Source organism: Ceratotherium simum, chromosome X (assembly GCF_057802395.1).
Source record: "Ceratotherium simum simum isolate JZ-2026a chromosome X, ASM5780239v1, whole genome shotgun sequence".
Lineage (NCBI taxonomy): Eukaryota > Metazoa > Chordata > Mammalia > Perissodactyla > Rhinocerotidae > Ceratotherium > Ceratotherium simum.
The window spans coordinates 77596650-77668738 of NC_141940.1; the positions used below are offsets into that span (position 1 = coordinate 77596650).

Here is a 72089-nt window from a genome sequence, read left to right on the forward strand (position 1 = left end):
AATCCTTGTAGTTGTTGCAGGGTGGTGGCAAGGCTCAGGCATGCTATAGCCCTTTTCTTGGTCTGGCAGCAGCTCCCTGTGGCCTTTTGATAGTGTAAACCCTAAGTATGTAACTTTTTGTTTGCAGATCTGTGCTTTCTTTTGTGAGACTTTGTACCCACATTCAGCCAAATTATTTAAGGTCTTTATGGTGTTGGCCAGACACTGCTCATAAGTGGGGCTCGCTATCAGCAAGTCACCCACATACTGTAACAGCAATCCTTGTAATTTAAGTGGCTAAAGTCTTTATCTAGGGGCTCCTCAGATAGCATAGGGAAGTTTTTGAAGCCCTAGGGGAGCACTGTCCAACAATATTGTTGAGTGGCCTGAGTATCTGGGTCACATCATTTAAAGGCAAAGAGTTGTGATTCTTCCACTAGCAGTATGCAAAAGAATGCATCTTTTAAGTCCAAAACTGAAAAACAGCTGTATTCACCCAGAATATTGGTTAGCAAGGTGTAAGGGCTGGGCACCACAGGGTGCCAGTCCTGAACCACCTCATTTATTGCACAAAGGTCCTGAACAAACTGATATTCCTCTTAATTAGTTTTTTGTGTTTTCTTTTTTTGTATGTGTGTGTTTTTTTTGACTGGAAGAATAGGAGTATTACATGGCAACTGGCCAGGTCTGATTAATTCTGCCACCAGGAATGTCTTCAGCACTGGCTGAATGCCTTTCTGAGCCTCCTGTTTTAGCATCTATTGTTTCAGGCTAGGCTTTATGGTTTGGGTTTTTAAGGGTATATGTATTGGCTGGACATTCTTTGCTTTCCCAGGCTTCCCATCTGCCCACATGTCCAGTCTTAACTCCCTGAAGAGCTCTGGTGGTAGTGGGTCTGGTGGTGGTGTTTGAACATCTAGCAGGACCATCTGGAACCATAAAGATTATTCCAGTAGAACTTGAACCTCTAGCCGGCCTGGAGCAAAAGTCACTTGAGCATTCAATTTACATAGAAGGTTTCATCCCAGGAGAAGAAGAGGACATTCAGGCATATAAAATTTTTCCAATTAAAAAAATCCAAGGTAGATAAAATAGAGTGCATCCAAATGAAGCCAGCCAGTTTCCCTTGTCCATTTATGACTGTGGGATATTGTCGCAGTGGAAATTGCTCCACTCCTGGAAGGGGCCCCTGACCAAATTGTGTCCCTTGCCAGGTTCAAGAAGGAGAGAGTCCCTCTCTTAGACCTGGCAATCCTTCAGGCATTTTCCACTGGACAAGCAGTGGGCCCGGGAAAAGGGGGAGGAGGAGGAGGAGGAGGAGCCTGGGGATGACTCGGTCCATTGTCCTCCCTTCCCTGATCTAGATATAGCAGCATCAAGGCTTAAACATAGGGAATTTTCTTTTCTTTTCTTCCCTTCTTGTAGAACAATTCTAGCTGCAAGATCGCATCATAATTGAGTGACCTGTTTGGGGGCCATTTTTCTCCTGAATCAGTATATACTGAGGCCAGGCTACATTATAGTAAAAGATCATCCTTTTTCTTGTCATGAGCTCATAAATGAAATCAGCCCAATTGGCCAACATGCACCCTAGTGGGCCCCTTTTTTTGGAATGAATAGAGTGGTGCCCATGGCGATAAAGTTTGTGTCTGACAATTAATGGACAGGGAAAAGGGTGCATGGCTTGACTCTGGGTGTCCAGATAACTATGGTACTTATCCAAATCCCACTGGGTCCAAGCATACAGTTCTCACACCAGTGTTAAACAAGCCAAAGAGGCAAGAGGTAAAACCTAATTTCCCAATGCCACTCTAGGAAGTCTGGTGCCTGGCAGAAAGTTTCTATTTTGCAGGAAGTCCAAGTCCAGCTTACTTTAAGCCCAAACCTAACTTCAACACAATGACAGCAAAGAAGGTGCTAGACAAGACAGACAAAGAGGGGGAAAAGATGGTTGGGTCATGCTCTCACAGCTTCCGCCCAAGTGTTAACACACAAACAGCAGTGCCTGCATTGAGGCGTACAATTCCGGCTTGACACTTGACAGAATCGGTCGCAAACTTCACGTCCCCACAGATGATGTAACAAGCACTGGAAGTATGCTGTGGGATTCTGACACAGAGAAAAACTGACACACAGACTAGTGGAACAATACACACACTCAAATACCGTATGATTTCCTTCATTAAGTAGTAGATAATAACAACAATAAACAAACACATAGGGACAGAGATTGGATTGGTGGTTACCAGAGGGGAAGGGGGGAGGGAGGAGGGTGAAAGGGATAATTGGGTACATGTGTGTGGTGATGGGTTGTAATTAGTATTTTGGTGGTGAACATGATGTAATCTATGCAGAAATAGAAGTACAATGATGTACACCTGAAATTTTTACAATGTTATAAACCAATGTTACTGCAATAAACAAAAAATTAAAAAAAAAAAAAATACACACACTCAAGAGAACAGACCATACAAGCATGCGCACCACAGAAAAACCAAAGGCTGTTCCTCCAGATAATATACTAGGCAGTCTGTACTTTCCTGTATCCCTAAAAATGGTGCCTAAACCAGATGGACCTTGGCCTGCCCAAGCCCCCAGACAAGGGAAAAGGAATATAGTACCCAGGAGGTTCACTCCAGAGGACTCACCTAGCTGCAGCTGCAAGCTCATCAGCTTATGATCCAGTCCTTTGTTTCCAATCACTGAAGCATTAGAGGCAGTCGGCAAGTGAGGAAGCCACAAAGGGAATTCCCTGGGTGGGAAAAAAAAGGAAAAAAAAAAATCCACCCAGTAGCTGCAGGGAAAAAATCCCAAAACAGCTTCCTCCAAGTCAACTAGCCATGGGCAGAGGCTCATCCTATCTGGGTCGCCAGAATTTGATACCAAGCAATGGGCTAACTCTGCCTGCAATGATCTGAGTCAATTAATCACAACGAGTTAGAGAGCAAAAAATGAAGTTTAATTAGATTAGCCGGAAAATTGGAAGACAGGTGACTAATATCTCAAAGATCCATCTTCAAAGATTACAGAATCTTGAGGCAGTTATATAGGGAAAATGGGCAGCAAGGAGGAGGTCCAGGGATGTTGGTCTCCAGGCGTGATGGGCTCCAGGCATGGCATTGTTCCATTGTTCTGTCAGCTGTGATGGATACCTTGTAGGTGTGTTTCCCGCCTATGGTCAGCTTGTTCCTGGAGAGAAACTCATAGAACAAAGTTTTGAATTTATCAAGCTATTGGGGAGTACACACGTAAGCAGAGGCCATAAATCAGGAGGACATTTGAATTTTTTGTGTGTGTGAGGAAGATCAGCCCTGAGCTAACACCCATGCTAATCCTCCTCTTTTTTTTTTTTTTTTTTGCTGAGGAAGACCGGCTCTGAGCTAACATCTATTGCCAATCTTCCTCCTTTTTTTCCCCCCCCAAAGCCCCAGTAGATAGTTGTATGTCATAGTTGCACATCCTTCTAGTTGTTGTATGTGGGACGCAGCCTCAGCATGGCTGGAGAAGCGGTGCATCGGTGCGTGCCCAGGATCCGAACCCGGGCTGCCAGTAGCAGGGTGTGCACACTTAACCGCCAAGCCACGTGGCCGGCCCATGGGCATGTGAATTTTTTGGAGTACATGCAGAACAGCAAGTAGTCACACAGAGGAAGGGCTGGGGCCATTTAGTGTAACAAGATGGTCTCACTTATGCTCACTTACACATGTAGAACATTTCATACAGGAACTGGCATATAGAATTGATCAAGTATTGGATGTTATTATTATTTTGGGTGTAGGCATCAATGGTCTTTTTGGCCATCTTCTTTGTGTGGTGGCTCACCTGGGGTCAGGGAGCTCATTAAAGAAGGATGAATTCAAAGGTGAGCATTCTCCTCCTTGGACCTACCCATTGAGTTATTTATTCACTCATTTATTCAACAAAGATATATTGAGCACTTAGTATGCTTTGGGTACGTTCTGCATGTGGAAATTAATCAGTGAAATGACAGACAAGATCCCTGCCACATAGGTTCATACTCCAGTGAGAGAAGTTAGAATCAAGAAAGAGGGCCAATGGGGCCGACCCCGTGGCTTAGCAGTTAAGTGCGCATGCTCCACTACTGGTGGCCCGGGTTCAGATCCCGGGTGCGCACCGATGCACCGCTTCTCCGGCCATGCTGAGGCCACGTCCCACATACAGCAACTAGAAGGATGTGCAACTATGACATACAGCTATCTACTGGGGCTTTGGGGGAAAAAAAAGGGGGAGGATTTGCAATAGATGTTAGCTCAGAGCCAGTCTTCCTCAGCAAAAAGAGGAGGATTAGCACGGATGTTAGCTCAGGGCTGATCTTCCTCACAAAAAAAAAAAAAAGAAAGAGGGCCAATGTTGTGGGGGTCTTCTGGAAAACTCCAGCATATGAAGGGCAAGTGGAAAAGGATTATCTGGGAAAAGTTATAGAGGAAGGAGTGAAACCAGGGGACATAAGGTTCCATGAAAGTCAAGAGAAGTCAGTAAGAAAATGAACCAAATAATTTTGGATGTTTCAGAGAATTCAAATACGAAGACAGGAAGAATCCATGGGTTTGACAGTGAATAATTCATGGGTGACCCTGAGGAGAGCAGAAGGTAGTGAGTTCAGAGGTGAAGAGATAGAGGTGAGGATGTGGAAGCAATGACTATGGAAAACCCTACCCAGAATCTTGTCTCCGCATGGAAAGACAGAGTTTAGGGGAGCCAGAGGAAGAGAGACTGTGAAGATGCAAGATAAAGCAAAGCAGAGCAGACAGGAGGGGTGGACACAGAGAGATTAGTCTGGGACAGGAGGAAGCTTTGAGATAAGAGACAAGGATAAGCTTGAAGGTGGAGAAATCAGAAGTTGTTTAGAGGGTTCTATCCTGGTGCTGTTTTATGGTCTCAATGAAACTAGAAGTGAAGTAATCTACTAGGAGTTTGGGGTAAATGTATTAGTGTTAGGTACTTGAATAAGAGGAGTGAGTTTAAAACAGCCATCTTGGGCAGGTGGAAAGGAAGATAATTAAGGATAAGAGAAAAGACTGTTGAGCTATACTAGGACCCAAATGAAGTTTGAAAAATCCCAGGGCCTGGAGTAGCGCTTTCTCTAACCTCAGGTTTCTGATCCAGAAGATCCAAGCCTTGTATATTCTATTGCTTCAGACATCTATGGCCAAGGTTATCTGCACACATTCCACAGGCTGACTAAAGGGCACTGGGAGCTAATCATGGTATTTGAGGACATCCCTAAAGATGCTGGAGTCCATAGGGACTGCCCCATAGGCTTCAGTATCCCCTTGTGCCTTCAGTATCTGCTTGTGCTTTCTGTTCCCAGCCTCCAGAGGGGCTTTAAGGGCCTCAGTCTGCCTGGATAACCATGAGGCTCTCCCAAGAGAGGTCACTCTGCCTGTATCGAGCCCTGGAACTAGAGGCTGTTCAGGCTTCTCTAAGACATAGGCAAGGTCAATATTCCTCTGAGTGACCCTAGGCAACCTCTGAGAGAGAGAGCTGGGGTTAGTATCAGGAAGCCTGGAATCTCCCACTGGGCCCCAGAAGAACATCTTTGGTCCAATGATAGGCAGGAGGGAGGCTGGCCCTGTCTATTCTTGCTGTCAGGTCAGACTGATTCTAGCAGTGAAGTGTAATCAGAAAAACCATTTACTTGAGAGTACTTGGTTTGAGTTCATGAAGTGATTACTGCCCATCTTAAGAGGAGGGGACAGGGAGAGCCCCCAAGAAATGAGCTGACCCAACATCACTTCTACAGTCCAGGCACAGGGGGCCAGAGTGGTTCTCCCATAGAGGGCAGAGCTGAAAGCCTTAACTCTACCAACCCCGACATTGCACCTCAAGTCCTTGGGGCTCGTGCTGAGGAAAAGTCCAAAAGGGCCTGGCAATCCTATTACCCTATATTAGATAGGGTGTTTAGGGAAGTCCTCTCTGATAAGGTAAAATTTGAGCAGAGACATGGAAGAAGTGAGGGAAGGAGCCATACAGATATCTGGGGGAAGAGTTGCCCAGGTGAAGGAACAGCAAGTGCAAAGACTGAGTCTATATCATGCTTTGAGTTTTGGAAGAAACAGTAAGGAGGCCAGTGTGGTTGGATAGGGTGTTCAAAGGGCAGTGGTAGGAGATGACATTAGAGATAGAGGGGTAGTGTGGTGGGGGTGGGATGGAGTATGGCAGAGTGTAGACTATTGTAGATCATTGTTAAGAACTTTGGCTTTTACTCTAAATAAGAAGCCAGCCATTGGAATGGTTTGGACAGATTTGGGCTGACTTAAATTTTCAAAGGATCACTCTGGCTTCTGTGCTGAGAATTCAGTGGAGTGAAGTAAGGACATGAGCAAGGAGACTTGTCGGAGTCTATGGCAATAATCCAGGTGAAAGGTGAAGGCAGCTTGCAACAGACCAGTTTGCAGTGAAGGTGCTGAGAAGTTGTGGGATTCATAGCTTACTTTGAAGGCGGAGCTGATCAGTTGTGCTAATGGATTGGATGTGAGATGTGAGAAAAAGAAGAGGCAAGAATGATTCCAATGCTTTTGGTCTCATAGGGTTTTTGTGAGGATGAGATAAGTAAATCAATGTAAAACACTTGGAACAGTGCCTAACAAGTGCTTGATGAGGGTTAGCCATTATGATGGTATTATTGGATAAGTTATGGCGGAGGGCAGTAGTTTCATATTTGTTGCTTAAGATCATTTTTCCAAATAATGAAGCAACAGCTTGTGGACCCTGAAGTTTCCTTGGTACCTTTATCTCAGGCTTCCTCCTGTCCTCCAGGAAGCATCATTAAGTACAATGAACCTCGTCATCTGTAAGATGGGAATAGTAATCCCTATCTCATAGGACTGCTGTAAGCTATGAAGAGGCACATTTGCATGAATTCTGATGATGCTGTCCCCTAGCCAATGCACCAGCAAATGTCCTTCCAATTCAGTTCACTCAGGTGAGCACTGCCAGTGGCCTAGCCTGGCTCCCTGTTCTTGCACTCAGTTTGCTGAGCAGAATCGAAAGAGGTAGAGCAGTGTATCTGTGAGTACAAAGGTTGGGTGAACCCTGGAGACTGGAGTTGTCAAAAGACCCCTAATTCTGGCCTTCAAAAATATTCCCATCTTAGCTGGAAGGGACTTGTGTTTAAAAAAATAAAAGCCATAAGGAGCCAGCCCTGTCGCGCAAGCGGTTGAGTGTGCGCCCTCCGCTGCGGTGGCCCGGGATTCGCCGGTTCGGATGCGGGGTGTGCACTGAGGCACTGCTTGTCAGACCATGCTGTGGCAGCATCCCATATAAAGTGGAGATAGATGGGCACAGATGTTAGCCCAGGGCAGTTCTTCCTCAGCAAAAAGAGGAGGATTGGCAGATGTTAGCTCAGGGCTGATCTTCCTTATATAAAAAAATAAGGGGGGCCGGCCCGGTGGCACAAGCAGTTAAGTGCATGTGCTCCGCTGTGGCGGCCCGGGGTTCGCCACTTTGGATCCCGGGCACGCACCAACACACTGCTTAGCAAGCCATGCTGTGGCGGCATCCCATATAAAGTGGAGGAAGATGGGCACAGATGTTAGCCCAGGGCCAGTCTTCCTCATCAAAAAAAAAAAAAGTTCTAGAATTGACATGGATGTCAGCTCATGGCTGATCTTCCTCACATAGACACAAAAAAATAAAAATACATAAATAAATAAAATTAAAAAAAATAAAAGACAGTGTGGTTGTGTCAGGTCACGTTCTTTCAGCCTCCTCAGGCTAAAGGGTCCTTCTTGCTCCAGCTCACATTTCTTCATCTGTGAGACACTTCACCAGAGAAGGCTCCTTAGAAACTCAAGTTCAACATATCCAAAGTCTTTCTGATCTCTCCCATTCTGTCCTTTGCACCCTGGTCTTCTTGTTAATTTGTTTATTCCTTCTGCTGTGTACTAGACTTCTTCCCAGTCCTGCCACTTACTAGCTGTTTGACATTGGGCAACTCAATTTATGTCTCAGTTTTCTTACCTCTAAGCTGTGAATAATACTAGAGTAGTTAGAAGGATTAAATGAGTTAACATATGTAAAATATTGAGAAGAGTGCCTTGCAGATAGCAAGTGCTCTGTAAGTGCTAGTTATTAAGTATTAGCTCATGATGCCAACCGATTAGTGGAATGGAAATAACAGACACTAAACAAGCAAGCAAATTAATTAATTTAATGATGATTAATTGTAATTCAGTGCCAGTAAGGAAGTAAACAGTGTGCAGGGGACAGGGGGAGAACTGGACAAGTGAGGCTTATATGAAGAAGTGACGTTCTACCATGAAGACTCAAATCCTCCCTTGACACCACAGATCTTAACTTCAGCTCCACAATCTCTCCTGCTTCCATTCCCTCTTTTCATCACCGTAGATCAGCTCCTTGTTACCTCTTGCCTTGATCATAGCAGTAATCTCCTAATCAGTATCTACCACCACCTTTACACCACCAATCCGTTTCCTATCCTGCAACCACACCCATCTTCCTAAACTCTAAGACCTCGAGTATCCTTTGAGCACCTATTGTATTCTCATGCTTTATGAACATTAACTCATTTCACATTCACAACTTCATGAAGAAAGTAATCTGCAGATAGGAATACTGAAGTAAAGAGCAGATAAGACCTCTGCTGAAGAGCCAAGAGCTAGTAGATTAGACCCAGAGTTGGAATAGAGGTATGTGGATTCTAGTGTCTGTATTCCTTCCAGCTGCCTTCCTGAACATTTATTTTATTCATTATTTGATGACTGTGGACCCAAGGGAATAATGATAGCAGATACTTACATAACAATTGCCACGTGTCAGACACTGTTACATGTATTAACTCATTCAATCCTCAAAACAACTCTATGAAATATGTGCTACTGTTATCTCCATTTTAGAGATGAGGAAATTGAGGTACAAAGAGGCTGAAGAACTTTCCTAAGGTCCCACAAGGGGCCCGGGGAAGTGGCACAGCCAGGATTTGAAAGTAGGCTCTCTGCTTTGTGCTTTGAATGAATATGTAATAATAGATGTCATCTAGACCATTGCTACTATAAGTATAGTCTGTGGCCCAGCAACATCAGTATCACCTGGGGATTTGTTGGAAAGTCCAGTTCTTGGCCTTATACCAGAGCTACTGAATCAGAATCTGTACTTTAATAAGATCTCTGTATGATTTGTATACACGTTAATGTGTGAGAAGCACTTCTCTAAAGATTCAAGGTCATCTAGTCCAACGACCTCTTCAGGTTACAGATGAAGAAAGGAAAATTTCGAGTAAGAAAGAGACTTACCTGATTTTACACATGGAGTCAGTTTTGCCAAGACTCCTGAATCTCAAGCCAAGGTTTTTTATGCTACACTAGAGTCTGAAGATTGTCTATAAAAGAGCCTCTCTGGATGACACAGAGTGGAGAAAAAGCAGAAGGTCCCTTTTCTGGGAAAGGACAGGAAAGAATGAAGAGGTACATAGGGTAGCTATTTTTATTTTAATCTCACAGATGGCATCAGAGGAACCTAAAGTGCCTTTATTTATTTATTTAAACTCAAGACACACTTGTATGTTTATTACTATGTCCTAGACACTGTTCTAAGATCCTTACACATATTAACACTATTTCATATATTAACTCATGTAATCCTCAAAACAACCCTATAAGGAAGGGATTATTATTGTTCTCATTTTACAGATGAGGCTATTGAACCACACAGCAGTTAAGTAACTTGCCCAAGGTCACACAACTAGTAGGGGCAGACCCAGGATTCCAACTCAGGCAGTTTTCTCTCCTTCTAGACATAAGTGCACAGTAACAGTATAAGAGGCCACATTTTGGTCCCAGCTTTAACCAGGGGCCATATCTGGAGTTCATTCAGGATCTATTCAAAGTCACCTCAGGGCCTATTTAGCCATTTTTTTTCCACAAAAGGCTTTGCACCCCCTATACTGAGACCTTACCATAACTCCTAGTGTACAGTCTCTGCCCACACCAGGTGAGACCCCTCAGAGTCTGATTATGGCATCTTGCTTGGTCCGCTTCTTGATGCGTTGGCTTAAGCTTTCCTTTCCCTCTACTCATAATGCTATTTGCTCCTCCATGTTTTTTAAATCCCCCAATCTATTGAAGGGCATTTGCCATCCCTGGCTATATTCTCTAAAATTCCCCCTGCCCCCCTTGCTGCCCTTCTAGCTTGTACCTCATAGTTTGGCCCTTCATTCTATACTGTATGCTGTTCTTTGACTGTGCCCAGTCTGTCTTATCTCCCCAACTCTTCTGCAAGTTCTTCAAGGTCAGAAACTAGTAACATTCCAGGACTTGTCCACTGCTGCCTCTGAGATCATAGACATAAACTCCCAGAGTGTCATTGCTCTAAGAGCTCTTAGAGACTATCTAGTCCAATCTCTTGTTTGTACAGAGACTCTGGGGCCCAGAGTAGGTGATTCCACAATTCAATACTCCTTGATTTTTAGTGATATTTCCCTTGCTTTATGTCTCCTCTCATCCTCCTGTCCAAATCCTACCTACTCTTCTGAATAGATGAGTATAAAAGAAGCAGGGACAGGAGTGACGTCAGCTTCATGGCAGAGTGAGATTTCCCGTAAACTCTTCCCCTGATAAGATACAACGAAAGGAACAGTCACAGACAAACAACAGACCCCTAGAGAGCAAAAAGGAAGATTGGAAAGATCCATACTGCCACACATCTGAGAGTACAACCTGCTGGGGCCCCCGGAGGAAGTGGGGGGAGGTAAGGAGAAATCCTCTCCCTCCCCATCAGATCAGCAATCTGGGTCTGCGTGGCTCCCAGAGAGGGGGGAGGGGCAGCTCTCTGCAGGGAAACCATAGCTCTTCAGGCTCTCTCAGCCAGTGGGAAACTCCCACACAGAGGACTCAGAACTGCTATGGGGTACCCGCAACATCTGAGCACCACAGGAGAGCAGATGACAGGGGGTGACTCAGAAGCCCCCCATGCCAGGGACCCATTGGGCAAAAGAGAGAGTCCCTCCCTCCCCGCATGCTGGACACTGCAGCTTAGCTGACTAGACCAGACCAAGGGGCTGGCAGATCACAGCAAGCAGTCGGGGCAGAGCACAGGGGGCTCAGATTACACAGCCCTTAACCTCCACATGGTGGTGGTGGGTGGAAATTGCAACCAGATATTTCCAGGATGAGGAAAAACAGAGCCAATACAGGAACCACAATGCAAAAGTACCTGAAATCACCAAACCAGAACAAATAGGACAAGCACCCAGAAACCAACCCTGAAGACACAGTAATCCATAACCTAAACGACAGAGATTTCAAAAGAGCTATCACAAAAAAAAAAACTCAATGAAATACGAGATAACACAGACAAACAATTCAATGAGATTAGGAGTTTCTTCACAAAAGAGATTGAAATCATAAAGAAAAACCAATCACTACTGATGGAGATAAAGAACACAATGGAGGAGATAAAGGAGAATCTGGAATCTTTAAAGAACAGAGCTGACAATATGGAGGAGATATAATTAGCATTATAGAGGATAGGAATACAGATATGCTCCAGATGGAAGAGGAGAGAAAACTAAGACTAAAAAGAAATGAAGAAAGTCTCCAAGAAATATCTGACTCTATTAGGAAAAGTAACATAAGAATTATAGGCATTCCTGGGGGAGAAGGGAGGGAAAGAGGAACAGAGAGCCTATTCAAGGAAATAATAGCTGAGAACTTCCCAAATCTTGGGAAGGAGCAGGAAATACCAGTAAGCGAAGACAATAGGTTGCCTAAATATGTCAACAAGCAAAAGCCCACTCCACGACATATAGTGGTAAGGCTGGCTAAAGTCAATGACAAAGAAACAATATTAAGGGCACCTAGACAAAAACAAAAAATAATGTACAAAGGAACTCCCATCAGGCTCTCAGTGGATTTCTCAGCAGAAACTTTACAGGCTAGAAGAGACTAGAATGATATATTCAAAATATTGAAAGACAAAAACTTGCAGCCAAGAATACTCTATCCAGCAAAAATATCCTTCAAATATCATGGAGAAATAATAACTTTCCCAGATAAACAAAAGCTAAGGGAGTTCATGACCACGAGACCCACACTACAAGAAATAATCAAGAAGACCCTTAGGTCTGAAAAAAAGAAGAGAAAGGGAATACAAAGCTTGGAGCAAGGAGAAAAATAGGTAGACAAAATCAGAAAAATAGTAGCTCTTTAGCGGAATAGGTTAGCAACCACTTAAATACCAAAATCAAAGATCAAAGAAAGGAATTCACCAAAAATAAATTTAACCTCATCACTGTAAACACACAACCACAACACAAGATAGAATAAGGTATAACAAGAACAACTTAGATGGGGAAGAGGAAAGTGATTGAATTGACTTAGTATAAGGAAATAGGAGGCCATCAGATAATGGACTATCTCATACACAAGATTTTTTGCCCAAACCTCAAGGTAACCACTAAACAAATAATCAAAACAAAACCACATAGGATAAACAAAGAGAAAACTAGAAGAGTCATAAGACAGAACAACCAAACTGAATTGGCAGTCTGAAACAAATGGGACAAGAAACAAAGGAAATGCAAAAGAACCAGAAAATAAGTGACAAAACAGCAACATTAAGCCCTCATATATCAATAATTACCCTAAATGTAAATGGATTGAACTCTCTAATCAAAAGATACAGAGTGGCAGGATGGATTAAAAAGCAAGACCCAACAATATGCTGCCTCCAGGAAACACATCTCAGCACTAAAAACAAGCACAGGCTCAGAGTGAAAGGACGGAAACAATACTTCAAGCTAATGGCAAACAAAAGAAAGCTGGTGTTGCCATACTCATATCAGACAAAGTAGATTTCAAGATAAAACAAGTTAAGATAGACAAAGAAGGGAAATATATAATGATAAAAGGGACACTCCACCAAGAAGACATATCACTTATAAATATATATGCACCCAACATAGGACCACCAAAGTACATAAAGCAACTATTAACAAACCTAAAAGGAGACATCAACAACAACACAACAATTGTAGGGATCTTAGTGCCCCATTTACATCAATGGATAGATCATCCAGACAAAAAGTCAATAAAGAAACAGTGGAATTAAATGAAAAACTGGACAAGATGGACCTAGTAGACATATACAGAGCACTCCATCCAAAAACAGCTGACTACACATTCTTCTCAAGCACGCATGGAACATTCTCAAGGATAGACCATATGTTGGGAAACAAAGCAAGCCTCACTAAATTTAAAAAGATTGAAATCATAACAAGCATCTTTTCAGACCATAATGTTATGTAACTAGAAATAAACTACGAGAAAAAAACTGGGAAAGTGAGAGCAATGTGGAGATTAAACAACACACTAATGAACAACCAATGGATCACTGATGAAATTAAAGGAGAAATCAAAAAATATCTGGAAACAAACAAAAATGAAAATATGCCATACCAAATCATATGGGATGCAGCAAAAGCTGTCCTGAGAGGGAAACTCATAGTGATACAAGCCCACATTAACAAACAAGAAAAAGCCCAAATAAGCAACCTTAAATTACAGCTAACAGAACTAGAGAAAGAAGAACAAACAAAGCCCAAAGTCAGCAGAAGGAGAGAAATAATAAAAATCGGAGCAGAAATAAATGAAATGGAGACCAAAAAACAGTAGAAAGCATTAATGAAACAAAGAGTTGGTTCTTTGAGAAGATAAAAAAAATTGACAAACCCTTAACCAGACTAACTAAGAAAAAATGAGATGAGGCTCAAATAAATAAAATTAGAAATGAAAGAGGAGAAATTACAACGGATGCCACGGAAATACAAAGGATTATAAGGGAACACTATGAGAAATTATATGCCAGCAAATTGGACAATCTAGAAGAAAGGGATGAATTTTTAAACTCATACAACCTCCCAAAGCTGAACCAAGAAAAAATGGAGAATCTGAATAAAGAAATCACAAGTAAAGAGATTGAAATAGTAATCAAAAACCTCCCCAAAAATAAAAGTCCAGGACCAGATGGCTTCTCCAGTGAGTTTTGCTAAACACTCAAAGAAGATTTAATACCCATCCTTCTCAAACTATTCCAAAAAATAGAGGAAGATGGAACACTTCCTAACTCATTCTACGAGGCCAACAACACCCTGATACCAAAGCCAGACAAAGACAATACAAAGAAGGAAAATTACAGGCCAATATCGCAGATGAACATAGATGCAATAATCCCCAAAAAAATATTGGCAAACCGAATACAGCAATACATTAAAAAGATCATACACCATGATGAAGTGGGATTTATACCAGGGACGTAAGGATGGTTCAACATCTGCAAATCAATAACGTTATACACCACATCAACAAAACAAAGAATAAAAACCACATGGTTATCTCAATAGATGCAGAGAAGACATTTGACAAGATACAACATCCATTTATGATGAAAACTCTCAACAAAATGGGTATAGAAGGAAAGTACCTCAACATAATAAAGGCTATTTATGACAAACCCACAGCCAACATTATACTCAACAGGGAAAGGCTGAAAGCCATTCTTCTAAGAACAGGAACAAGACAAGGCTGGCCACTCTCACCAGTCTTATTCAACATAGTACTGGAGGTTTTGGCCAGAGCAATTAGGCAAGAAAAAGGAATAAAAGGAATCCAAATAGGCAATGAAGAAGTATAACTCTCACTATTTGCAGATGACATGATTTTATATATAGAAAACCCTAACGAATCCATTGGAAAACTATTAGAAATAATCAACAACTACAGCAAAGTTGCAGGGTACAAAATCAATCTACAAAAATCAGTTGCATTTCTGTATGCTAATAATGAACTAACAGAAAGAGAGCTCAAAAAGATAATAGCATTTACAATTACATCAAAAAGAATAAAATATCTAGGAATAAATCTTACCAAGGATGTAAAAGAACTATACAATGAAAACTACAAGACATTATTGAAAGAAATTGATGATGACATAAAGAAATTGAAAGACATCCCATGCACATGGATTGGAAGAATAAACATAGTTAAAATGTCTATATTACCTAAAGCAATCTACAGATTCAATGCAATCCCAATGAGAATCCCAATGACATTCTTCACGGAAATAGAAAAAAGAATACTAAAATTCATATGGGGCAACAAAAGACCCCGAATAGCTAAAGCAATCCTCAGAAAAAAGAACAAAGCTGGAGGCATCACAATCTCTGACTTCAAAACATACTGCAAAGCAATAGTAATCAAAACAGCATGGTACTGGTAGAAAAACAGACACACAGATCAATGGAACAGAATTGAAAGCCCAGAAACAAAACCACACATATACGGACAGCTAATTTTCAGCAAAGGAGCTAAGAACATACAATGGAGAAAGGAAAGTCTCTTCAATAAATGATGTTGGGAAAACTGGACAGCCTCATGCAAAAGAATGAAATGGACCATCTGCTATCACCATTCACGAAAATTAACTCAGAATGCATCAAAGATCTGAAGGTGAGACCTGAAACTATAAAACTCATAGAAGAAAATATAGGCAACATACTATTTGACATTGGTCATAAAGGAATCTTTTCGGATGCCATGCCTACTCAGACTAGGGAAACTGAAGAAAAAATAAGCAAGTGGGACTTTATCAGATTAAAGATCTTCTACAAGACAAATGAAGCCAGAATCAAGATGAACAGACAACCCACCAGCTGGGAGAAAATATTTGCAAAACATATATCTGACAACGGGTTAATATCCATAATATATAAAGAACGCACACAACTGAACAACAAAAAAACAAACAACCTGGTCAAAAAATGGGCAGAGGAAATGGACAGACACTTCTCCAAAGAAGATATACAGATGGCCAATAGACACATGAGAAGATCTTCAACATCAGTAATCATCAGAGAAATGCAAATCAAAACAACACTAAGATATCACCTCACGCCTGTTAGAATGGCTATAATCACCAAGACAAAAAACAATAAATATTGGAGAGAATGTGGAGAAACAGGAACCCTCATACACAGCTGGTCAAATGCAAACTGGTGCAGCCTCTATGGAAAACAGTATGGAGATTCCTTAAAGAATTAAAAATAGAAATACCCTATGACCCTGCTATCCTACTACTGGCAATCTATCCAACAAACCTGAAATCAGCAATCCAAAGAGGCTTATGCACCCTTATGTTAATTGCAGCATTATTCACTATAGCCAAGAAGTGGAAGCAACCCAAGTGTCCCTCGACTGATGAATGGATAAAGAAGATGTGGTATATATATACAATGTAATACTACTCAGCCATAAAAAAAGACAAAATCGTCCCATTTGCAACAACATGGATGGGCCTGGAGCGTATTATGTTAAGTGAAATAAGCCAGAAAGAGCAATACAAACACTGTATGATCTCACTCATACGTGGAATATAAACCAACACATGGACAGAGGAATCTGTATTGTGGTTACCAGGGTCAATGGGGGTGGGGATGGGGGGTGGGCACAAGGGGTGAAGGGAGACATATATATGGTGATGGACAAACAAAAATGTACAACCAAAAATTTCACAATGTTATAAACTATTAAAACATCAATAATAAAAAAAAAACAGGGACAGAGCTTTTCCATGTGTCTGAAAATCAGTACTTTTTCATCACTAATTTTCACTCTCAAACTCCAGGCTTACTAACACTCTCAGGAACTTTGAGGAGCAGAGCTGAATGCTACCGTGAAATAGTCACAAGAAATGGAATCTGCATGGTGCTTCCAACCCCTTGACCCGCCCTCTGTTCCCAATGACTGGGCAGGACCCCACTCCCTGCCCATCAACCCTCTCACTCCCCTTCAGTCCCTGGAGCTTTTTGATTCCTGCCTTAGGAGTGGCTTGGTCATTGTTTAACCCTACTACACCCTCCTCCTCCAGCCCCCCACTCCACCCCCACCTCGCACAGTGTCCTTTTTAGGGGCGGGACTTCTTTGCAAAGCCATGCCTAGACACTGGAATAGTCCAATAGGTGCCTCAGGAGCCTCATGGGGGCGGAGAAGTAGGCAGGCATAACATGAAAGGAAAAGAGGATGGATTTGGGCTGTTGTTGTTACACGTGGATGTGAAATGAGTTGGAGGGGAACTTTGCAACGGATTTCATCTACTGTAAGCATGGTATGCAGGCTGGGGGCTGAGGGGTTGGGGCTTGGTGGGATGTCTGGCCTGCGCTGAGGTTCGTTTGTCCAGGAATTGCGTTGCTGAAGCAAAATCCATCCATCCAACCACATACAGGTTAAGTGTGAGAACACGCCCTGGCGGGGCAAGGCGGCTTGGACCTGTGGGGCATAGGGGTGGAAATTCAGGATCAGATTAGGATGACCCTGCTAAGGTGCTACAAAGTCAGAATGGCTGGGAAGGCCTCCCATGGTCGTCTGTCCATCCAGCCATCTGTTTCCAGAGAGCGAGCGCGGTCTACAGTATCAAGGACCTGGGCTAATACTCTGATGGCCTTGGCGAGCCAGTTCCCCCCTGTGTAGGCTTTTACTGGACCCATATGGCCTCTGGGAACATTCCTGGATTCGTCCAACCACCCTGAACATTTGGGGTTGGGAGATAAGGAAAAGAAGGAGGCTAGTAGCCTAGGGGATGGAGGGAGGGGTTGGATCAGACATGTGAAACATCCTGAGGGAAGTTGAGCTGCCGGCCCACCCACGTGGCCACTGGGCAAGTCAGGGCTTGTGGAAAGAACATGCAGGCTCTATTTGGGGGCTTTCAGTCTGCCCCCTCACCCACCAGGCTGGGTTTCACTTGAATTCTCACTCCTGGAAGCTGTGCCCAGGGCATTGATATTTTGATCCTGCCTTATCCCAAACACTGGCCTAGGTAAAGGCAGCTGTGAGAATTGGGGGACAAGAATAGACCCACCAGAAATCAGGCTTGGAAAGCAGAGACTACAATGTCTGGTTTGGACAGGTGTTGGCCAATGTCATGTCATGCAGAGTGGCTAAGGCAGGAAAGTGGGGCATCTTCCTCTACATAACTCTCCTTCACCCTAACATGCCTTCAATTCAGCATAACAGACTCATTGAGCACCTACTCTGTGCCACCACTGTATGAGACAGAGAGATACCTAAGACAAAGGCTGTGCTCACTGGGACCTGACAGTCTCATCATGGGTAGAGGAACAAATAAATATAGCACAAGATATGGGCCGGCCCTGTGGCTTGGTGGTTAAGTGCGCGCGCTGCGATGCTGGTGGCCCGGGTTTGGATCCCGGGTGCGCATCGAGGCACCACTTCTCCGTTCACCCTGAGGCCGAGTCCCACATACAGCAACTAGAAGGATGTGCAGCTACAACACACAACTATCCACTGGGGCTTTGGGGGGAAAAATAAAATAAATAAAATCTTTAAATATAGCACAAGATAGGCTTTAAAGGTTCAGTCAAAATGCTTTGAGGTTGTCAAGTAAGAATCACATCAAGTTGAGCCAGGGAATATCATAAAGTGCTTTTTGATCGTTTGTTTTTCAACATTGTAACATATTTCAGGGCTCCAGAGCCAGACTATTTGAGTTCAAATCCCATCCCCCCCCATTTATTAACTTGTGTGACACTGGACGAGTAGAATTACTTCCCCTTGTCTGAACTCTGGTTTACTCCAGGCTAAAATGGAGATAATAATAGAGCTTACTTCATCAAGTTTTTGTGAGAAATAAATTAGATAATCTATGTAAAATACTTGCACACACTTAGCACAGTGGCTGGACCAAAATAAGCACTCAATAATTGTTAACTATTAATATTTAAGATGGACCATGAAGCACAGATAGGATTTCAACAGGTGGAGATAGGAGAGAAGGCAGTCCAAGCAGAGAAAACAGGAACAACTGTTTGGAGGCCGGGAAGCTCAGGGCATGTGAAAAGAAGACCAGTTGAACTGGATTTTAGAGTAAAATTAGGGAAAAAGTGGAAGTTAAAGTTGCCATGGTAGATTGGTGGCAAACTGTGGAAGACTTTTGGATGATAGACTTTGTTAGATTTGGCGGGCAGTGAAAAGCCATTGAAAGTTTCTGAGCTAAAGAAAAAAGTCATATCTGTATTTCAGGAAGAATAATCTGGTAAGCATGAGTCAACTGGGTTGGAATAAGAAAATACAAGAGGTAGAAAATGAGATGCAGAGGGAATGAGACCTTGGAACTGAGGTGGTGGCTATGGGAATAGAAAGGAGACAATGAATTTAACAAGATATCACAAAAGTTGAATCTACAGAATTTAGAAATTGACAAATTATATGGGACTGAAAAAGCAGGAATGAGAGAATCAGAATCTCTTGGGATTGGTTTAGATTTTGAAAGGTACTGCATTCCAATCCCACTTCCAGCCACTGCTGTGGATAGTGCAATAGAAAGGATATCCACTTTCCGAGTTAGACACTGTGTTCAAGTCCTCGGTCTGCTGCTTAACTTATCTGCTGTTTGTGATCCTAAGTATATTATTTATTCATCATTCCCAATCAGGATAGTATTTCCATAGGGCATTTAGAAATATATGTGAGGAGTGTGATTTTTTTTTACAAAGAGACTGAGGTACTACTGCATTTGTACATGTGCCAACCAGTTTGATATAACAAAAAATTATTCCTCCTGCCCACTTATAATACCAGTAGTAAGCCCAGTGAGGAATATTGAACTTCTCTGAGCCTCAGTTTTCTACTCTGAAAAACAGGGAGAAAGAATAGTACCCATGTCCTAGTTTTTGTTGGGAGGATTACAAGAGATCATCCTTGTAAAGTAGCACAATATCTGACACATAGTAGACTTTTATGATCATAATTTTCTCTCACCCCAATTGACTTCACCTTAAAACATCCTTGCTATTCTCTACCTGAACATTTGTAGAGGGAGAGTATTTAGTGATCTCCTGGAGAGTCCATTCCCTTCAAAGAAAGCCTTGATTCTTCAAAAGTTCTTCCCTTTGTTAAGCTAAACTCAGTCTCCCTGTGGCTTCCACCCAGAGGTCTCAGTCATTCTCCTTGTGGCCACTCAGAGAAGTCTGCTCATTATCTTCCATGACAGTTCTTTAGAGATCTAAAGACCAGAGGCCAGATCCTCCTGCATATTCTGTTCCCAAGTCAAACAGCCCAACTGTTCCACCATTTCTCATATGGCATGGTGTCAAGTCAAATAAGACTCTGAAGTTTTGTTTTTTGTCCTTTGGTGAGGAAGATTGGCCCTGAGCTAACATCTGTTGCCAATATTCCTCTTTTTGCTTGAGGAAGATTGTCCCTGAGCTAACATCCATGCCAATTCTTTTCTATTTTGTACATGGGACACAACCACATCATGGCTTGACAAGTGGTGTGTAGGTCTGCACCTGTAATCCAAACCCATGAACCTCAGGCCACCGAAGCAGAGCATGTGAACTTAACCACTATGCCACCAGGTCAGCCCCAAGACTCTAAGGTTTTGAGCTATATAAATTAGGGTGATAGTGGTGCCCTCAAAGTGATAGGAAATACTGCAAAGGAATGGGATGTGTGAATGTGACAAGTTCCTTTGTAATTTATTGTTTATTAAGTTCTGACTATGTGCCAGGTACTTTCAAATCTATCATCCCACTGACTCCTTACCCCAACTAGGGAAGATGCAGGTCTTCTTGTCTTAATTGTACAGGTGGCCAAACAGGCCCAAAGAAAATAAAATTTGCTAGAGATTGTTTAGTTAGGAAGTGTCTGAGCCAAAACTGGAAGCCAGATTTTCTTACTCCATGGTCAGTGTGTTTTTTTCATTTTCCACAGCTGTTTGGGTTTAAAGTTCAGGCTGGGCAATTAGGTCAAATTTGGCACTAAAGAAATAGACAAGAGGAGATAGGATCCTCTAATTATCTTACACTAGTTATTCCTTCTTTGAAAGACCTCATTTAGAGAAGCTCTTTAAGGAGGGCAAAATTCCTTAGTCCCAGAGGAGAGGAAAACAGTACCTCTACCTGGAAGCATAAGTCAGGCCACAAAACTATCCTTTAGAGATCTTCTTTACTTGAATGCCTCCTGCAGAGAGTGAGGCATCTTTTGGAGCCGTTCCTCAGAGCTAAAGCTTGATATTGAAGCAGAAGTTGTTTTCTTCTGCTTTTTTTTCTGGAGACAAGCTCCATCCATCAGTTCTCCCCTTGGGCATTAAAGGAGGGATGTGAACCAGTTTCACCATCAGTCTACATAATGGAAGGAATATTGTTCTGTCCTCATGAGAGATATGAAGGTGGCTATAGTTTGTCTTGGATTAGAGTTAACTGTGTATGTTTTCTATGTTCCTCACAGGACTATGATTTCTTAAAGGTAGGGAAGATGCTTTATTCACCCCTGGTTCTTCCTCTTGCCACCAAGTCCTAACAAAATGCCTAGCTTAGAAGATACTTGTCAAATGTTTTTTGAGTGACCAGGAACCCATGCTTCCCATCCCGGGGAGACTATAGTTATGATATCCCTCAAGTACCCCAAAAGACATCATGACATTCTCAAAAATAAAGGAATTGTCATGTAACATATATGGTGGAATCAAAGAGTAAGATATCTTCACTTCCAGGATGTTGTTTTTCACCATTATGTATAAGCCAAAAGAAGTGGACAACACCACTTCCCTTCCATGGGCCATGTCTCCCTGACCCAGCCCACCCCTTGGAATTGTTCCTGTTGAGGGTAAAATGAGCCAAGATTAGGCTGTGGGAGTGTGGGGAAAAAAAGAAAAGCTAGAGCCTTGGTAATATATTCACTGAGTAATCAGTCCTGAACCAGGGCCCACCCCTCTCTTTAATTATGGAAAATAGAAAACTGCTGGGCCCTGATTTTGGAGACAGATTCTAGTCCTGGCTTTGTCACCAACCAACTATATGACTTTGGGAAAATTCTATCTCTTCTCTGGGCCTCAGTTTCCCCATCCAGATCATCAGGGAACAGGGTTAGGTTGTCTTGAAGAATCCTTTTAGGATTCCATGACAACATGCTTCCAATTATCTGATGGTTTGAAGTTTTAACCAGTTGCCAGAGAGGAGAAAAAAATAAACCATAATGAAATGTGCTGTCTTGTGAGTACTGAGGTGCTTGTTACTAAAAGAGTTAAAGTAGAGCTGGATGTTATTTCTTTATTGAGCAACAGGCAGCTGGGAATAAGATGAGTTTGAAAGTCATCTTATTGTAGGATTCTGACTCTAAGATTGTAGGATGCTGAAAATTGTCTTACAGAATGCACATTTACATATGAGATCATAAGCTTCTTGTTATGTAAGTTTCATCTTTTCCCCAGTACCCCACCAAGTCCTATACCTGTCTTCTTTTTCTTGGTTATCCTAAAAAAAAAGGCAAGAAATATTTTGGCATCAGTATCTCATCCTGTACAGAAAGGCTTCATTCTGTGGACTGATTTTTCCATTCTTATTAGAAGTATATGTGGTCCTGAGCTATGCTTGCAAATGCCATCAGTTTGTATGTTGACTTCTTTAGGATATTTCATTCCCTGGCCTTTGAGGAAGGGATAGTATACTTGATAGAATTTAGATTACTATGGGAGAAAAGGCACTGGTCTTACTGACATCTTCAGAGAGATACAGCTATTCCAGATTGCTTGGTAAATTGGACAGGGTAGAGAGAATGTGAGGCAAGACCAAAATCATTAATAGAAATCAGAAATTAGTGCACTTGACTGAGTTTTATCCAGTTCCCAGCTCTTCAAAAAAATCAGACCATGAATCCAATTCTTAGCTGGGACAACTCAGCCAAAAGCATATCCTCCTTGGGAAGTCAACAAATATCGACCCCCAGTACTGTTGGTGGGGTAACTAATTTTTGATGATACCATAATTTCATGATATTTTGTGGTAGTTGGTACATGAATAAGTGACTCACTTTGCTAGGGCCACAGTGGAGCAAAGCAGGGGCTTTGAGTATTGGCTGAGTGTTTGTCTGGCCTGTTTCTTGTCTCTAACACCCTCTGCTCCCCAGCTCTGGGTGGAATAGTAACAACAGTCATAGCAACCCCTCACATGTGTAGCACAATCCAGAGTTTCCAGAGCACTCTCACATACATTATCTCATTTTTCCCTTGAACATCATCCAGGGTAGTTTCTGTGCCTTTGCTCCCACTTGGGGAAGACTGTTTCAGCAATCACTAAAAGGATATTTTCCCCTCATAATCAGCCCAAAGTTTGCTGGTCTTAATTTCATCCCATTTCTTTTATTAATTATATCACTATATTCTTGGCTACACAATTCTTTTCTCCCCTCCCTTTAACAATTCTTTTCCAGCAGTTGCCAGACACTAACCAAATATTTATATATATTTTAGCTTTTGCTTCTCTTCAATTTACAGTCTTTTAAATTATGTTTGTCTTCTTAGGTTTGTGTTTTTTTGTTGTGAATGTGTATGCTCACATATATTTTGAAGGAAAATGTATTTAACTCATATGGTTAACATTTTCCTTTGGTTGAATGGAAATGGCCCAGTTCTATTGGCTATTAATTCTATCTGTATAATGACAGTTGCTTTTAATAAGATTTTTTTTCTTTTTCTACCCTAACATCTTTATTGTTGCTGAGGCATTATCTGTTGTTCTGTATACTGGAATAAAGGACAGGGTAAATAAGTGAGGTTTCTTTAATTTTGCACAACTCCCTTCATTCTCCTCTGTTGATGTACTAATCCTAAAATTACCGGACCAGATGTTGCTATCACTAACAGTTGAAATTCTTTGGCCACTTTGGAAATAGAAAGAGAAGCCCCTTAAAAAACTGTAATAACCATCTGTAGCCTCTGAATTATTTCTATTCCATGCACATATTATAATATACTTGAACATTAAAAGACAATTTACTTTTATCACATGCCCACAAAGTAAAATCAAAATAATACATCCTCAGTCCTGATGTTCCTCCACCTCCCTGTACCAAGAGCTGACATTGTTGCTCACCCCTTACTTAAAACTTGTCCTGTACTACCCTATCCAGGTTCTATTCTTTCTTCCTTGCCTTCCCCTTCTTGACTGCTGCTGGCTATTCTTCCTCTTCTAGCTTCACATGTGGATGCCCCTCAATGTTTGTTCTTGGTGTTTTTCTTTGCTCATCCAAGCCTCTGCTGTGATTTACCTAGGCCAGTGGTTCTCAGCCTCCTGGTTGTTTTGATTTAATTGGTCTAAGATATATATATATATATTTTAAAGCTGCCCATATGATTCTGATGTGCATCCATGAACTGGTCTTTTTATGCATTTGACTTATGTCTAGCCCCAACCTATGTTCTATACATTTTAATTGCCTGTTGGGCACCACCACTGACATGTTCCTCTGTCCCCTCTCACTCTCCATAATTAAAATGATTTGAAAAAATGAGTATGTTGTCTTTTGTTCTAACAAACAATTCCCTTTTCACACTCTTCGTGGCCCTGAGGGTCTCCTAGTTTCCCAAGCGGAGAATCTTCTCTGATTCATGTCTTTCTCTTGGTTCTCACATGCATGGAATTTTAAGGTCCTATTGACTTTCGTTGTAAGGTCTGTATCTCCCACAATCACTTCCTTTCTATTCCTATTGCTACCAATTTTGTCCTGGCCCTTATCTCCTAAGACCTGGGCAGTAACCCTGTCTAGCCATTCTTTAAAGCACAATAAGATTAACATTCAGAAAATACATTTTGCCAACCTAAAATATTACTGATGAAAAATTAAATTTCAGTGCCAGGTTGGGAGGACCTCCATTCCCTATTTTAGAGTTCAATACTGCCTTGGAAAACACACCAGACTCATGGGTCTTAAATGACCTGTGAGTTCTGGCCTTACTTCTTACTAGTTAAATAAATTTAGGGGAATCTTTTTTCTTCGATCCTCATTTTTTTTTTAAATCTATTAATTGGTGATAATAATCCCTGGCTTACTCCTAGGGTTATTGTAAGGATCAGTTGAGCTAACTAATATGAAACCCTTTACAAACTGTGAAACCTTTCACTCAGGCAGAAGATTGTTACCATTATTCTGTAGATTTTTACCATCTACTCATCCAACAAATATTTATTTAGTGCCTACTATGTGCCAGGCACTGTTCTAAGCACGGGAGATGAATTACTGAACACAACAGGCACCATGATCTCATGGTGCTTACATTCTAGTTGGGGGAGGAATAGGCAATAAAGAAGAAAATAAGTAAGATATATAGTATGTCAGATGGTCATAAGTGGCATTAAGAAGAATGAAACAGGAAAGGGGCATAGGGAATAGGGAGGGAAGTTGCAGTTTTAAAAGAGTGGTGAGGGAAGCCTCACTAAGAAGATAGTATAAGAACACAGAACTGAAGAAGAGAGAGAGGTAGCCATGTGAATATCTGGGGAAAAACATGCCTGAATGAGGGAATAGCATGTGTGAAGGCCTTAAGGTGAGAGCATTCCTGGTTAGTTTGAGAAATGTCAAGGAGGCTGGCATGGTTGGAGTTAAGAGAATAAAAGGAAAAGTAGTAGATCATGGGGTCAAAGAGGTAACAGGGTAAGGGGAGGTAGGCAGATCATCTAAGGCCTCATTGGCCATTATAAGGACGTTATTTTTATTGAGTGAGGTGGTGAGCCATTGATGGATTTTGAGGCTGGAAATGACATGATATAACATGTTTTAAAAGAACCACACTTGGGCCGGCCCCGTGGCTTAGCCGTTAAGTGCATGCAATCTGCTACTGGCGGCCCGGGTTCGGATCCTGGGCACGCACCCACCCACCGCTTGTCTGGCCATGCTGAGGCCGCGTCCCACGTACAGCAACTAGAAGGATGTGCCACAATGACATACAACTATCTACTGGGGCTTTGGGGAAAAAAGAAAAGGAGGAGGATTGGCAATAGATGTTAGCTCAGAGCCGGTCTTCCTCACCAAAAAGAGGAGGATTAGCATGGATGTTAGCTTAGGGCTGATCTTCCTCACACACACACACAAAAAAGAACCACTCTTCTCTCAGCTCCTTTATGTTTATTGCCCATTCTTTCTAGGAAAAAAAATAGGTAGGCCCCAGGTTGCTCCCTCACCAAGTTCCCTCTGAATGTGGGGGAACAAAAAACCTTCTTCTGACTGTACCTTATATTCAGGCAAATCAGGATAGAACCAAAAACTGCCCTTAAAATAGTGATTTTTAAATTTGGCTGCACGTGAGAATTACCTGCTGAAAGTTATAAATTCCAAATATTCAGGCCACACCCCTGACTAATTACATCAGAATCTCAGGAATAGGACCCAAGTACCAGTATTTTTTGAAGCTCTCGAGGTGCAGCCTATACTGAGAACCACTAGTCAAAGAGATTGGCCAAACCCTCATGGTACGAACGGAATGGGGACCTCGAGTCTAGCACTGAGGAGGAATATGCTTTTGATGGCAGAGCTGGGCCTGGGACCACTCACCATACTGAGGAATACAACATTCACCTCCTCCTGGGGCAGGAGGAAGATAAGATGTTTGGTAGTTCGGAAGCAGATTCTGGGCAAGAGAAAGCTAGAATAGGAAAGGGAAGGCTGAGTGCCAGCACCAAATAATAAAGCAACATCTGGATTAAAGGCCCAACATCTGGAAATGAGGGCACTGTACAGATTAGAAGCTTGATTTTCAAAGAAAATAATGTCCTCAAGGCCAGGCTGAGTGACTGGTTTGATTTTTGCCAGTCTTGTGGACGTGGGCGAATGGGTAGGCTCACAGGAAAGGAATGGGCAGGTCATGGACCAGCTGCTGTCTTCCTCAGCCTCTTTAACCCCACACCTCCTGCACTGCCCTGGCAAAGCAAATATCTTCCCTGAAGTCCTGAGTTCTTAACTTAGATCTGTCATCCTGTCCTGGCCACCTGTCCTAGATAGAGATAGCACGTTTCACCTCACAGGCATGTGCAAGTTGAGAAGAGCAGCAGCCACAAGCTGTGGCCAGAGACAGCTGCACCATCAGTAGCCTGAATACCTAACATCCAGCAGAAACTTGGCCAACATCAATTATTCAGTGAGCTGATGTGGGGGTTATTATTAAAGTCAGCCACATTGCTTCTTCTCTTCCCTGTCTACTTGCACTCTTACTCTTGTGGGTTATTTTATTTGATTTTATCTTATTTTTTTGAGAAATCAAGACAGAGATGGGCAGGAGGAGCAGAGACAGATGAAATAAAAAGACACTCTAGTCATTTTGCCACTTGTCAACCTCTCTGGCTAAACCCAATCAATATACATAAATAGCACTTACTAGATAAATTTGGGTGAAAAAAATCACAGTTTGAGGCATATATAAGAATATTCAGAGTAGCTTTTTAAAATTTTAATTTTGGGGCTACCAGGAAATATCTATTGAAATAATATAGGGTAGTTCACAGTATTAATGTAAAAACTGAATAACCAGCTTTTTTTAAAAAATTGAGATATAATTCACATAGCATAAAATTTTCCTTATAAAAGCTTACAATTTCCTGGTTTTTAACATATTCACAAAGTTGTCCAACTATCACCATTATCTATTTCCAGACCATTTCATCATGCCAAAATGAAACTCATACCCATTAAGCAATCATTTCCTGTTCTCTCCTTCCCCCAGCCCATAATAACTATTAGTCTACTTTTTGTCTCTATGAATTGCTTATTCTGGACATTTCATGTAAATGGAATCATACAATATTTTTTTCTTTTGTATCTGGCTTCTTTCACTGAGAAAAGTGTTTTCAATGTTCAACTGTCTTAATAGCATGTACCAAGTACTTCGTTCCTTTTTCTGGCTGAATAATATTCCATTAGATGGATAGACCACATATTGTTTATCCGTTTATCAGTTGATGGACATTTGGATTGTTTCTACTTTTTGGCTATTATGAATTATACTGCAAGGAATGTTAGTGTACAAATGTTCATATGGATATATATTTTCAATTTTGGGGGGTATATACCTAAGAGTGGAATTGCTGGGTCATGTGGTAACTATGTTTAACATTTTGAGGAACTGCAAAACTCTTTTCCAACGGGACTGCACCACTTTATATTCTCACCAGAAATGTATGAGGGTTACAATTTCTCCACATCCTTGCCAACACTTAATAACCCCCCTTTTTTTTAAATTATAGCCACCCTAGCAGGTATGAAGTGGGATTTCATTGTGATTTTGATTTACATTCCCCTAATTGCTAATGATATTGAGCATCTTTTCATGTGCTTATTGGCCATTTGTATATATTCTTGGAGTAATGTATATTCAAATACTTTGCCCATTTTTAATTGAGTTGTCTTTATTGTTGAGTTGTAAGTTTTCTCTATACATTCTATATATAAGTCTCTTATCAAATCTCTATGATTCACAGTTTTTTTCTCCCATTATGTGGGTTGTCTTTTTATTTTCTTGAGTGTCCTTTGAAACACAAAAGTTTTAAATTTTGATTAAGTGTAATTTATTTATTTTTTTCTTTTGTTGCTTGTGCTTTTGGTGTTGTATCTAACAAACCACTGCCTTATCCAAGGCCACAAAGATGTATACCTATATTTTCTTATAAGAAAATAGTTAAAAGTTGTAAAAACTTTTATGTTTTCTTATATGAAAACTCTCATAAGAGTTTTATAGTTTTATCTCTTACATTTAGTGCTTTGGTCCATTTTGAGTTAATCTTGTAATTGGTGTGAGGTAAAGGTCCAATTTGATTCTTTCTCATGTGGATATCGAGTTGTCACAACACATTTTTTTGAAAAACCTGTCCATTGAATTGTCTTGGCATTCTTTCTGAAAATCAATTGACTATAGCATAGCAACTTTACTTATAATGGCCACAAATTGGAAATAACCTAATGTCCATTAACCAAAAAAAAAAATGTATCAATAAATTATGGCATATCCATACCATGGGATACCACACAGCAATGGTAAGGAACAAATGTTGCTACACACAACATAATGGATAAATCTCATAGACATTACTTTGAGCAAAGAAAGCCAGAAACAAAAGAGTGCTTTTGTATGAATCTAATTTATATGAAGTTCAAAGATAGGTAAAATTAATAATGGTGATAGCAGCCAGAATAGAAATTACTTAGGAGAAGGGGATGATATTGACTGGGAAGGGGTATAAGAGAGCTTGCTGAGGTAATGGAAAGTTTCTGTATCTTTATCTGGATAGTGTTTATATGATTGTATACATATGTAAAAATTTTATAGGCCTGTCTATATTGCTAACTTATCCAGTAGTTTGGAGGATTCAACCACATCCTCTGTGATACTTTAGAAGAGTGTACAAGTGCAGTTATGGGACACCTCAGAGTAGTTCTGATGTTCTCAAAACCTAATTATTCTCTCTTACCTTCTCTTAAAATAAAAAGGCAGTTACATCTGCCACAGAACACAGTTGACCACAGGGGAGAATTTGACGTAAGGTCTGAGTTTGTCCCTGGATAATGACATTTAACCATTATTAAACAGTTTTACCCATATTCCTTGACTTCTAGAGAACAGACCACAGTCTGTGTGATTTTGTTTAATAAAGGTAATTTGTTAAGCTTATAATGAAAGATAATTTAGTTCATATGTTTCACATAAACAGTTTGACAAAAAAAGAGGGACAAAAGCTCTCTGTTCATTTCCTGGGTCCTGATATGAGGATTTGGCAATAATCCTACCTTGCGTAGACATGGGTCTCAAAGCCGCGGTTAGAGGGATGTGTTAAGATTCATGCCACATGATGTTTATTAGATGGATGGGGCTCTGGAAACCAAACAAAATAGGGTGTCTCAGATACCCAAAGGCCAGAAGCAGGTGCTACAGAGATTTCAGATGCCTATGTCAGGAGCTTACCTCAAGGACAGGGATACTCCTTGGCTCCTGCCAATGTTTTTCTGGTTTTGTGGACAAGAAAAAGGATACAGAGGAGTTGTCCAGACCAGTATGCTGGCCCTGTGCCCATGACACTTAATTTCCTTTTCATGAGGGCAAGAGGCCCCTGATGGTTTTTGTCCTTAATGAGAAGGGTTGGTAGGGAGGAGAGCATGCCTACTGAGGCTGACGCCATGGACACTATGTTTAATAATCCAAACAACACAGGGGAAAGCATCTTCGGCTCGTGCAAAAGTGAATTTATAGCCCACTTTCTTTTGAATGAAGGAATGGGAAAGAGTGGTCCACTTGATGGTGGGAAAAGGTACATTCAAGCAAGAATGCCATTCAGGATGACTTATCTCATAACCATTGGGGACTTTTGAGAGGAGGAGTGATGGCTTCTCAAGGTACGTATGCACACTCTCCTCTCTTCTGACTGGAAGTACACACTTAGGACTTTCAGTACTTGGAGAAGCCACCTGAAGTTCACCTTGGTATGAAGTTAAGGAGTGAGCAAAAGAATCTCACCCCACTTTTCTCTTTGAGCAGTGTAAGCCCTGTGTATCAATTACTCACATTTCCCTCATTAAAATTCATTTTTGTAGAAAATTGTCTCTCTGCATACTTAACTCTGTCTTATTTTGTATAGCTTTTAAAAGCCTTAAGAATGATTTGATGGAGCTTAGCTCATTTAATCCTCCCAAGAGCTATATAAGGTAGGTAAGGAACACACTGTCCCCTTTTGTTGGATTAAGTAATTGAGGCCAGAAAAGGTAAAGTGACTCATCCAAGGTCATAGGTTGAAAAAAGAAGAGCCAGGTAAGTTGACCAACCATCCCAGTTTGCCTGAGACTATCCCAGTTTTAGCACTGAAAGTCTAATGTCATGGGGAAGCCTCTCAGTCCTGAGAAAACCTGTATGATTGCTTACTCTATTGCCAGGATTAGAACTCATATCTCCCAACTCTCAGACCAATGCTAGTGCTACTGCCCTATGCTGTCTGTATTCTTAGAACTGCTATCTCAATAGTGTTTCCCCTTCTCTACACCTTAGTGCACCAGGATATTTCTTCATGCTGGGGTCATCCTCTCTTCTCATTCTGGCTAGGACAGAAGCAATGGCAGCTAGTGGTCCTTAAAGATATGTAAGACAGTTTTGGCAAAAGAGAACCGTTCTTCAGCTTTCTCATCCACAAAAGAAGGATGATAATCCCTATATTGCTTGCCTCACACGGATGTTGTGTGGAACAATTACAATGGATGTGAAAGTGCTTTCTAAACTGTTAATAGCTAGTCAAATGTAAGAGACTGTGGTTATTCTCCACCCCCCAGGTAGAAGCCAGATCCTTGTCATATCATTTTCTTTCTAGTTCAGCAAGTATTGCAGCCACTAACTGTGTGAACTTTGGCAAATTCTTGGACTCTGAGCCTCAGTTTTCTCATATGCAAAATGGGGCTAATAATAATCCCTGATATGGTTGTTTTAGGAATTGAATGAATTATTACATGTAAAGCATTTAAAAGAATTCCTGGCACATGGTCAGGGCTATATAAGCACTAGCTGTTTTGGGTTGGCTTCCTCAATCCCTCTAACTCAGAGCCAGAGACTACATTAAAAGGACCTATAAACCAAGCGACATGGAAGCCACTACTTACTTTGCAATCTCTTTTCACTGTCTCCCTAGTTTTTGTATTTTTTACCCACAGGCTTCCTACCATGGATTGTCAAGAAAATGAGTACTGGGACCAATGGGGACAGTGTGTCACCTGCCAACTGTGTGGGCCTGCACAAGAGCTCTCCAAGGTAAGTCCCCCTAGTCAGGATACTTATTTCTGTCACATTTTATGAACCAGCCTGACAACTGAGAGGGTCCAAGATTAGGAGATTCAGCCCTACCTTCAGCTAATCCAGTTCATCAGGCAAAACATGGAATCCAAAGATTATGACAATAGCAGTCACAGCTCCACCAAGAAGTCAATCTGGCAGAATCAAGGTCAGGGGAGGATTCCATGAGATAATGGGGTATTTCAAGAAGAGATGTGGAATAAAAAGGCCTAGGAAGGCTCTTTGGCATTAGGGAAATCTGCCAACTAAAGCAAAGCCCACCTACTTGGTGTTCAGGATCCAGATATCTGGTCTTGGGGATGGGAAAGAGAGAACTGAGAAGGCTGAAGTGTAGTCTCTGTCTTAGAGAGACTAGGCCATCAAGGAAGATGTGCAAGGGAGGATTCAGGGATGGGGAACTAGGGAGGGTCTAGAATCCCAGTTAGCAGTAAGAGTCAGAACAAAACCACCGGCAAGGCTCTGCCCTGGTTTGCAAAGCTGGAGCTGCCTAATTGTTCCTGCCTCAGGTCCCTGTTGGTCCAAGAACCTGGAGGTGGTGTTAAATTTAGACTGTTGGGCCCACAAAGACTGGAAGCAGACAGCTAGCAGATGTTTTCTTCACACACACACACGCACACACACACACACACATCTTATTTTATGCAATTGTTCATTAACTCAGCAATCACATATTGAATACCTACAAAGTGACAGGCATAGTTGTAGACATTGTGGATAGGGCAAAACAGACAAAAATCTTTGCCCTTATGGACCTTATCTTTTAATTAATGAGACAAACAATGAACAAGTTACACACATAGATAAATGGAGAATTTAGATATGGAGGTATGATGAGAATTATATTACAATGATCTGATGCAGAGTGATTTGGTGGCTACTTTAGATCAGGTAGCAGGAGAAGGTCTCTCTAAGGATGTGCCTTCTGGGGAGAGGATATAGCTAGTTCAGAGTCCCAAGGTGTGAATGAAGTAGGCATGTTCAAGAAAGAGGAAGAAGGTCAGTGCACCTGATGTATGGTGAATGAGAGAGAGAGTGGTACTCAGTGAGGTCACGGACAGAGGTAAGGGTCAAACCATATGGAGATGGTGAGAATTTTCATTTGTCTTCTAAGTGCACCTGGAACCCTTCAGAGGGTTTTGGGTAGGAGAGAGACATAATCTTCTGGATGAAAGAAAATATAGCAGTTATTTAGCACACCTCCTTCCTACCTCCTTATTTCACAAATGAAGACACTAAAGCCCAAGGATAGCAACAAATACAAGCACTAACTCTAATTTTAACTCTCTACCCATAATATTTTGTGCCATGGAGGGGTGCCCACACGGTTGATAAGGGATCCCAGGACCAAGAAAAGGTCATCAGAGATTAGGTCATGCTGGACATTAGAATGGACCCAATGGAATAAGGTGCTTCACCTGACAAAATCTATTTTATTTATTTTTTTTGAAGTTTTTTTTTAAAGTTTTTGTTTATTGCAGTAACATTGGTTTATAACATTGTATAAATTTCAGGTGTACATCATTATACTTCTATTTCTGCATAGATTACATCATGTTCACCACCCAAATACTAATTACAACCCATCACCACACACATGTGCCAAATTATCCCTTTCGCCCTCCTCCCTCCCCCCTTCCCCTCTGGTAACCACGAATCCAATCTCTGTCTCTATGTGTTTGTTTATTGTTGTTATTATCTACTACTTAATGAAGGAAATCATATAGTATTTGACCTTCTCCCTCTGACTTATTTCACTTTGCATAATACCCTAAATGTCCATCCATGTTGTCACAAATGGCTGGATTTTATCGTTTCTTATGGCTGAGATATCACCTCACGCCCGTCAGAATGGCTATAATTAACAAGACAGGAAACAACATGTGTTGGAGAGGATGTGGAAAGAAGGGAACTCTCATACACTGCTGGTGGGAGTGCAAACTGGTCCAGCCACTATGGAAAACAGTATGGAGATTCCTCAAAATATCCAGGATAGAACTACCATATGATCCAGCTATTCCACTGCTGGGTATTTATCCAAAGAACTTGAAAACACCAATGCGTAGAGATACATGCACCCCTGTGTTCATTGCAGCGTTATTCACAATTGCCAAGACTTGGAAGCAACCTAAGTGCCCATCAAGGGATGAATGGATAAAGAAGATGTGGTATATATACACAATGGAATACTACTCAGACAAAATCTATTTTAAATATCACTGTGATCTTCATGATAAAAAGTCTTGGTATGCCCATAAGAAAAATCTTTTACAATTGCTCCTGTCATGGACCTGGCCATTACCTTTAAAGCCACCCATATTTACAAACCTGAACTACTCCAAGGGAGAAAAATAGGTCTTTCTATCTGTCAAACTGCTGTTACCAGACTCTCAAAAACTGGCCTGTGATGAAATGTACATTTGTCTAGACACCTCTCTGGTTGCCATTTATTTCAGCACCATTAGAAAGCTCAGAGAAAATGAATGAATTGCAATATTGTGCTCCTGTGAAAGCTTTACATGTAAACAACTTATATTGTATAGCAGTCTGTATTTTGTAAAGAGCTTTCATGTGCATTATCTCATTTGGCTGTCAGTACCACCAAGAAGGTATTATGAGTCTCATTTTAGATGAGGAAACTAAGACTCAAATAGGATATGCGAATTGCTCAAAGTCACAATGATTCGCTAAAAATAAACATGAGACAAATACACATGGGTTTGAGTCTCAGCTTTGCTGTGGGCAAATAGTTCATCTCTGACTCAATTAGAATGCATTGTTAAAAGTAACGTAAAACTTAACAGTGACTTGAACCATAAACACATTTATTTATGTAATGAAGTCTGGAGGCAGGGAGTCTTGTGGTTGGTAGGGTAGATCAACAATGTCATCAAGGACCCAGGCTCTTTTTGTCCTTCACCTTGGGCACCTTGCTGTTTTGTCCTAAGGCTTGTGGCCTCTCGGTTGCCACAACTCAAATCATCACATCTTCACACCATAGTCAAAGTCAGGAAGAAGAGGAGAGACAAAGTAGCTTGACTTTTATTAGGGAAGAAGTACTTTCCTAGAAGCTCCTCAGCAGATTTCCCCTTATATCTTATGGGCTAGAACTGGGTGCTGTAAGTATCTCTAAACTGCAAGGGAGGCTAGGAAATAAGTACCTAACAAACAGGAATGAGATTGCCATGATTGACTCAGACCAATCAAAAATCAGTTCTTGAGGCTGGTCACCTTGCCACCCAGAATGAAATCAATGTAATGATAGTAAGGAAGAAAATGGGCAATGACTTTTGGATAAGCAGCCACAGCCTTGTTTTTTACAGTTATTTTTATTTAGTTCACTTATATGAATTGTAAACATCACTGTAAATGAATTTTTACAGGAAATCAACACTGTTTCCTCAGTACATATTTCCAGAAGTATAATTACAAAACTAAATAATGAATACAATTGTACGATTCTTGAAATATATTAGCAGATAACACTTCTGAATTTTTAAAAATAATTTCCATTACAATTACATTTATTTTTAACAGTGCATGGAATTCTTATATCCCAGAAGCCTAACAACACATGAATAATTCATGTTTCTATCATCTGTTAATTTTATGCCTTCCTTTGAAACATTAAATTACTAATTTATGAGAACTTCGTGATAAATTTTTGAACTTTTTTTCTATTTTATGGAAGAACTCCAACTTTTCTGTGTTTGTCTATTTGCATTTCCAATTTTGTGAACTGTTTCTAATTGCTTCTTTTTCTATTTTATTCATTGTTTATTGTTCATTCTTTACTCATGTAAGGCACTTGAGTAGACAGACACATAGCAGAATATGGAGTATTTTTTAAGTCTTTTATATAATGTTTAAGATTTTTAATCAGAAATGGTTTTGAATTTTGTTTCAATTTATCATCATCTCTGGACTATTTCACTTATTTTTCCTTTGACATATTAATTAGATGACATATACTAATAAATTCCAAAAATTAAAATATCTTGCATTCTTAGGATAAACCATTTTTGATCATGTTTTTTTGAGTTAAATAGTTTTTTTTCTTTTTAAACATTTTATTATATCTTTCTTTCTTTTTTCCAGTAATTTTATTGAGATCATAATGGTTTATAACATTGTATAATTTGGGGTGTACATTATTATTTATCAATTTCTGAATACACTTCATTGTGCTCACCACTAGCAGTCTTAGCGTTTTGTCTGTCATCATACATACGTGCCCCTTTACCACTTTCACCCACCCCCTAACCCCCTTTCCCTCTGGTAACCGCTAATCTGTTCTCTTTGTCCATGTATTTGTTATCTTCCACGTATGAATGAAATCATGCAGTATTTGTCTTTCTCTGCCCAGCTTATTTCACTTAACATCATATACTCAAGGTCCATCCATGTTGTTGCAAATGGGACAATTTCATTTTTTTTATTGATGTTTTAATGGTTTCTAACATTGTGAAATTTTGGGTTGTACATTTTTGTTTGTCCATCACCATATACATGACTCCCTTCACCCCTTGTGCCCACCCCCCACCCCCACTGCCCCTGGTAACCACAGTCCAGTTTTCTCTGTCCATGTGTTGGTTTATATTCCACAAATGAGTGAGATCATACAGTGTTTGTCTTTCTCTTTCTGGCTTATTTCACTTAACATAATATGCTCCAGGCCCATCCATGTTGTTGCAAATGGGACGGCTTTGTCTTTTTTTATGGCTGAGTAGTATTCCATTGTATATATATACACCACATTTTCTTAATCCAGTCGTCAGTCGAGGGACACTTAGGTTGCTTCCACTTCTTGGCTATGGTGAATAATGCTGCAATGAACATAGGGGTGCATAAGCCTCTTTGGATTGTTGATTTCAGGTGCGTTGGATAGATTCCCAGTAGTGGGATGGCTGGATCATAGGGCATCTCTATTTTTAATTCTTTGAGGAATCTCCATACCGTTTTCCATAGAGGCTGCACCAATTTGCATTCCCACCAGCTGTGTATGAGGGTTCCTGTTTCTCCACATCCTCTCCAACATTTGTTGTTTTTTGTCTTGGTGATTATAGTCATTCTAACAGGCGTGAGGTGGTATCTTAGTGTTGTTTTGATTTGCATTTCCCTGATGATTAGTGATGTTGAGCATCTTTTCATGTGCCTATTGGCCATCTGTATATCTTCCTTGGAGAAGTGTCTCTTCATTTCCTCTGCCCATTTTTTGATCGGGTTGTTTATTTTTTTGTTGTTCAATTGTGTGAGTTCTTTACATATTATGGAGATCAACCCATTGTCAGATGTATGTTTTGCAAATATTCTCTCCCAGCTGGGTGGTTGTCTGTTCATCTTGATTCTGGTTTCATTTGTCTTATAAAAGCTCTTTAATCTGATAAAGTCCCACTTGTTTATTTTTTCTTTAGTTTCCCTAGTCTGGGTAGGCAAGTCATCCGAAAAGATTCCTTTAAAACCAATGTCAAATAGTGTGTTGCCTATATTTTCTTCCATGAGTTTTATAGTTTCAGGTCTCACCTTCAGGTCTTTGATCCATTTTGAGTTAATTTTTGTGAATGGCGATAGCACATGGTCCACTTTCATTCTTTTGCATGTGGCTGTCCAGTTTTCCCAACACCATTTATTGAAGAGACTTTCCTTTCTCCATTGCATGTTCTTAGCACCTTTGTCGAAAATTAGCTGTCCACATATGTGTGGTTTTATTTCTGGGCTTTCAATTCTGTTCCATTGATCTGTGTGTCTGTTTTTGTACCAGTACCATGCTGTTTTGATTACTATTGCTTTGGAGTATGTTTTGAAGTCAGGGATTGTGATGCCTCCTGCTTTGTTCTTATTCTTTAGGATTTCTTTAGCTATTCAGGGTCTTTTGTTGCCCCATATAAATTTTAGTATTCTTTTTTCTATTTCTGTGAAGAATGTCATTGGGATTCTGATTGGGATTGCATTGAATCTGTAGATTGCTTTAGGTAATATAGACATTTTAACTATGTTTATTCTTCCAATCCATGTGAATGGGATATCTTTCCATTTCTTTATGTCATCATGGATTTGTTTCAATAATGTCTTGTAGTTCTCATTGTATAGGTCCTTCACCTCCTTGGTAAGATTTATTCCTAGGTATTTTATTCTTTTTGATGCAATTGTAAATGGTATTATCTTTTTGAGCTCTCTTTCTGTTAGTTCATTATTAGCATATAGAAATGCAACTGATTTTTGTAGATTGATTTTGTACCCTGCAACTTTGCTGTAGTTGTTGATTGTTTCTAATAGTTTTCCAACAGATTCTTTAGGGTTTTCTATATATACAATCATGTCATCTGCAAATAATGAGAGTTTCACTTCTTCGTTACCTATTTGCATTCCTTTTATTCCTTTTTCTTGCCTAATTGCTCTTGCCAAAACCTCCAGTACTATGTTGAACAGGAGTGGTGAGAGTGGGCAGCCCTGCCTCTTTCCTGTTCTCAGAGGAATGGCTTTCACTCTTTCCCCATTGAGTATGATGTTGGCTGTGGGTTTGTCATATATGGCCTTTATTATGTTGAGGTACTTTCCTTCTATACCCATTTTGTTGAGAGTTTTTATCATAAATGGATGTTGTATCTTGTCAAATGCATTCTCTGCATCTATTGAGACAATCATGTGGTTTTTATTCTTTGTTTTGTTGATGTGATGTATCACGTTGATTGATTTGCGGATGTTGAACCATCCCTGCGTCCCTGGTATAAATCCCACTTGATCATGGTGTATGATCTTTTTAATGTATTGTTGTATTCGGTTTGCCAATATTTTGTTGAGGATCTTTGCATCAATGTTCATCAGTGATATTGGCCTGTAATTTTCTTTCTTTGTGTTGTCTTTGTCTGGTTTTGGTATCAGGGTGATGTTGGCCTCGTAGAATGATTTAGGAAGTGTTCCATCTTCCTCTATTTTTTGGAATAGTTTGAGAAGGATGGGTGTTAAATCTTCTTGAATGTTTGGTAAAATTCACTGGAGAAGCCATCTGGTCCTGGACTTTTATTTTCTGGGAGGTTTTTGATTACTATTTCAATCTCTTTACTTGTTATTGGTCTATTCAGATTCTCCATTTCTTCTTGGTTCAATTTTGGGAGGTTGCATAAGTCTAAGAATTTATCCATTTTTTCTAGATTTTCCAATTTGCTGGCATATAATTTCTCATAGTATTCTCTTATAATCCTCTGTATTTCCATGGTATCCGTTGTAATTTCTCCTCTTTCATTTCTTTTTTTTTTCAAAGATTTTATTTATTTACTTTTCCCCCCAAAGCCCCAGTAGATAGTTGTGTGTCACAGCTGCACATCCTTCTAGTTGCTGCATGTGGGACGCGGCCTCAGCATGGCCGGAGAAGCAGCGCGTCGATGCGAGCCTGGGATCCGAACCCGGGTCACCAGCAGTGGAGCGCGCTCACCCAACCACCAAGCCATGGGGCCGGCCCTCCTCTTTCATTTCTAATTTTATTTACTTGAGCCTTTTCTCTTTTTTTCTTAGTAAGCCTGGCTAAGGGTTTGTCGATTTTGTTTAGCTTCTCCAAGAACCAACTCTTTGTTTCATTAATCCTTTCTACTGGTTTTTTTGGTCTCAATTTCATTTATTTCTGCTCTGATTTTTATTATTTCTCTCCTTCTGCTGTCTTTGGGCTTTGTTTGTTCTTCTTTTTCTAGTCCTGTTAGGTGTAATTTAAGGTTGCCTATTAGGGCTTTTTCTTGTTTGTTAAGGTGGGCTTGTTTCACTATGAGTTTCCCTCTCAGGACCGCTTTTGCTGCATCCCATATGGTTTGATATGGCATGTTATCATTTTTGTTTGTTTCCAGATAGTTTTTGATTTCTCCTTTAATTTCATCAATGATCCATTGGTTGTTCTGTAGCATGTTGTTTAATCTCCACATTTTTGTCACTTTCCCAGTTTTTTTTTTTCCTGGTTCAATTCCAGTTTCATAGCCTTATGGTCTGAAAAGATGCTTGTTATGATTTCAATCTTCTTAAATTTATTGAGGCTTGCTTTGTTTCCCAACATATGGTCTATCCTAGAGAATGTTCCATGCCCGCTTGGGAAGAATGTGTAGTCAGCTGTTTTTGGATTGAGTGCTCTGTATATGTCTACTAGGTTCATCTCGTCCAGTTTTTCATTTAAGTCTAGTATTTCTTTATTAACTTTTTGTCTGGATGATCTATCCATTGCTGTAAGTGGGGTGTTAAGATCCCCTACTATTATTGTGTTGTTGTTGATGTCTCCTTTTAGGTTTGTTAATAGTTGCTTTATGTACATTGGTGTTCCTATGTTGGGTGCATATATATTTATAAGTGATATGTCTTCTTGATGTAGTGTCCCTTTTATCATTATATATTTCCCTTCTTTGTCTTTCTTAACCTGTTTTATCTTGAAGTCTTCTTTGTCTGATATGAGTATGGCAACACCTGCTTTCTTTTGTTTGCCCTTAGCTTCGAGTATTGTCTTCCATCCTTTCACTCTGAGCCTGTGCTTGTCTTTAGAGCTAAGATGTGTTTCCTGAAGGCAGCATATTGTAGGGTCTTGCTTTTTAATCCATCCTGCCACTCTGTATCTTTTGATTGGAGAGTTCAATCCATTTACATTTAGGGTAATTATTGATATATGAGGGCTTAATGTTGCTGTTTTGTCACTTATTTTCTGGTTCTTTTGCATTTCCTTTGTTTCTTGTCCCATTTGTTTTGGACTGCCAATTCAGTTTGGTTGTTCTGTCTTATGATTCTTCTAGTTTTCTCTTTGTTTATCATATGTGGTTTTGCTTTGATTATTTGTTTAGTGGTTACCTTGAGGTTTGGGTAAAAAATCTTGTGTATGAGATAGTCCATTATCTGATAGCCTCCTATTTCCTTATACTAAGTCAATTCAGTCACTTTCCTCTTCCCCTTCTAAGTTGCTCTTGTTATACCTTATTCTATCTTGTGTTGTGGCTGTGTGTTTACAGTGATGAGGTTAAATTTATTTTTGGTGAATTTCTTCCTTTGATCTTTGAGTTTAGTATTTAAGTGGTTGCTAACCTATTCTGGTAAATATCTACTATTTCTCTGATTTTGTCTACCTACTTTTCTCCTTCCTCCAAGCTTTGTGTTCCCTTTCTCTTCTTTTTATCAGGCCTGAGGGCCTTCTTGAGTATTTCTTGTAGTGGGGGTCTCGTGGCCATGAACTCCCTTAGCTTTTGTTTATCTGGGAGAGTTACTATTTCTCCATCATATTTGAAGGATATTTGTGCTGGATAGAGTAATCTTGGCTGAAAGTTTTTGTCTTTCAGTATTTTGAATATATCATTCCAGTCTCTTCTAGCCTGAAAAGTTTCTGTTGAGAGATCCGCTGAGAGCCTGAAGGGAGTTCCTTTGTACGTTATTTTTTGTTTTTGTCTAGCTGCCCTTAATATGGTTTCTTTGTAGTTGACCCTGGCTAGCCTTACCACTAGGTGTCGTGGTGAAGGCCCTTGTCTGTTAATATATATAGGTGTCCTGTTGGCTTCGCTTACTGGTATTTCCTGCTCCTTCCCCAGATTTGGGAAATTCTCAAGCTATTATTTCCTTGAATAGGCTCTCTGTTCCTCTTTCCCTCTCCTCTCCCTCAGGAATACCTATAATTCTTATGTTACATTTTCTAATAGAGTCAGATATTTCTCGGAGTCTTTCTTCATTTCTTTTTTGTCTTAGTTCTCTCTCTTCTTCCATCTGGAGTAGATCTGTATTCCTATCCTCTAAAGTACTAATTCTTTCCTCCATATTGTCAGCTCTGTTCTTTAAAGATTCCAGATTCTCCTTTATCTCCTCCATTGTGTTCATCATCTCCATCAGTACTGATGGGTTTTTCTTTATGATTTCAATCTCTTTTGTGAAGAAACTCTTAATCTCATTGAATTGTTTGTCTGTGTTGTCTCGTATTTTGTTGAGTGTTTTTATGATAGCTATTTTGAAATCTCTGTCACTTAGATTATGGATTTCTGTGTCTTCGGGGTTGATTTCTGGGTGCTTGTTATTTTGTTTCTGGTCTGGTGATTTCATATATTTTTGCATTGTGGTTCCTGTGTTGGTTTTGTTTTTCCTCATCCTGTAAGTCTCTGGTTGCAATTTCCACCTGCTGCCACTGTCTGGTGGTAAAGGGCTGTGTAGTCTAATCCCCCTGTGCTCTGCCCCTGTTTTTTTGCTGCGATCCGCAGTTTTGTTTTGTTTTTTCCCCGCTGCAATCCATGGGTCCAGTCGTTTGATCGGGTCTGCCTAGGATCGCTAGGTCTGGTCTGGTCGGTTGAGCTGCAGAGTCCGGGTTGCGGGGAGGGGGGAGCTCTCTCTTTTGCCCTCTGGGTCCCTGACGTGGGTGGCTTCTCATTTGCCCCTCTTTATCCGCTCTCTGGGATGCTCAGATGTTGATGGTAGCCCTGTGGCTCCTCTGAGTCCTCTGTGCGGGAGTTTCCCACTGGCTGAGAGAGTCCAAAGAGCCACGGTTTCCCCGCTGAGGGCCGCCCCTCCTCCCTCTCTGGGAGCCGCGCGGACCGGGATTGCTGATCTGATGGGGAGGGAGAGGAGTTCTCCTTACCTCTCCCCACTTCCTCCGGGGGCCCAGCATGTTCTGCTCTCAGATATGTGGCAGTGTGGATCCCTCCGCTCTAGGTTTTCACTGTCTGGGATTCCGTTGTTGGTCTGTGACTGTTGCTTTTGTTGTATCTTGTCGGGGGAAGAGTTCACGGGAAAGCTCACTCTGCCATGATGCTGATGTCACTCACAGTTTCATCTTTTTTATGGCTGAGTAGTATTCCATTGTATATATATAGCACATCTTCTTAATGTTTTCATCCATGGAAGGAAACTTGGGCTGCTTCCATATGTTGGCTATTGTGAATAATGCTGCAACGAACATAGGGGTGCATAAATCTCTTTGGATCATTGATTTCAAGTTCTTTAGACAAATACCCAGTAGCGCAATAGCTGGATCATATGGCATTACTATTTTTAATTTTTTGAGAAATCTCCATAATTTTTCCATAGTGGCAACACCAGTTTGCATTCCTACCAGCAGTGTATGAGGTTTCCCTTTTCTCCACATCCTCTCCAACATTTTTTGTTTTTTGTCTTGGTACTTATGGCCATTCTGACCAGTGTAAAGTGATATCTCATTGTAGTTTTCATTTGCATTTCCCTAAGAATTAGTGATGTTGAACATCATTTCATGTGTCTGTTGGCCATCTGTATATTTTCTTTGGAAAAATGCCTGTTCATAACCTCTGCTCATTTTTTGATCGAGTTATTTGTTTTTTTGCTTTTGAGTTATATGTGTTCTTTATATAATCTGGAGATCAACTCCTTGTTGGGTAAATGATTTGCAAATATTTTCTCCCATTTGGTGCGTTGTCTTTTCGTTTTGTTCATGGTTTCCTTTGCTTTGCAGAAGATTTTTAGTCTGATATAACCTTATTTGTTAACTTTTACTTTTGTTTCCCTTGCCCAAGTAGACATTGTATTTGAAAAGATGCTGCTAAGACCAATGTCAAATTGTGTACTGCCTATATTTTCTTCTAGGAGTTTTATGGTTTCAGGTTTTACATTCAAGTCTTTAATCCATTTTGAGTTAATTTTTGTGTATGGTGCAAGATAATGGTCTACTTTCATTCTTTTGCATGTGGCTGTCCAGTTTTCCCAGAACCATTTTATTGAAGAGACTTTCCTTTCTCCATTGTGTGTTCTTGGCTACAATGTCAAAGATTAACTGTCTGTAGATGTGTGGTTTTATTTCTGGGCTTTCAATTCTGTTCCATTGATCTGTGTGTCTGTTTTTGTGCTAGTACCAAGCTGTTTTGATTACTAGCTTTGTAGTATATTTTGAAGTTAGGGATTGTGATGCCTCCAGCTGTGTTCTTTTTTCTCAGGATTGCTTTGGCTATTCAGGGTCATTTGTTGTTCCATATAAATTTTAGGGTTCTTTGTTCTATTTCCATGAAGAATGTCATTGGGATTCTGATTGTGATTGCACTGAATCTGTAGATTTCTTTAGGTAATATGGACATTTTAACTATGTTGATTCTTCTGACCCATGAGCACGGAATATCTTTCCATTTCTTTATGTCTTCTTCAATTTCTTTCAATAATGTTTTATAGTTTTCAGTATATAGGTCATTCACCTCTATGGTTAAGTTTATTCCTAGATACTTTATTCTTTTTGTTGTGATTGTAAATGGGAATGCATTCTTGAGTTCTCTTTCTGCTAGTTCGTTGTTAGTGTGTACAAAGGCAACCTACTTTTGTCAGTTGATTTGGTACCCTGCAATTTTGTTGTAGCTGTTTGTTATCTCTAATAGTTTTCTGATGGATTCTTTTTATTTTAATTTTTTGTTTATTGCAGTAACATTGGTTTATAACATTGTATAAGTTTCAGGTGTACATCATTATACTTCTATTTCTGCATAGATTACATCAGGTTCACCACCCAAATACTAACTACAACCCATCACCACACACTTGTGCCGAATTATCCCTTTCGCCCTCCTCCCTCCCCCTTTCCCCTCTGGTAACCACCAATCCAATCTCTGTCTCTATGTGTTTCTTTGTTGTTGTTATTATCTACTACTTAATGAGGGAAAACATACGGTATTTGACCTTCTCCCTCTGACTTATTTCACTTTGCATAATACCCTCAATGTCCATCCATGTTGTCACAAATGGCTTCTTTAGGGTTTTCTATATGTAGAATGATGTCATCTTAAAAGAGCAAGAGTTTCACTTCTTCCTTGCCAATTTGGATATTTTTTATTTCTTTTTCTTGCCTAATTTCTTGGCCAAAACTTCCAGTAATATGTTGAATAGGAGTGGTGAGAGTGGGCACCCTTGTCTGGTTCCTATTCTCAGAGGGACGGCTTTCAGTTTTTCACCATTAAGTATGATGTTGACTGTGGGTTTGTCATATATAGCCTTTATTATGTCGACGTACTTTCCTTCTATACCCATTTTATTGAGAGTTTTTATCATAAGTGGATGTTGGTTCTTTTCAAATGCTTTACCTGCATCTATTGAGATGATCATGTGAATCTTATTCCTCATTTTGTTAATGTGGTGTATGACAGTGATTGATTTGCGGATGTTGAACCATTGCTGCGTCCCTGGACAAAATGCCACTTGATCATGGTGTATGATCCTTTTAATGCATTGCTGTATTTGGTTTGCCAATATTTTCTTGAGGATTTTTGTGTCTATGTTCATAAGAGATATTGGCCTTCAATTTTCCTTCTTTGTGTTTTCCTTGTTTGGTTTTGGTATCAGGGTAATGTTAGCCTCATAGAATGAGTTAGGAAGAGTTCCATCTTCAATTTTTTGGAATTGTTTGAGAAGGAGAGGTATATATTCTTCTTTGAATGTTTGGTAAAATTCTCCAGAGAAGTCGGCTGGTCCTGGACTTTTGTTTTTTGGGAGGTTTTTGGTTACTGTTTCAATCTCTGTACTTGTGATTGGTCTATTCAGATTCTCTATTTCTTCTTGAATTCAGTTTTTGGAGGTTATATGAGTGTAAGCATTCATCCATTTCTTCTAGGTTATCCAATTTGTTGGCATATAGTTTTTCATAGTATTCTCTTATAATCCTTTGTATTTTTGCAGTATCTTGTAATTTCTCCTCTTTCATTTCTAACTTTATTATTTGAGCCTTCTCTCTTTTTTCCTTGGTGAGTGGGCTAAGGGTTTGTCAGTTTTGTTTATCTTCTCAAGGAACAAGCTCTTAGTTTCATTACTCCTTTCTACCGTTTTTTTAGTCTCTATTTCATTTATTTCTACTCTAATTTTTATTATTTCCCTCCTTCTCCTGACTTTGGGCTTTGTTTGTTCTTCATTTTCTACTTCTGATAGGTGTAATTTAAGATTACTTATTTGAGATTTTTCTTGATGGTTGAGATGGACCTGTATTGCTACAAATTTCCCTCTTCTGACTGCTTTTGCTGCATCCCATAAGACTTGGTATGTTGTATTTTCATTTTCATTTGTCTCCAGGTAGTTTTTAATTTCTCCTTTAATTTTTTCATTGATCCAATGGTTTTTCGGTAGAATGTTGTTTAATATTCACATATTTCTCACTCTCCCAGTTCATATCTTGTGGCTGATTTCTAGTTCCTAGCATTGTGGTCAGAAAAGATTCTTGAGATGATTTCAGTCTTCTTCAATTTATTGAGGCTTGCCTTGTTTTCAAATGTATGGTTTGTCTTTGAGAATGATCCATTTGCATTTGAGAAGAATGTGTATTCTGCTGTTTTTGCATGTAATGCTCTGTATATATCTAAGTCCATCTGATCTAGTGTTTCATTTAAATCTACTATTTCCTTCTCGACTTTTTGTCTGAATGATCTGTTCTTTGATGTAAGTCAGGTGTTGAGATCCCCTCCTGTTATTATGTTGCTATTAATTTCTCCATTTAGGTCTGTTAATAGTTGCTTTATGTACTGTGGTTCCCCTATGTTAGGTGCATACATATTAGTAAGTGTTATGTCCTCTTGGTAGAATGTCACTTTTATCATTATATACTGCCCTTCTTGTCTGCCATTGTCTATTTTATTTTATTTTATTTTATTTATTTTATTTTATTTTATTTTATTTTATTTTATTTTATTTTATTTTATTTTATTTTATTTTATTTTATTTTATTTTATTTTATTTTATTTTATTTTATTTTATTTTATTTTATTTTTTTGTGTGTGTATGTAAGCAATATTAGCCCTGCGCTAACATCCATTGCCAGTCCTCCTCTTTTGCTGAGGAAGATTGGCGCTGGGATAACATCTGTGCTTGTCTTCCTCTACTTTATATGGGACACCACCACAGCATGGCTTGACAAGTGGTGCATAGGTCCATGCCTGGGGTCTGAACCTGCAAACCATGGGCAGCCAAAGCAGAGTGGGCGAACTCAACTGCTATGCCACCAGACTGGCCCATCTCGTCTTTTTTTATTTTGTCTTGTTTTTATTTCAGCAAAATCACTAATTATCTTGTTGTAATAAGGATTTTACCATAATTTACATATTATATGGAATCAGTGCCAGATTAAACATTTTTTGAGTTATCATAGTTTTCAGATTTTTATTAATTTCAAGTTGGAGAAACTTTGCTCTGTGAAGTAGTAACTACTAGAGTCATCAATATATTTCTTCAAGCAATAATTAGATTCCAAAATGGACCATGAAATGTAAATATCACATTCACATATTGTAATGGACTCATATATGATAAATCATTGCAGAAAATATTATAATTTTATCATATAAATCACTATCACTTATTTAGCAGTTTTAGCCATCTCTTAAAGCAATATCTAGATAGATTTAATATTTCTATTTTTTAATGTAATTTAATTTTACTTTTAAAAAATTTTTTATTTATTGCAGTAACTTTGGTTTATAACATTGTATAAATTTCAGGTGTACATCATTATACTTCTATTTCTGCATAGATTACATCATGTTCACCATCCAGATACTAATTACAACCTATCACCACACACATGTGCCGAATTATCCCATTCGCCCTCCCCTCTCCCCACTTCCCCTCTGGTAACCACCAATCCAATCTCTACCTCTATGTGTTTGTTTATTGTTGTTATTATCTACTACTTAATGAAGGAAATCATACGGTATTTGACCTTCTCCCTCAGACTTATTTCGCTCTGCATAATACCCTCAAAGTCCATCCATGTTGTCACAAACGGCTGGATTTCACATTTTCTTATGGCTGAGTAGTATTCCATTGTGTATATACACCACATCTTCTTTATCCATTCGTCCGTTGATGGGCACTTAGGTTGCTTCCAAGTCTTGGTTATTGTGAATAATACTGCAATGAACACAGGGGTGCATGTATCTTTATGCAATGGTTTTTTCAAGTTCTTTGGATAAATACCCAGCAGTGGAATAGCTGGATCATATGGTAGTTCTATCCTTGATTTTTTAAGGAATCTCCATACTGTTTTCCATAGTGGCTGCACCAGATTCCAATCCCACCAGCAGTGTATGAGAGTTCCCTTCTCTCCACATCCTCTCCAACATATGATGTTTCTTGTATTCTTAATTATAGCCATTCTGACAGGTGTGAGGTGATATCTCCTTGTAGTTTTGATTTGCATTTCCCTGATAGTTAATGATTTTAAACATCTTTTCGTGTGTCTGTTGGCCATCTGTATATCTTCTTTGGAGAAATGTCTGTTCAGGTCTTTTGCCCATTTTTTAATTGGGTTGTTAGTTTGTTTGTTGTTGAGATGCATGAGTTCTTTATATATTTTGGAGATTAACCCCTTATCAATGTATGGTTTGCAAGTATCTTCTCCCAATTGTTAGGTTGTCTTTTCGTTTTGTTGATGGTTTCCTTTGTTGTGCAGAAGCTTTTTAGTTTGATGTAGTCCGATTTGTTTATTTTTTCTATTGTTTCTCTAGCCAGGTGAGACATGGTGCTTCAAAATATGTTGCTAAGACCAATGTCGAAGAGCGTACTGCCTATGTTTTCTTCTAGAAGTTTCATAGTTTCAGGTCTTACATTCAAGTCTTTAATGCATTTGGAGTTAATTTTTGTGTATGGTGTAAGGTAAGGGTCTACTTTCATTTTTTTGCATGTGGCTATCCAGTTTTCCCAAGACCATTTGTTGAAGAGACTTTCTTTTATCCATTGTATGTTCTTGGCACCTTTGTCAAAGATTAGCTGTCCATAGATGTGTGGGTTTATTTCTGGGCTTTTGATTCTATTCCATTGATCTGTGTGTCTGTTTTTGTGCCAGTACCATGCTGTTTTGGTTACTATAGCTTTGTAGTATATTTTGAAATCAGGGAGTGTCATACCTCGAGCTTTGTTCTTTTTTCTCAGGATTCCTTTACCTATTTGGGGTCTTTTGTTGTTCCATATAAATTTTAGGATTCTTTGTTCTGTTTCTGTGAAAAAAGTTGTTGGAACTTGGATCGGGATTGCATTGAATCTATAGATTGCTTTAGGAAGTATGGACATCGTAACTATGTTAATTCTTCCAATCCAAGAGCATGGAATATCTTTCCATTTCTTTGTGTCTTGTTCAATTTCTTTCAGCAATGTTTTATCATTTTTGGTGTACAGATCTTTTACCTCTTTGGTTAAGTTAATTCCTAGGTATTTTATTCTTTTGTTGCAATTGTAAATGTGATGACAGTCTTAATTTCTCTTTCTGCTACTTCATTGTTAGTGTATAGAAATGCAACTGATTTTTGTATGTTGATTTTGTATCCTGCAAATTTACCGTATTCCTTTATTACTTCTAAAAGTTTTCTGGTGGTTCTTTAGGGTTTTCTATATATAAAATCATGTCATCTACCAATAGTGACAGTTTTACTTCTTCCTTTCCAATTTGGATCCCTTTTATTTCTTTCTCTTGCCTGATTGCTCTGCTTAGGACGTCCAGTACTATGTTAAATAGGAGTGGTGACAGTGGGCATCCTTGTCTGGTTCCTGTTTTGGAGGGATAGCTTTCAGTTTTTCACCATTGAGGATGATATTAGCTGTGGATTTGTCATATATGGTCTTTAGTTTGTTGAGGTACTTTCCTTCTATACCCATTTTATTCAGAGTTTTTATCATAAATGGATGCTGTATCTTGTCAAATGCTTTCTCTGCATCTATTGAGATGATCATATGATTTTTATTCTTCATTTTATTAATGTGGTGTATCACGTTGATTGATTTGCAAATGTTAAACCATCCCTGCATACCTGAAATAAATACCACTTGATCATGATGTATGATCTATTTAATGTAGTGTTGTATGCGATTTGCAGGTGTTTTGTTGAGGATTTTTGCATCGATGTTCATCAGTGATATTGGCCTGTAGTTTTCTTTTTTTGTGTTGTCCTTGTCTGGTTTTGGTATCAGGGTAATGTCAGCTTCATAGAATGAGTTAGGGAACTTTCCTCCCTCCTCAATTTTTTGGAAGAGTTTGCGAAGGATAGGTATTAAGTCTTTGAATGTTTGGTGTAATTCACCAGGGAAACTGTCTGGTCCTGGACTTTTATTTTTGGGGAGGTTTTTGATTACTGTTTCGATCTCCTTACTGGTGATTGGTCTATTCAAATTCTCTACTTCTTCTTGACCCAGTTTTGGAAGGTTGTATGATTCTAAGAATTTATCCATTTCTTCGAGATTGTCGAATTGGTTGGCATATAGCTTTTCATAGTATTCTCTTATACTCTTTTGTATTTCTGAGGTGTCTGTTGTAATTTTTCCTCTCTCATTTCTGATTTTACTTATTTCTGCCTTCTCTCTTTTTTTCTTCATGAGTCTAAGTAAAGGTTTGTCAATTTTGTTTATCTTTTCAAAGAATCAGCTCTTGGTTTTATTAATTTTTTCTATTGTTTTTTTGGTCTCTATTTCATTTATTTCTGCTCTGATTTTTATTATTTCCCTTATTCTCTTGATGTGGCTTGGTTTGTTCACCTTTTTCCAGTTCCTTTAGGTGCATTGTTAGATTGATTATTTGAGATTTTTCTTGTTTGTTGAGATAGCCTGTATTGCTGTAAACTTCCCTCTTAGAACCGCTTTTGCTGTATCTCATAAATTCTGGCATGTCGTATTTTCATTTTCATTTGTCTCCAAGTATTTTGTGATTTCTTCTTTGATTTCTACATTGACCCAGTCATTGTTCAGTAGCATTTTGTTTAATCTACATGTATTTGTGGCTTTTCTGATTTTCTTCCTATAGTTGATTTCTAGTTTCATACTGTTGTGGTCAGAAAAGATACTTGGTATTATTTCAATCTTCTTAAATTTATGGAGACTTGTTTTGTGGCCTAATATGTGATGAATCCTGGAGAATGTTCCATGTGCATTTGAAAAGAATGTGTATTCTTTGGTTTTTGGATGGATTGCTCTGTATATATCTACTAGTTCTTCTTGTTCTAGTGTGTCATTTAAGGCCAATGTTTCCTTATTAATCTTCTGTTTGAACGATCTATCCAGTCCCCTACTATTATTGTGTTACTGTCTATTTCTCATTTTATGTCTTTTAATAGTTGCTCTCTCTATATATAAGTGCTTCTACATTGGATGCATAAATATTTACATGTGTTATATCCTCTTGTTGGATTGTTCCCTTGATCATTATGTAATGCCCTTCTTTGTCTCTTTTTACAGTTTTTGTTTATAGTCTATTTTGGCTGATATAAGTGTTGCTACCCCAGCTTTCTTTTCATTGCCATTTGCATGGAGTATCTTTTTCCATTCCTTCACTTTCAGTTTGTGAGTGTCTTTAGGTCTGAAGTGTGTCTCTTGTTTGCAGCATATATATGGGTCTTGTTGTTTTATCAAATCAGCCACGTTAGGCTTTTTAATTGGAGCATTTAGTTCATTGACATTTAAAGTAACTATTGATAAGTATGCACTTACAACCATTTTTTAACTTTTTTTTCTCATTGTTTTAGTAGTCCTCCTCTGTTCCTTTCTCCTTCTATACAGAATTCATGGTCTCTTTAGTTTGACCTCTGTCTGAAAGCTATACTCTTTAACTCCCCTCCTCCCTCATTTTATGTTTTTCATATCATATCTAACCTCTTTTTTGTGCATTTGCACCCATTATCCTCTTATCATGGAAAAAGATAATTTTTCCTATTTGTGGTCTTCTTTTTTCCCCTTAAATCAGTCCCTTTAACATTTCTTGTAGCACTGGTTTCTTGATGACAACCTCCTTTAATTTTTGCTTGTCTGGGAAATTTTTGATCTCTCCTTCCATTTTGAATCATAACCTTGCTGGGTTGAGTATTATTGGTTGAAAGTTTTTTCCTTTTAGCTCTTTAAATATATCGTGCCACTCTCTTCTAGCTTGTAAGGTTTCTGCTGAGAAGTCAGCTGATAGCCTTATGGAGTTTCCTTTGTTTGTAACTTGTCTTTCTCTTGCGGCTTTTAGGATTCTCTCTTTATCTCTAATTCTGGACATTTTGATTATGATGTGTCTTGGTGTGGGCCTCTTTGGGTTTATCTTGTTTGAGGATCTCTGTGCTTCCTGTACCTGGATGTCTGTTTCTTTCCTTCGGTTAGGGAAGTTTTCATCTGTTATTTCTTGAAATAGATTCTCTGCCCCTCTGTCTCACTCTTCTCTTTCCGGGACACTTATACCACGGATGTTAGTGCACTTGATGTTGTCCCAGATGTCCCTTAGACTGTCCTCACCCTTTTTAATTCTTTTCTCCTTTACCTGTTCAGCTTGGGTAATTTCTTCTAGTCTTTCGTCCATCTCGCAGATCCGTTCTTCTGTATCCTCTACTTTTTTTGAGTCCCTCTAGTGAATTTTTCATTTCCAGTATTGTATTCTTCATTTCTCATTTGTTCTTCTTTATATCTTCCATTTCTTTGTTGACATTCTCGTCAAGTTCATCTATTATTCTCCCCAGATCAGTGAGCATCCTTACACTCTTTGTTTGAACTCTCTGTAGGGTAGGTTGCTCATTTATGTTACACTTAGTTCCTTTTCTGGGGTTTTGTCCTGTTCTCTTACTTGGAATGTATTCCTTAGCCCCCTCATTTTGCCTCTTTCCCTGTGCTTGTGTCTATGTATTAGGTAGGTTAGCTATGTCTCCTGCTCTTGCATAGGTGACCTTATATAAGTGATGCCTTAGGAGGCCTGCAGTGTACTTCCCTCAGTTCTCAATGTTCCAGTGGTGATCCCTATGTGGGCTACGTGTTCCTTCTGTTGTGGCCTGTTTGCTCTCCCTGTGGGCGCCCAGGGAGGCCGAGTTATGCTCCTGGCCAGCTGCTGTTATGCTCAGCCACTTGTAGTTGTTGTTGTCCCTTCAGTCTCTTTATCAGGTGTGGGGAGCCCCAGCACAGTTGGCTGCAAGTTCTAATACCACATTTGTCTTGCTGTATCTTTTAAGTGAGTAGGGCCCCAGCCTGGCTGTTGTTAGGCTCAGGGGCTTACAATTGCTATAGGCTTCCAGCCTTTAAGTCTCTTGTCAGCTCTCTGAGGATTGCAGCTGTGTGGGGCTGGCCTCAGGCATGGGAGCACCCAATTGTTTCAGGCTTTGGAAGGTGCGGCAAACCCCCTATGTTGGTCTTTGAGAAGCACAAGTCTTCTGCAGCTGACAAGCCCTGTCGCCCACAGGTCCACACACACAGTCAACTCAGTCCTGTCCCATGTGCGTGCCCCGAACTCCTGCAGTGGACCTAGTCTCTCCACCGCGGAGCCCCACACACTCCACCACCGCCCCACACTCTCCACCTGCTTCTTGTGCACGCCCTGCCCCACTGAAGTGGGCTCAGTTACCAGGCTGCAGAGAATCCAGTCACCAATCTATGCAGGCCCACAAGTTTCGTGAGGGCTTGTTGTTGGGTGGGGCCAGTCTCTAGGGTGGGCTGCCTGCCCTGGGTGAGCTAGATTAAATCGGTGCTCTAGTGGGTGTGGCAGACCTGGGCTAGCAGGCCCCAGGGAGAACTCCAATGGTGTCTGTGTCAGCACGCCCACACCAGGCCACAACAATGACCGCCACCAATGTCCCAGTCCCTAGACAGGTCTCACCTCTCACTGCAATGCACTCAGAACCTATGAGGTGAGTCTCTTTTCACCAAAACACTGTGCACCCTTCTTTTCGGTGATTTTAGGTTGCTTTCTGAACCGGGCGAGTTTGTGTGTGGGCCCTTTAAGGGCCGGTTTTAATTTCTTTGTGAACCAACTTTTCTGGGGGGTACTCACCAATGTTTTAGTAGCAGGTAAAGTCAGATATTATGTCACTCATCTCGATTGTGCTCAGTCCACAAAATGCCCACAGCGGGAGCACTCCCCGGCTCAGAGCCCCACTCCTCCAGGGAGGGCTGTGTACCTTTGGGCTGTTCCCAGGCAGCCATGAAGCTGGTGGCTTGTGAAGGTGGTGTTTTTTCTCTCCAGAAGTTAATTTCTGCCTCTTCCACCTTGATTAAGATTGTTCTTTGTTGCAGGAGTTCCTCTTATCCAGCTTTCAGTTCTGTCTCAGGGACAATTTTTCCACGAGTAGTTGTTAATTGGCTTTGTCCATGGGAGGAGGTGAGTTCAGAGTCTGCTTACACTGCCATCTTGACTTTGAGCCAGATTTTTTTTAAAAGAACAAAAATTTCATATGTTTAATGGAATTCCCTTTTTGATCCTCTCCCTATCCCCCAGAGGCAACCACTATCATAAAATTGTATGTATCTTGTTGGTAGGCTATGCTACAGTAACTAAGCCCCAAATCTCAGTGACAATACAATAAAAAGTTTATTTTTCACTATGCACAGACTTTCCTCCATCTTGTGGCTATACCATGTAGAGCATGTGGCTTCCAGGTTGATAAGACAGTCGAGGCAATGGAGGAGACACACTACCTCTTAACTACTTCAATCTGCAAGTGACACACATTACTTCCACTCACAGTCCATTGCCCAGATGTACTCTTGATGGCCTTACTACAAGGATGTATTGGAAATGCAGGGAAGTATGTGAATAATTGGTGACCATTATGACTGCCATACTCTCCACCTATGTTTTAATACTAGTATTCTTTTGCAGTATATGTATATATTCATAGGCAATATATGCTATTATTTATTCTTTTATATAAATATCAAGCTATGTACTCTCTCCAGTTTGTTTTTCCCCTCTGGATTATTTATATTGATCCATACGTGTCTTTTAAGTGCTATATTATAATATTACATCATAGGATAATATCATGACTTATTTATCTTGTGCCCTATTGATGAACATCTTAGTTTGTTTCCATTTTCTAGGTTATATAACTAGTAGTAACATGGAAAGATCATAGGATATATGCATCTTCAAATAATTGTACTAATTTATATGGCAGTATATGAGTTCCTCCACTTTGTTCTTTATACTTTTGCCTGCTGCACAAAGAAATAAAACCAGCTTAGCAGTCCTAATTGAGGAAGGCCCTAGGGAGAGGGCGATGTCCTAAAGAAGTCCAGGCCCAGTGTCAGGGTGACTATTGACTGCCCCTACTGACTGACTTCCCCCACTTTCTTGTCTCACAGGTGCCTTCCAGTTGAGCTTAGTGAAGGCAGATATACCCACAGTGACCCCTCAGGAGGCCACACTTGTTGCACTGGTGAGCAGTCTGCTACTGGTGTTTACCCTGGCCTTCCTGGGGGTCTTCTTCCTCTACTGTAAGCAGTTCTTCAACAGACACTGCCAGCGTGGTAAGGATAGCTGCTTCACGTATTACATGAATCAGGAGCAAGGATCTAATTAGCAGCAGAGAGGAATTTTCTGGGGTTGAGAGATAATGGGCCTTCCCCACAGTGCTGAAAAATCCCAAGGGTGGACTATTTGTGGGTGGCAATAGAAAGCACTGGACTTCAGAGATGACCAAGGCAGAACCTGTGAGTTTATGGGACCTGGTTCATTAATGTACAGGGGTTCATAAAGGAACACAACATCATGGGAAAACCCTTGGGAAAGGAATCTGGAGACCTAGGTTCTAAATCTACCTCTAAATCACTGTGTAGCTTTAGACAAGTCATCTAGTTTCTTTGGGCCTCTAGCTCCCTAATCTTTAAAATGAGATATGGAGTTGAACTAGTTGGTTTCTTAGTTCTTTTCCAATTCTTCATTTCTACTAATAGGTATAAATTCTGGAAGGTGTCAAGAATAGAGGAAAGCTGGCTGTATTTGAGACATGACTATAATAAAATTAGGTGAGGTCTTAGGCAACTGTTCTCAGTATGGTAATGTCCCAAATGTGGGTAACTGAGAGGCCAGCATCTACCGGAGTTGGCAAACCTAGACTTTTTTCCACAGACAATGATGATACCCAAAGAGACCTGGCCCAGCCCATAGGAGATGGCCATGTGAAATTTCAGATGGAAGGTCATATTTAAAATCAGGACTAACATTGTGATCTGTTTTCAGTACAACTCCAGCCATTAGCCAAGAATATGGAACAGAAAGTCCAGGTCACTGAGGGCAAAGATGGGGGAGGTGGGATGGTGGTTGGCCAGGACTAGGCAAGGGGTATAACTCTAGCCAAGAGTACTGAGGCTCAGTGCAGCTTCAGTGCAGTGAAGGGAACTGAGAGCTAGGAAGAGACATCAAAACAGGAACCCAGACTAGTGAATGGCATTAATTTAATAAAGAAGGGGGAGGACAAAGTTTACTAGAGACATGGGTGCTCAGGACTCTTCCTCAGCCCAGTGGATTCTGGGCCCAAAGCAACACAACTATTTTTAACCTCTATTTGTGTGGGAAGATCCTTCTAATATAGATCTGTCTTGGTCAGTTTGGCTCTAGGGTCTGCAAGATGATCTTCAAAACGCCTAGCAGATGTGTTTGGCCATACTTCTGGCTTAAGCAGAGGTTAATCTAGCATTTCATGGGCTGCAGGGACACAAAGGAACACTGTTGTCCCTTTATGATCCTTCTCAAACTCTATTCTCTCTCCTTTACACTTTAGTGGCTCCTGAAACATTGTGGTTCAGGATAGACCATCCGTCTCTGACTTTGAAGGCCAGTTTCTCAGATACAAGCTGTTTTCCAGTCCCTGGGCATGGGCATGAAATGTGGGCAATGAAGCATTCGGGACCCAGGGCCCAGAAAGAAGATGAGGCAACATCTGAGAGCTGCCTGTTTCCTTCCTCTTGCCTCAGGAGAGGAGAAATGGGTAACCATTCTCTGCTCATTCTCTGTCCTCAAGATAATAATGCACTACCTTTCTCTGGGAATATGAAGGAAGGCAGTTCCCTCAGGATCTCCGTAGGGAGATTTAGACATTTTCTCATCTGGGGAAGGTGTTTATCAGGAGTCACTGACTTACATGTGTATTGGTATTGTATAGGTGAGATTAATATGTGAATTAGATCCAATATAAGATGCAATAGAGAGGAGTAGGAACTGTGACAAACTGAAAAGTTCATCCCCTGTCTAAAGGAGAATCTACCATTCAGTTCCAGCTGTTTGTTACCATGTGAGAATATTCAGTGTTTCAAGATCTTCTGAATTTTTGAGAGAAGCCAAAAATCTGGATCTTTGTATGAAATAGTATTAAGCTCTGGCAATGAGTTCTAACAAAAAACCAAGCCACAACCACGACATGGAGGTCAAAAAAACACACATCCCATAGGCTCTCAGTTTATAACCTGATGTTGACTCAGGCTTATGCATGAAGGTCTATTACTTTTCTATCACTGTCGTAACAAATCACCACAAATTTAAGGACTTAAAACAACACCCATTTATTATCTCATCATTTCCATAGATCAAAAGCTTTGTAGGCTAGGCTGGATTTCTGCTTAGAGTCTCACAAGACCAAAATCAAGGTGTCGGCAGGGCTGTATTATTTTCTTGAAGCTCCAGGAAAGAATGCACTTCCTTGATTATTCAAGAAGATAGAAGAACTCAATTTCTTGCAGTATAGGGCTGAGGTACCATTTCCTTGCTGACTGTCAGCTGAGGGCCATTCTCGGTTTCTAGAGACCACTCACATTCTTTATCTCGTGACCTTTTTCCATTTTCAAAACTAGCAATTGTTGGTCGAGTCATTTCCATATCACATCTCTCTGATACTCTCTTACTCTTCAGCCTCCCTATTCTGCTTTTAAGGACACATGTGATTACATTGGGCCCACCAGGGTAATCTCTTTATTTTAAGGTCTATAATCTTAATTACACCTGCAAAGTGCCTTTCACCATATAACATACACAGAGGAATAACATTAGGAAATGAAGATCATGAGGAAGGGTGTCAAAATCCTGCTTCCCTCAAAGGGTTTCTCGTTCTCTGGAGAAATTGACTCTTTTCCCCGATCCACCACCAGGTAGCCTCAATCTGATTACCTGATCAACCTCAATCTGATAGCCTAATGTAAGTATGTTTCTCAACTGTGTCACCTCAGCCTGGTGCTAGGTGCTCTGGTCCCCAGGGAGGGAAAAGGGAGTGTTAGCTCCCAGACCCTTCCGCGTCTTGTGCTCAGAATCAGATGCCTTGCTGAGAGGAGCCCCTGCCTTTGGGTGACCCAGTGGCTTTCTGCTTCGAGTTGCAGGAGTTTTGCTGCAGTTTGAGGCTGACGAGGCAGCAGAGGAGGAATCTCTCTTCCCCATGCCACCTGGCCAGGAGACCGGTCCTGAGTCCCCACTGAGTGAAAGCATCTTTGAAACCCACCCACTTAACCCCATCCTGGATGACGACTGCAGCTCGACTCATGGCTTCCCCACACAGAAGTCTTTTACCATGGCCTCCTGTACCTCAGAGAGCCACTCCCACTGGGTCCACAGTCCCATCGAATTCACAGAGATGGACCTGCAAAAGTTTTCCAGCTCTGCCTCCTATACTAGAGCTGAGACCTTTGCGGGGAACACAGCTGAAAGCTCTGGAGACAGAGCTGGATCTCAATGTGCCCTTTGAAGTCCCCAGCCCTTAACTCTACTGAGGTGAGCTGAAAAGTTAGGGCAGAAAGACCAGAAATTGGGGACCACCCCCAAAGAATCCTCCTCTGGAATACTGTTGTTCAGTAGGGCTTGGCATAGAAGAGCAGCAAGCTAGGAACACTGGTGGATGGAGGGGATACTAATCTTTTGATCCAGTCAATCAGACATCACATTTCTGGGCTCACAATTGTCAAGGAACTGGTCAGGTTGACATGACACCAGTCCCTCTACTCTGGCCTTTTGCAATCTGTCTCAGGGCCCCACTGTCTAATAGTTATATTCAGTTATCTCCCTTCATGTGTACAATCATCATGGCACAGTGAAAAAATATACAGCCTTTAGCATCTGGCAGCCCTGTGTGTCAAATCTACCTCCATTCCTTAATAGCTATGTTAACTTTGTGTAATTCTCTTCACCTCTCTGAGCCTCAGGTCCTTAACCTGTAAAAAGTAGAAAGTACTACACACCTCATAAGTTCTTGTGAGAGTTGAATGAGAAATGCATGTGCAAATTCCTTTTACAGTGTCTGATGCATTAAAGCTGTTTAAGTCATGTTAGTTCTTCTTTCTCTCCCCCACTCCAGTCACAATTTACACATCCTTCCACATCCACTACACTCATCAGATTGTCATAACACCCCTTTGTGATAAGCAGGTCAGGGTTTGAAAGCCTTATTTTATAGAGGCAGGAACTGAGACACAGAGAAGGAAAGTGATTTGCTCAAAAGTCACAGAGCAAATCAGTGGCAGAACTGGGCTAGAGACCAGGTTTTGGGGCTCCAATCCAGAACTTGTCCCATTCTATCAATGTGACTATTCCATAGACAATGTTACTTTTCCAAAGGCTTAAGTAGTATGAGGCACTATGAAGCAGGAGAGTGGGTAGATTTCTTTTCAACTAACCAACTACATTTTACCATTCATTACCATATTTCTCCAGCTAAGATATTGCCCAGGTTTCCCAATGACTTCACCCTCCTTATATCCTACTTAAAAAAATGTGAACAATATGTTGATGAAAGCCGAGACTGCTTTAAAACCAGTTAGCCTAGATACCTTCAAGGTCATCTAGTCCAATTTCCCTTCCAAGTCCTCCAATCAGTGCTTGAGTCTCTTTTATAATATCCCCATGAAGTGTTTGTGTCATCCTTTCTGGCATACTTGCAGTGTCAGAGAGCTCACTATTGCCCAACATGTATTGCAGCTATGACTGGTGACTTTGAGCTCAATGTAAAGAAAATCTTTCTATCTCCCTATAGTACCCACCCATGGTCCTAGCTCTGTTCCTTGGGCCACACAGACCTCATCTGCTTCCTCTGCCTTGTGATAGCCCTGAAGAGGTCTGAAGATAGCACCTCCTCTCTGAAAAGTATCACTTTAAGGTCTTTTCTTTTTTTTTTAATTTTTTGTTTATTGCAGTAACATTGGTTTATAACATTGTAAAAATTTCAGGTGTACATCATTGTACTTCTATTTCTGCATAGATTACATCATGTTCACCACCAAAATACTAATTACAACCCATCACCACACACATGTACCCAATTATCCCTTTCACCCTCCTCCCTCCCCCCTTCCCCTCTGGTCTGTCCCTATGTGTTTGTTTATTGCTGTTATTATCTACTACTTAATGAAGGAAATCATACGGTATTTGGCCTTCTCCCTCTGACTTATTTCACTTTGCATCATGCCCTCAATGTCCATCCATGTTGTCACAAATGGCTGGTCTTTTAAAGTATGTGGGGTTTAGAACTGAACCCAGTTTCATGAAGAATGGTCTCACATGTGTAGAATAGGGTAGAACTGTCATCACCCTAGCCAGATGATATACTTCTGCTATTGTATCCTAAACCATTGGTCTAAACCATGTTTTTTGTTTTGAGGAATGGGGAGAGGATGGAGCTAGTGAGATTGTCCCACAGGTCTCTAACTTGCTCTGCTCCCTCCGTAGGTCCCTTGGGCTCCTGGCAGGCTTCCCCAGTCTGCTCCCTGGACACTCATGCCTTGTTCCTATGCCACAACAGCAGCAGGAGCCCAGGATGTGGTGTCCACAACAGCCAGTACTCTACAGATGGGGCACATCCTATCCCATCCCACCAGCAGATTGATTCTTCATCATTTTCCCAAAGCTGACCTGCAGCATTTTCTGATTCCCTATTCTAGCTAGCCGGGAAAGCCAGATTCCCCAGCCATGGAGCTACCAGACATGTTACTAGCTCAGCTTGATTATAGAGAAGAGAGGAGGGGATGTCAATGAATGGGGTAGAGTTATACTGCCTGCATCTTTGGCCAGGTGGACCTGAAGGAGGGGTCCCTCAGTACTCCGTTGATATATGTACCTAGTAGTTTAAGGACACAATTAAACCCTTCCCCTTTTAGCTCTTCCACACTGCCCTTCCCCTAATACACACGCACTCACACAGACACACACACACACACACACACATATCTTAGGAGAGACCTGACACCTTGATTCCCCACTTATCTCCTAGACTTCTGTGGCTGTGAGTGCTCTGAAGCAAGCCCATTTGCCAGGGTCTTCCTCCCCACATATAGTTCTCTACCATTCTTTAGTGGGAATTCAATTCAGTGTCTTTTTGATCTTTAAAACAGTACTTCCTAAAGTTCCTTTCATTTTTATTTCTCTTCTACTCTTACCTTTTTTGTCCTTTCCTGGTGCCTTGTCTTCTAAAGCCGAAGGCTGAGTCTCTAGATCCCCAGGGCCAAACTCAAAGCTCAGAGCTTTGGTCTTTGGGGTGACAGTAAAGTTTGTGAGATCTAATAGGGGACACTCAGGACCTAAAGTTCTCATTGAAACCTGGCCCTAGGGCAGCTCAGGGACCATTGATTCTTTCTTAGTTTAGAGAAAAACCAACCAGTTTCTGAGCTCTCACCACCAGTTTCACACACTTCTCAGAATGAAATGGAACTTCTCTCTCCATGACTGATGGCACAGGGCAGATGATAACCTCAGGGCTCAGATATGAGCATAATGGATTGTTTTTAAGTCTCCATTATGCCCACAATAGGCCACTTGGGCTGATGCCCACTCTCTCACAGTGGGTCAGATTTGGAAGGAAGAAGTGCTCAGATGAGTGGAGCAACTGTCTCCTTTGTTTGGGAGAAGCCTATATAGTCCACAATGTTGAATGTGACTTAATTTGTAAAAGCCTGGACTGGGGATAGGGCACAGTTATCCTGGGGTAGGAATGCTGGAATTTACTACATATATGAGTGCTGCACTTACAGTTTGCAATGTATGTTCACAGCCATCATTCATTGGATCTTTACACAGACCCTGAGGTGGGCAAGGCAAAGATTACCATCCCCAGTTTGTAGATAAGGAAACTGAGGTCCAGAGATGAAAAGTGACTAGACTTAAACTGCTCAGTGATATAGGGGTCAATAGCAAGGCTAGGGGTCTCTGCAATGTCTTGAAATCTTCATTTTCTGGAAGACAGTGTTTTGGAGTATGAAAATTGTGGTTTTCTGGCATATCTGTTCTAGAAAACAGCTCTCTTTGGAAGGAAAAAGTGTGGAGAAAAAAATAAGGCCCTTATGTCTGAATGTGAGTGAGATAATGTCCTTGCCTGCTGTACCAAGCCTATCCTATCCCTGCCAGCTCCCTCACCCCCACCCTGCAGCCAGCCTAGATGTACATTTTCTGCCAGGCATGTCTGAACCCAGTGGGAAGCTAAGAGACTTCTCTTTCCATTCAGCGCTGTCCCTCAAGAGGTCAAAAAATGAGAAGGGCTGCAAGGTCAGCCAAGACTCTTTTTAACTGTCTATCTTATCTCCTTTTGTTCCTGGAGCATCAAGAGAAGGACTAAAGGCTGGAGCCAGTAGAAGCATCCATCCTACTTGTCTTTCCCCTACATTCTTCTGTTCAATTGAAGAATCTCTGATCTGAATTTGAGCAAAGACTTGAAATTTTAACTTTATTTAGAGGTGAGATTGGGGCAATTATCCCACCTTTAAAAGCCTCACCCAGGTAAATTGCAGATATTTGAGCAAATCTGTCAATTATACCACTTCAGTGCTTTGCGGTCTAAAAAAGTTCTTTTATATATTATGCCTATTTTAAAGATGAGGAAACTGAAGCCTAGACAAGAGTAGTAACTTACCCAAAGCAATCAATATTTGGGGAAGGCAGCCTGCCCCACATGCCTACCCCTAGACCCCAGCGTGGATTCCATGGCTGGGAGTAGAGGTCAGGGAAGGGCAGGAAGAGCAGAAACTGCTCTTGGCTATGGCAGAGGGACAAGTAGGGATGTTGGAGTGTACTGGTTATTTCTCTCCATTAGACACTCCCTAAATAACCCTTAAAAGATCACTAAGGAGCATAAGGAAGAGACTTAGGAGATTGATTAAGGCAGCTCATCCCCACCACCAGGAAAATCAGCTCACCCCATAGTCTGTTAAGTCCTGTTGAGGCAGCAATGTAGTCTTTCATTGAAAAATAGCACATGACTTTATCTGCATCCATGATGGAGAGGTTTGTTTTTGCTTTTCTCTCCCTGTAGTTCTTATCTCCTATGGCCTGTAAGGTTTACTCTGCCTTCTACAGGTCCCTCTAGACTTACTGTACTCCCTGGGTCAGCTGGAAGTTCTTATGCATGTTTGAAGGTCAATGGTCCTGTGTTGCAGCATAGGACAGGGTAAGCAATTTCCCTGTGGATCTCCTGGGCTTCACCCTTTATCTGAGGTGCTATAACTCTCCACCTCCAGCAGGTAGCAGGGCTGGAATTTGCCCTCTTGGAACTTTACATAGAATTTCTAAGCCAAGTTGACCTACCCTCTGGGGCCTGATTTCCCCAAACTACCTTCCAGCAGTCCCCCAAAGATACCCCCCAATCCATCTAGGGACAGCTCAGTAGGAAGAGGAAAGGAGCCCCACTGCCTCTTTCTATTGACATGTCAATTGGATCCCAACTCTCCCACCACCCCTTCCCATTTGATTCTTTCTAAAGTGTGTTTTCGCTTTAGCTCCTACCTATACATCCCATGACCAGGGAGAAACAAGTTCCTTGGAAGCTGTATTCTTCTTTATTATTTGGTTGTTTTTCTGAAGCCTATACAGCTAGTTCCTGTCTCACAAGTGCTTGATGGTTAATTAATTACACTAAGCAGCATGTGAATTTGATCACCAGGTCCTAGCCCTGGCAAAGGAATGCTCTCTACAGCAAGCCTTTTGCTTTCAAAATTTTATTAAATGCGTCTTTGGGGACAGTCCGTCTACAACACTGATTAAGGGCTTCTGGGGCAACCCATTGATCAGGGTGCTAAAAGCACCTGGGAAAATGTATAAAGGTTCCATTGTCCTGGACTGGGGATTAGAAGCAATTGAATTATAAGTCTGCACCAAGCAGCCTGGCCTCACACAGGTATTAGCAAATATGTGGGATTCAAAGGTTTAAGCCTTGGCCTTTAGGTTCTCTGGTCTTTTCTTTCTGGGAAGATTCATTCCTAACTCATTGGCTTTAATTAGTCGTGTCTACACCTGGTAGGGTAAGAACCAGTACCCAAGCAGAAGATGATTCAACTTGAGCAGGCCTTACTTGTTCAAAGGTCACCATGTGCCTGGCAGTTGTTCAAGCCCAAGTCTAAAACTGCTTTTCTATGAGAAAGATTGTAACACAGTAATAATAACAATAATATAATGATAAAATGATACAGTCTGCCCTCTTCACTGTGGCTGCTCTAGACTTTATAATTTACAAAGCTCTTTTACACCCATGGTCTCATTTCATCCTCACAAGCCCCTGAATTGGGTGTTATTATATCCCTCTTAAAGAAGAGGAAATCAGCTCATATTAGATATGTGGCTTGTCAGGCCAGAGGTCAGTCTGGCCCATGTCTCCTAGTTCCCAGATGAGGGCTTTTTCCACTGCTTTAAGGCTTCCCCCTAACAGCTGCTTTGGGATGGTACAGTTACCATAGTGGCACTGGAGGCAACATTGCAGAAAAGCCATCAGCCATGTAACAGAATTCCCCAATGGTTTGTCCATAAACTTAATCACTACAAAGCTTAATGTGAGCCCCACCCAAGACAAAAACTTCCTGGCTGAAATGCCCAGCCCAGAATAGCTTCTTAACACTGACTTTTTCTGTAGTAATGAAGACACCAGCCTTGGTTGCTGGGGCTTCCTCAATGCACAGGTGTGCCAGCCAGGAGCAAGGTCCTCATAGTATGAACATTGTGTGACCACCATAAGCCATACCCAGAATCACCTTGGTTCTAACTTTCTTTCAGAAGTTCAAAAATTAGAGTTGGCCATTGGAATAGGGAAGTAAAGTTTTATTTTACTTTTTAAGTTGTCTTGGGTATAGGTGAGGCAAACATTGTTTTTTTTCTTTATAATTGCTGTTCAGCCATGGCAAATGTCACACTCAAGTGTTTGCTCCTGGAGAGTGCTTTTAAAGATTTCTTTTTCATTGTTTTTAAAGTATGGGCATCTTTGTTTGAGCACCTTGCTTTCATGCATCTTTTATACTTTGGGGTTATTGGTTCATGGAAGCACAAAAGACACTTAATAGAAATATTTTCGCTGTGCCTCGGAGCCTAGATAATAGTTGAGTTGTCTATGTTTGAACTAGTAAAAGAAAGTTGTTTTTGTTTGTAAGGGAGGGAAGGTGTTTGCTGGGGATGAGTTTATTTATTTTTTGGTTCACTATTTTCTCTTCTGTACACTTTGATTTAGATTTTGACAGGGAAGAGTCTGGGACAGTAACTTTCTCCTTCAAGGTTCTCAGACGTAGGTTAGGTAAGAATGTCAATACTGCAGCACCCTCTCCCCAACACACAGCACTACTATACTGGGAAGATAATCTCTCATGCTCCTAACCCCCTGCCTGCCTCACTACCAAGGTCTTTGGTGTTTTACATTGAATATAGATAAATTTTAATTACTTTCCCTTCATATTTCAGTTATTTATAGAGATGTTGTTAAATCTTGGGCCATGTGCATGTATGGCTACTGGCAGAGTTGTGTTTTGTTTCTGATGCTCTGGAAATATTTCTTATTAGCCAATAAATGTAAATACATCCAAACACCTTGTTTATTCCTCTACTTTCAAAGAACCAAGGTGCCTCATTTGACTGGTGTGTCTTTGCTCAGTGAGTACAGCAAGGAAATGTGTTTCTTATCAGTGGATGCAGCACTAGAGGTAGTAGGATTCACTGACTTGTCATCCAGGAAATCTGGGTTATAGTCCAAGTTCTCCTTTTATATTTTTGAATTGATTATGATAATTTATCTTCTCATCTGTGCTAAAGATCTACCAGAAATTCTTGTGTTCTAATCTAATACTTCTTAAACAGGGTTCTATGGCCCTAAGAGGACTGGGCATATGTCTTTTTTATTTTTTTTGTGAGGAAGGTCAGCTCCGAACTAACATCCATGCCAATCCTCCTCTTTTTGCTGAGGAAAACTGGCCCTGGGCTAATATCCATGCCCATCTTCCTCCACTTTATATGGGACGCCACCACAGCATGTCTTGACAAGCAGTGCATCGGTGCATTCCTGGGATCCGAACCCGGGCCGCCAGCAAACAGAGTGCGTGCACTTAACTGCTATGCCACTGGGTCAGCCCCTGCATACATCTTTTGAGGCCTGAAAAATCTGTAGGTGTTTCTGTGTGTGTGTTTTCATTTTGATCATAATATTTTTTAAAATACAAGCATATTCTTTCTAGACCATCAAAATGATTACTTCTTAAGAGTACTGTTTTGCCATTTCAGAGTCGATGTTTGTCTTTACAAACTCATCAGATTCAAGCAACCACCTAAGAGATACCATTTAACTTTGAATGCTGTGCTTTACTATAATATTATTTAAGAACTAGAGAAATCAAGTTTCTTTCCATTTTTAATGTTCTATGATCCTGACAACAATACATTTTGGCAAGGATGTGGATAAATGGGAACCCTCATACATTGCTGGTGGGATTGTAAAATGATACACTCACTTTTGAAAACAGTCTGGGTGTTCCTCTCAAAGTTAAAGTTAGAGTCACCATATGATCCACTAATTCCACTCCTAGGTAGACACCCCAAGATAACTAAAAACATATGTCCATGCAAAACTTTTATACAAATATTCATATAAACCTTATTTATAATATCCAAAAAGTAAAAACAACCCAAATGTCTATCAACTGATGAATGGATAAACAAATTGTCATATGTATATGTCCTATATATATAGGAATACTATTCAGTAATAAAAAAGATTGCAATGACACTCTGTATGTCATAGATGAACCTTAAAGCATGCTAAGTGAAAAAGCCAGACACGAGAGACCACATATTATATGATCCCATTTATATAAAATATCCATAAAGGCAAGCTAATACATACAGAAGGTAGATTAGTGGTTGCCTGGGGCTGGGGGTGAGAAAAGGGATTAAATTTAAGTAAGCATGAGGATCTTATTTGAGAATGAAAATGTTCTGAAACTGAGTTACAATGGTGGCTGCAACACTCAGTAAAGTTAATAAAAATCATTGAGTGGACCGGCCCTGTGGCATAGCGGTTAAGTGCGGATGTTAGTTCTGGGCCAGTCTTCCTCAGCAAAAAAGAGGAGGATTGGCATGGATATTAGCTCAGGGCTGAGCTTCCTCAAAAAAAAAATCATTGAAATGTACACTTGAAATGGCTGAATTATATAATATGTAAAATATATCTCAATAAAGCTGTCTTAAAAATATTCTAGGATCACTGAATTCTGAGTAGACTCATGTTGGTTTAGCAATTTGATTACTTTCCAAACACTTGCATTGTCAGAAACAATCTCAGCCTCTCTCTCTCTCTCTCTCTCTCACACACACACACACACCACCCAATTACTCAATTCAAGACAACAAAAGAGACAGAACTTGAGTCCTATTCAGTTCTCTTCATTTTGAGCTCTCTACATAGCCTGAAGGAAAGAGAGATAGGATGCATCCAGAAGGAACTTAGAGGAGGAAGACTTAAGAGGTATCATTCAGACCAAAGGAGGAAGAACAAAGGAAACCACTACAGTTTCAGGGATGGGTATAGGAAAAGAGATATTGGGAGATACCATCACAGGCTACAGAGGAGTTTATTGAGGGAGCCACTACAGAATAGGGGAGAAGTAACTGGGAATTATCTGGTAGATAAGAGGCCAGGGCTTGTGGTGAACCTGTTCTGCATCCATGTCAGAAAAGACCTTTTTGCCCAACCAGGCCTCCCATTCTCATTGAATAAAATTTTGAATGCTGGTACCATGGGGGAGATTGAACCCTCTAATTTATGGATGGTGATTAAAGCACAGGAAGGGATAGCATGTGGGCAGCCCTGTCTGTTTTTGAGTTAATATCAGTGTATGTTTGTGCCACTCACAGGGAAGTGAACTCCTACTCCTTACCTCAGAAGGACACAGGGAAACCAGAGCTCTGTGAGCAGATGGATTAAGGCAGCAAACAAGTCATCAAACTGTTGAATATGGAACTCTCAGGTGATTGTTAACAACCGTTTTATTAGAAACTGGGAACATTTGCATTTCTCTGGGCTGGAATGATGCTCTTTCTCTTTATGTTCATAACATGATTGGCAAGTTTCTGTGCACCCAGAAGTTAACCTTTTAAGGTCTTAGAAACTGTATATATGCATGTGTGTTGTTGATTCAGATGCTGTCTGCCTTGACCAAATGGATCCCTAGTGAGGGCAGCTGCCCAGTCACGTGGCTATCATGCAAAAAGCCTTTTTCCTTTGTGGTTTCCAGTGCCAACACATTCCTTCTCCTGACATTTCCTTTCAAAGGAATAGTGCAGTGAGAGAACAGGAATGTACAATTAATATTTAGTGATTATCTCTCATGTGCTTTCTCACTGTCATATTTTGTCTCATTTAATCCTCATGATGTCGTTAGGTGGCAGGTGCTCTTTATAACCTTCATTTTACAAAGGAGGAAACTGAAGCTCAGACAGATTTAATTATTTTTCTATGGTTATATATCTGTGATGTGCTGGAATTCCAGCCCAAGTCTATCTGACTTTGAGACACAAGCACTTCCCGTTATGTCACAGCTGCCTCTCTAAGACAGATCTCATGAAAGAGAATCCTATTTATCCTACTGAATCTCTCAGAGTTCTCAGCTTGGAAGGTTACGTCATAGTTTCCCTAGGATTTTCTAAGTATCACATAGTAGTGTCAAAGTATTATCAGATCATGGTATATTAATCATTCCCACATAATCAGAATGATCATATTGATTATGCTGTCTTCTTGGCCACAGTGATGTCATTGAAACAGGATACTGGAGATCTGAGTTCTTATTTCACCTTTATTATTCCCTAGCTGTAGTAAGAAGATCCCTCCCCTTTTGCTTGCCCTCGGTTTCCCCTTTGATGCATAAAAGAGACTGGACTCAATGATCTCTAAGAGCCTTCCAACAGTGATGTGCGATAAACATACAAGACCTAGTTTTGCTGTTGACTTACTCTTGGTAGCAAGAGATCGCAAAGGAGAGGAAGGACAGAGAAGATAATCAGAAATGGTGACTAGAACACAACTCCGTGAATAACAAAGGCTTGATTTTTTTGACCTATGAGCTTTATTGATGTTTTCCATTCTTTTTGGAATCAGCTCTTTTTAATCCCCTGACATTTTAACCAAATTTTGATTCAATATACCTCTAGGTATCATTTTCAGATCCTCCAGCTGTATCTGAGAACGTAAGCTCCCCATAAGTAGGAACAACAAAGAGACATAGATAATGGTGCATGTTTCTACTTGTTTGTGTGCTGTCTATAAAACCAGATCTCTTGGTTAAAGTAGTAAATCAGTAACAATGTTAATATTATCTTATATAGAACAACACATATGGATAAAGATTAAAAGACTTGGGTTTGGTTAGAGATTCTTTTTCCATGAAGCCTTAATTGTTGAAAATCATTGATTAATCTCTTCTTGATTCTACCCTCCCACTCTTTTGTATGGGATATGTTTCTTATTTATGTTAATTGAACCTTCCTACTCTAGTCAAAAACTCTTATAGCAGTGATTCTTAACCTTGGCTTTATACTGGAATCACCTGGAGAGTTTTAAAAATACTGGTGTGTAGACCTCATCCCTAGAGATTTTGATTTAATTGTTCTAGAGTATAGCCTAGGCATAGAGTTTTAAAGTCTCCCCAGGTGATACTAATGAGTAACCACGGTTGAGAAATTTTTTCCTATAGGAAAATTCTCTTTCCTACTAATGGCTTTCCCTGATCATGGCCACAGGTAATCTATTTACTCTGCTAAAAGACCCTTTTAAAACTTCCTCCAGCTCTCTGTTTCCTGCCTCTCCATCTGTAGATAGAAGCTGAGAGATGAGCCTCCATAGGATTGTTTTCCTTAAATTTTACTTTTTGCCTTTTCAGGTTGAAACTTATATTCTTCCTAATCTGTATTAAATCTGTACAAATAACCCCAATTACAGGATCAAGTATAAACTTACGCTCAAATACAGATGGCTTCTAATATGCCAACATCCTGGGCAAAGTCTGCAGGCTGTGACATCAAGCCACCATCCAAACTTACCTTAACAAAAACAATTAAAGGCTTCAAGTTCTAGACCAAGGAGGAATAGATGCATTTCTCTATTACTCCTGCTAAGTACAGCTAATATCCCTGGACATTATATTTAAAACAAATATGAGAAGACCCTGAAAGGTGGAGAGAAGAAGGCAGACCATCTAGGGGCTACAGAACCTGATAAATGATACAGCAGAGTTCCCTGGGTTTTCTTTTTGCCTCATATATCAGACTAGGTGAGGGAACAGCCAGCAACACAGAAATGCCACTGAGCACAGACCAGTAAATTCCCCAAGAAAAGCCTGCTCTCTCCAGCCAAAATACAAGGAAAGAGGAAACTCAGCAAGACAGAAATCTTCTAGACAATAACTGTCTTACACCTTGGAAATTACTGCAGCTCCATCACCATCTCTGTCAGTAAAGGCAGTGTGGGGAGCCAAGACTTCTACCCTTGCCCTGCTCTCATCAAGTATCCTTCCTCTTCCTCACAGGGTGGTATCAGAGAAGACCAAATAGGGAACTGGAAACTTTTATCACTACCCTAACAACAAACATGGTAACAAGCACCCATGGTATTAGTAGAGGCCTAATGACAGGCTGGAATTCCACCCATATCCAGTGATAACAAGGCACTCCTCCCATTCCCTGCCAGTGTCAGTGGAGGATGAGAGAGAAGCCAGAACATTAACTACCATTCAGAACTAACAAGGCATTTCCCCACCAAGAGATGTTAGTGGAGGCCATATGAGGGGCAATAAAATGGTGCCACTCCACCTCCCAGCCAGGGTGGTGTCATCACAGACCTATTGAAGAGTTGAAACTCCTCCATTTTCCAAGCAGTAAGGTTGCACCTCTTACCTCTGGGGTGTCAAGGAACGCTGAGTGGGAGACCAGGATTTCTACCCCCCACCTATCAGTAATGAAAGAGCGATGACTCTTCTCCCACTGGTGTGATATCAGAGGAGGCTTGCTAAACAGAATATATTTAAAATATATAGGGTCTCATAATATAATGCACCAAATGTCCAGACACAAGAAAAAATGATGTTCCTAACAAGAACCAGGAAAGTATCAACTTAAATGAGAAAAGACAACTGATATCAATGAGATGACATAGATGTTGGCATTATCTCACAAGGAATTTAAAGCAGCCATCATAAAAATAGTTTAATGAGCAATTATGAACTTGCTTGAAGCAAATGAAAATATAGAAAGTCTCAGAAAAGAAATAGAAGGTCCAAATGAAACTTTTAGTACTGAAAAATACAACACCTGTAATAACTCAATGGATGGACTCCAAAGCACAATGTAGAAAGCAGAAAAAATCAGTGAACGTAAAAATAGAGCAATATGATAGGAGTGACATCAGCATCATGGTGGAGTGAGCTCTTCCCTTAGTCTCTCCCCACTAAGGTACAGTGAAAATGACATTCATAAACCAAGAGGACATTAACACAGCACAATATATGTCTGAAAGATACACACAGCCATATATCTGAAGGTGGGAATGCTGGACCCCCCCAGGAGGCAGTAGAAGGAGGTGAGGGGATTGCCTCTCCTTCCTGTGCAGCAGCAACTCAGGGGCAGGACATCACATGGTGGCTGGCATGCAACCCTGAGAGGAGAAGGGGGACAAGGCAGCACTCCACGGGAATGCTTGCACTCTTGGAGCTGCCTCCCAGCCTATGGGAATGCTCCAACTGAGATGTCTAAGCAATCACAAGGGTGTACTCACCAACCTGGGCAGACAGTGAATGCAGAGCCAGGGCATGGAGCATTCTGCACATGAAAGAAAGCACCCCTCTCCCCCACCTGGTGCACTGGCGCAGCCCAACAGCCTGAGCAGGGGATCACCTCCAGAGCACCTGCACATATGTGTGTAAAGCAGCAGAGGCCAGTGGGCAAATGCAGATGTTACCTGTTGGCACAGCTTCCAACAGACTGACACATCTAACAGGGGTCTCAGAGGGCACATAAAACAAGGCTCCTGGCCCCCCCAAGTGGTGGCAGGTGGAATCTGCAATCAGTATGACCACTATGTGAAGGCAAAAATCTACCCCATCAAATACTGTGAAGAACTACATTAACACTGCAGACCAGCAGGGAAATGACAAGTACCCAGAAATCAATCCCAAACTCACAAAAATTTACAATCTAAATCACAGAGAATTCAAAATAGTTATCATAAAAGAAACTCAATGAGTTGCAAGAAAACTCAGAAAGACAGTTTAATGACCTCAAGAATAAAATTAATGAACAGATGGAATTCTTCACAAAAGAGATTGAAACTATAAAAAAATTCAGAAATGTTAGAGATGAAAAACACAATGAATGAGATAAAGAAAAATCTGGAGTCCTTAAAGAACAGAGGTGATATTATGGATGACAGAATCAGCAATTAGAGGACAGAAATATAGAAAATCTGCAGATGGAGTAAGAGAGAGAACTAAGAGTAAAAAGAAAGGAAGAAAATTTCTGAGAGATATCTGACTCAATTAGTAAATGCAACATAAGGATTATAGGTATTCCA

At 40.5% G+C, this 72089-nt stretch overlaps 1 protein-coding gene across 1 annotated transcript; it reads left to right on the forward strand.

Annotated features, from left to right (window-relative positions):
• The first annotated feature begins 31488 nt into the window (after positions 1–31488).
• EDA2R (ectodysplasin A2 receptor) lies at positions 31489–58005 on the forward strand. Its single transcript, XM_087426431.1, is given in 5 exon segments — positions 31489–31575; positions 48048–48051; positions 54625–54789; positions 57628–57965; positions 57967–58005. Coding segments are annotated over 5 exon segments (633 nt in total).
• The last annotated feature ends 14084 nt before the right edge of the window (positions 58006–72089 follow it).